Genomic DNA, 72,089 nt, shown 5'->3' with positions numbered 1-72,089 from the left:
GTTGTGCGTGTTTCCCAGCTGGTTTCTTTCTCTGATTAAGTTGTGATGAAATACGGGGGTGTGAACTTAGATGCTTATTTTCAGTATTGCTTTTCTTATTCAGCCTCCACTATGTTGTCAAATAAGATTAAGCATAAAACTGATACAAATTATTAGTCAATATATGTGCACTAATCTGATTCATGATATGTCAATGGCAGTTTAAAGTCTGGCCTGTGCCTAAGTGATGTTGGAACTGCTTTATACTTGTTTGACTGTTCAGTAGCTCACTTAAGGCTAAACATTTGAGTCTTATGAGTTGAATGCTTACCCTGTTTAATCTACCATTATTTTAGTTTAGCAGTTTGGTTATGGGCAGTATGGGTCATACTAATATGGTAGCGTTAATGTCAGCAAGTCTTAATAGGATTAATAAGAATGTGAATTCAACTTCAATCAGTGCATAAATATATAGGGTCCCTGATTTAAAAGATTTGAGCTCGGAATGTTTTCTGTTTGTGCCTCTGTCTGCACCTTGTTTCATCAGAACTTACTCTTAATGAACACCTATTCCTTTGCATATAGTATGACTTCATTCGCATCATAATCTGGGTACAGTTGGTTAGCATGTGTATCTTACTTTGCTTCACTTCATATATATACTAGATACTTTCCCATCTGTTTTGCACCCTTCACGCAATGTCTTGACTTCATGGCCTATTTTGCTTGCTGGAATCATCCCTCGATATATTACTGTGTGTTGATATGCTCTCTAATGTGACCTTGCCTATATCTGCCATACCGACTTAAGATTCAGCATGACCTCTGATTTGGGGTGTTTGCCTAAATCCTGTGCACACATGATCTCTGTGAGGACTCTTGTTCTTGGGGAGATATCTGGAAGGTCATGCTTTGGTTTGGGACAGCCATTGATATAGACTACCAGGATGTCCTTATTTTGTCTCTTCATAGTAACTCAGTTCTCCACCAATCATAGCCTGTTATTGCATTTCATGCTGAAAGTATCTTACCTGATGATTTCAACTAAGTTTAGTATGTTTCTCCTGCATTGCTTATAGCTGCTTGTCTTCTTTGATTTTGTCTGTTGCATGCCTATGCATTTCTGAGCCTAAGTGTGCCTTAATTCCGGACTGCTATCATTTTAATTGGGATTGCATCTATTTATTTGACTGTTTTGTTCGGTATCTCGGTTTCACTGCCCATTTCATTCGTTTCAAGTGTTATCAGTTCGATGGCCAGCTCTCTGTTTTTGAGTTGAATGTTTCATTTGTACATGAATATTTTGTCTTTAAGTTTCCCATGCGTGATGATTGCATACTAATTCTTTTCCTTTCGTCTTATGCATGATCATCACATACGAGTTCGAGGGACTCACTTTTCCTCCACATTTGGTTGGGCTAAAAGCCCAACACGACTTTCTCTTGTGTCCAGCCAACCCGCAACAAAATAGAAGACTTTTTGGGCCAAGGCCCAATAGCGAACGAAAAACAGCCGCCGCAGTCCCTAAAACGGGCTGATCCATTTAATTTCCATCCTTTTTATCTTATTTTACTTTATGTATTTAGTTTGTATTATTCGACTAACCCCTTTTACTTTGTTTTGCTTTCTTAACTTAGATGAACTCTAATAAATTAGCGGGTTAGTTTTAGCAAAGGGTAATTAGTTCAAGAAAGACAAACAAACAATTCTATAAATTTTACTCTTTCTTTTTCTTTTCATGTTAAAACCATTTATAGTGTTTAATATTTATTTATTTAAAGATCTATTTGCAAAAAAATAAAAAATGATTATATATATATATATATATATATATATATATATATATATATATATATATATATATATATATATATATTTAAATGAAAGAAATTATGTTCTTCTTATCTAAACCTTCAAAATGTCATTAGTATGTAAAAATATAAAATCAAGTATTACGTTTATAAATAACTCTTCAAAATTTGGAATCAATCGCACATCATTTTAGCTAAACATAATTAATAAAAATTAATGAAAAAGGAGGGAAATTTATGTTCTTTTTTTATCATAATTTTCTTCTAAAGAAAAAATAAGTCTAAGCATTTCTATAACACCGTATTGATATAATATAAGTGTATTGATATAATATGAGTTTACTTAAGATTCACATTAGTTATTTTATATTTGTTCATGCTCTTAAAATCACAGAAAAGAATTATTAATATCTCTCCGTTTGGTTTGTTTCAAATATTTATTAAAATACTGTACAAACCTGCGTCTTCTTCTATTTGTATATTCTATGCAAATCTTATTTTAAGAAGCATTACTATTTAAATCTTTTTAGCAATTTTATAAGTTTTATTCAAAATGACGTTTGAAATCTTCCTTTATATAAATTATTATATTTTCTCTAAATCTTATATCAAGCAATAGTTTATATTTTTTTTAAAATTTCAGTAGTATTTATAAGCTATTTTCTTTAACTTTAAATATTATATTTGCATCCCTAGCCTTAATTAATCAACCTAAGTTGGTCGGATAACCGTAAGTTAACGGATTCTAAAGGATGCCTAACCCCTTCCCTTTAGGATAATATAGAGCCCTTACCTAGAATCACACTGGTTAAGCAGACTATTAACGGAGGTTTAGTTTTAACTTTACCTTAGTTAATCTCTAGGTGTCCTAATTCACCATTAAATTAATTAGGTGGCGACTCCTTTAAAAACAATAAATAGGAATCACCAATACGTCATACTCCCTAAACCCATCCCGGTTAAAATGGGGTGCGACAGTGCTGTGTCTAGTGGAGTTTTCCTTGTGCATCCTGATTACCTGGATGACCGAGAAACTCCCAGGACATTTATAGGTGTTTCCTATTCTTCTTGATTCTAGATTGTGCTATAGAACTTCAAGTCCTTTTAGGATCGTTCTAATTCACTCGTTAATTCGTGCCTTGCAGAAATGGCTCTGACGCGATCCAAAAACGGTAACCCAGGACAACCCGTGGGAGCTAACCGAAATTTTGGGGGCGCGAATGCTTGTAATGGAAATAATGCTGGAAATCAAGCACCACCCCAGAACTACCTGCTCCTGCTGTTCCTGTTGCGGGTGTGCCTGAGATTAGCACTATGCACATTGCTATTCAAATGTTGACAGCATTGGTTGCGGCTCAGCAACGTCATGGAGGTGTGGGACCTCATGGTGGAGGCAGACTTAAGCAATTTCTCGACTTGAAGTCACCAGAGTTCTTTGGGTCACGAGAGGTGGATGACCCCCCAACACTTTTTAGATGAGACCTTCAAGGTATTAAGGGCAATGGATGCCCAGGATTCCGAAGCTGTGAGGCTTGCTTCTTATCAGTTGAAGGATGTTGCTCATGCATAGTTTGAGATGTGGGAGTCTGAGAGGGGCGACGTTGCTTTAGCTCCGACGTGGGCTGAATTCAAAGAGGCGTTCATGGAAAGGTTTCTGTCTGATGAGAAGAGATTTGTTATGGCTACGAAGTTTGAATAGCTAGAACAGGGTAACAAGTCGGTTCGTGAGTATAGTATGGAGTTCACCCGTCTGTCAAAGTATGCTTTATCTATGATTCTGACTGAAAAGCATAAGTTGACTTGTTTTGTGAAAGGCTTGGTACTAGGTATCAAGTCTGCATGTGCTGCTGTGGATATGTCTCCTACTTGCACTTTCTCATTTTCGGTTGGGTTTGCTGAGCAACAAGAGAGTTTGAAAAATGAGGAGAGGGTGGATCGAGATCAGAATAAGAAGGCCCGATCGGCGAGTGGTTTTAGTGGTAATAATTATAAGGGAGGGCATAGTAAAGGGTATTCTACACCTGCTCAGTCTGGCGCTTATTCCCATGCTAGTGTGCCTTCTGGTAGGCAAGGCTAGAGAAATAATAATAATAATAATAATAATAATAATAATAATAATAATAATAATAATAATAATAATAATAATAATAATAACAATAATAATAATAGTAAGTTTTCGCAGGGACGTAGTCGTCCGCCAGTGTGGGAAGAGCGTATCTGTCATCATTGTGGGATTAGAGGCCACATCAAGAGGGAATGCAGAAAGTGGCTACGTGAGATGGCTGCTATGAATAACCAAAAGAATGATTCGCCTGCTTCTGCATCTGCTAGAAATTCGCCTCTGGTAATGCTAATAATAATAATCAGAATGCTCGTAATAAAGACAGAGGAAAAAAGTTGTTAATACTTCTAGTGGAGGGACAACTCGACTTTATGGGCTGACTCCTAGGGAGGCAGCTGAGGCTTCTGACGCTGTAGTTACAGGTATCCTTACCATCTGTTCTCATGATGCTTACTCATTGATTGATCTGGGTTCAAATTTATCCTATGTGACTCCTTATTTTGCTCTTGATATGGGTATCAAACCCGAACCTTTATTGGAACCTTTTGCTATTGATACACTTTCTGGTGTTCCTGTTATTACTTCTAGAGTGTATAGAAATTGTGTTTTTGTCATTAAGGGGCGTGAGACCGTGGTTGATTTGTATGAACTTGAGATAGTGAATTTTGATTTAATTATAGGGATGGACTGGTTGTCTGCGTGTTATGCTAATGTGGATTGTTGCCATAAGTTAGTTCGTTTCACCTTTCCCGATGAGCCTGTTATCGTGTGGGAGGGTGAAATCGCTACGCCAATGGGTAGATTTATTTCTTATCCTAAGGCTCATAAGATGATTACTAAGAGGTGTATTTATCATTTGGTTGCTGTTAATGATACAAAAGCCATAGTACCTGAATTTGCATCTATTCCTATAGTTAGTGATTATCGCAAAGTGTTTCCCGAAGATCTCCCTGGCATCCCTCCTGATAGGGTTACTGATTTTGGGATTGATGTTATTCCCGACACCCAACCTATTTCCTTTCCACCTTATCGTATGGCTCCAGTAGAACTAAGGGATTTAAAGGATCAGTTGAAGGACTTGTTGGATAAAAGTTTCATCTAACCAAGTTCTTCACCTTAGGGTGCTCCAGTTTTGTTTGTTAGAAAGAAATATGGTTCCCTTAGGATGTGCGTTGATTACCGTCAGCTTAATAAGGTGACCATTAAGAATAAATATCCTTTGACCAAGGATAAATGATCTATTTGACCAACTTCAATTTGCCTGCTGCATTCATGGGTATCACCAATTGCCAAGTTCTTTTCAAAGATTGACCTGAGGTCGGGGTATCACCAATTGAAGATAAAGGAAAAGGATATCCTGAAAACTGCTTTCCGTACTCGTTATGGGCACTTTCAATTTCTAGTCATGTCCTTTGGCTTGATTAATTTGCCTGCTACATTCATGGATTTGTTGAACCATGTGTTTAAGTCGTATCTAGACCGCTTCATTATTGTGTTTATTGATGACATTTTGAAATACTCTAAGAATCGTAAGGATCATGCAAATTATTTGAGGATAACTTTGACAACACTTGAGGAGAACAAGCTTTATGCTAAATTCTCTAAGTGTGAATTCTGGCTTGAGTCTGTGTCTTTCTTGGGTCATGTGATGATTGGTGACGGCATTAAGGTAGATCCTCAGAAAATTTCAGCGGTTAAGGATTGGCCTAGACCAACTAGTGCGACGAAAATTCGTAGCTTCTTGGGTTTGGCAAATTATTACAGAAAGTTTGTGGAAGGTTTTTCGTCCATAGCCTCACCATTGACTAAATTGACACAGAAGACTGCTAAGTTTCAGTAGTCCGAAGCTTGTGAAAAGAGTTTCCAAGAGCTTAAGACAAGGTTGACTTCGGCTCCTATTTTGACTTTACCTTCTGGGTCTGGTGGATATGTGGTGTATTATGATGTTTCTAGAATTGGTTTGGGTTGTGTATTGATGCAGAATGGTAAGGTGATTGCTTATGCTTCGCGTCAGTTGAAGAAGCATGAGAAGAACTATCCGACTCATGACTTGGAGTTGGCTGCTGTGGTATTTGCTTTGAAAATTTGGCGTCATTATATGTGTCATACCCCATTTTAAACCGGGTTATATTAGAAGTACAACATGTTGGTGATTCCTATTTGTTTTATTTAAGTAGTCGCCACCTAATTAATTTAACGGTGAATTAGGACACCTAATTGTTAACTAAGATAAAGTTAAAACTAAACCTCCGCTAATAGTCTGCTTAATCAGTGTGATTCTAGGTAAGGGTTCTATATTATCCTAAAGGGAAGGGGTTAGGCATCCTTTAGAATCCGTTAACTACGGTTATCCGGCCAAACTTAGGTTAATTAATGAAGGTGAGAATTTGTATAAAAGAGGACTTTGAATGCCATTTTAAATGAAACTTGTAAATATTACTAAGGCTTTAAATAAACTGCTATTTAGAAATAAAACTTATAAAAGATAGTTTGCATAAAAGAGAATTTTAAATGCTTATTTAAATAAAGCTTAAAATGTTGCTAAGACCTTATATGAAAATGTAGTAAATGATATTCAAGATAAGACTTGTAGGAAATATGATAATTTGCCCATAAATAATAGCTTTTGAGAAGAGATTTAGCAATTTTGAACTTTGGATAAATTATGTTATATGAATATAGCAATGTAGAAAAATCTAAGCTTATGAATAGGATTCAAGAGGAAGTGAGTTTTCCCTTTTTCCTTTTTATTATTTCTCATTAACTATGCTTAGCTAAAATATGCATGATTGATTCAAGCTTAAAGAGCTATTTATAAAATATACTTGAATTTATATTTACATATTAGTGACGTTTTGGAATAAAATATGATTCTCTTAACTCGAAATATATAGTCATGCTATTTTGCAAATCAATTATTCCAAATAAAATAATATTAGACATTATAAATAGTTTTAACATAAAAAGAAGAGAATAAACTTATGGAATTGATTGTTAGTCTTTCTTAAACTAACTACCTGCTATGCTAAAGCTAACCCACTAATTTACTAGAATTCATCTAGCTTAAGAAAACAAAATAAGATGAGATGTTAGTCATATAGAGCAAAATACACAACAATTGAATGGATCTGGCCCATTTAAGGTCTAACTGCTGTGACACTGTTCATGTTATTGGGCTTTGGCCCAAAATTCGTTTCTTTCTTTTTGTATATATGCTGCCATATATTCCGCCATTTGGGCCTCGGCCCAACAACATTTTTTTTCTTGCAGGCTGCGGATTGGAATTGGACAGGAGAGAGGTCATGTTGGGCTTTTAGCCCAACGCCAAATGTGGAAGAACACGAGTCCCTCGGACTCGTATGCGATAGTCATGCATAAAAACGAAAGAAAAGGATTAGTATATAATCAACGAATGAGATTAAACATGTAACATATAAATTCAAAGCAGATCAGTAGATTATGTATATATACTTCACCTATAGGAATACCTATTACACATGAATTCAAAAATGAACATAACCAAATAGAAATGAAACTGGACTGGAGAGGAAACTGTTGTACAACTTGAATAATACCAAGACTGAAACTAACCTTCCTAACTCATAAAAAAAAATCAGAAGATGCGACAAATAAAAAACGATTACGATATTTGATTAGTTTTACACTACTAGCAGTGATCTTCGACTATTATACATTCATAATTTCTAGTTTCGTGCATGTCGTATCAACAGTAACAACAACCTTTGACTGGGGAAGATACAGAAACGAAATAAAATGGGAAATAGTATTTCTTGACAGAAGCAAGAGGGGTGTTTTCCAACAATGGATTAACAAATAACAAAATTTCAGTTTTGGACAGGACATCTGGAGAAAATATGCATTAGGCAGGTTCATGTGAGGCTTTTAAGGGTAACGACTATATGCAAGAATATAGAATAGTATCAGATTCAGTAGAAGGTAACACAAGAGCATGCAACCAAGCATATACAGAGACTGTTGTACACTTAATCGAACAAATTAGGCAGAGGCATAGGAGTCTTAATAGCACATGACTGATGGCAAATGGGTTGTAAGTGATGCTTCAATAAATATATGGCCTTGGACAGTGTCAACATTCAAACGAACCATAAGCAGGCTAACGATTAGGTAGAATGCCATCCTAGAGTTTACTAACATATTGAATTGTTACAATAAAATGTGTCATCAGAAGGAGAAATGTCAAACCAGAACAGGTATATGTTAAACTACACTCAACAATATCGGATAGCCACATTTAATGAACTACAGTAGCATCAGTATTTATTCTATACGAAGGCCAAACATGCCATATTGTCATTCTTAAACTAATCTGATTTATTATTTTACTAACAGTTAACCTTTCTATCAAGTAGTCACACTATATTTCCTTAATAGGTGGATTAGTTTTAACATGTTGTAGTTATACTATAACTTAAACGACCTCTCAGGGATGAATGCATATGAAACAAACAGTTTTGGAAAAGAAAGAATTCTCAAACAAGATTTGTCCAGCTATCCTCAGAGGCTCCAGAATATGCATGTAGTAGTGGCAACAGAGCATTTTATAGAAATACAGCAGCCAACTTAACACTTCGACAGTGATCTAAAATGGCAGGAATGAGCTAATGAAAATAAAAAGAAGCATGGAAGACCGCTAAAAAAAAAAACTGATTCATTATATCTCAAAGAGACTAAACACATACAGTTCACTTCATGGGATAGCATAGAGTGATAGTACTAGGGGCTTGTTTTTAGAAGTGTTTTAATCATTCAAAGACCAGTTTTGACACTCGAACCAAAATGATGATTTATCCGACACCATAATCTTCAAATTAAATAGGAGCGCATATTTGACAAGGAGCAAGACAACCAGTCAAGAAATGCTTACACACCACAAAACAACTTGTTCTAAATATTTCGCTAGGCTCGCTTATCTAAATAGCATGCTTCGTATCAAGTCACCTCAACATCACTAAGAGCGTACTTAGATTATAATGTAAATAGAGAAAAGGCTAATTATATCTCAAAGAATGCTTGCATACAAGCAACATAAAAGGAACCAACACATAGAAAATGATATATCCAAAAATCATTTTTTGTAACCACAAAGAGAAAAACAAGTTGGTACTCATGACTATATTCACATAACAAGTAACAAGAAATGACGAGAGGGATGCAAAACTTATGTCCTACTTGAACTATAAAGAATATTCAGCCATAAATTGGATTAAACTAATGAAACCAGGCTCTGGACAAAACATAGGCTCAATGAAATGTTTCTGGGTATTTGGGAGCAGGGGAAACATGTTCTAACAAGTATATTCTCTTGTACTCTTAACTAGATCAGACATCCAATCAATCCAAACCATAGACTAACAACAAACTAACAGTGGCAACTAACCAATCACGACAAACTGATTATTGATCATTGAACTAATCACGAAAATTCAAAAGCTAAAGCAGGATTTGACGATAAAACAAGCATAAAAACATGAACCATAGGAGCTAAACAAAACAGAATTCAAACACTGAAATTACTAAGGCATGAAAATTACTGACCTTTTTGGGGTGCAGCGAAGTGAGGCTTCGAGTCCCCGATCTACCTCGAAACAACACAAACTCCGAGTTCTCGACACTCAGATTCGAACGAGCAAAAAAACAAAATGGATTTAGTATTTTTGAGATAATATCAAGAAAACTGAAACTAATATTTTAAAAGGGAATTTAAACGATTAAAGACTTTGTATTTTCGGGTATTCAAAGGGATTAAAATAACTCCTATTTTCAGAGATTCGAAGCAGCTAAGAATAATCTTTTCTTAGGGTGATTCTCGGCCAACTCCACTTGTTCTTTTCAGGGGATTTCGGGGTTCAAGATCTGTTGTTCCTCTTTCTAGGGGAATTTTCTTGAATCGAAAACTCCTCCTTTCTTTGGGGGGTTTCACCAATCAAAAATCCTCCTTTGTAACGGATTTTGTGATTCCTAAGCCTTGATTCTTCCGGAATTTTTCAATCCCAAAAAAAAAACCCTTTCAACTTATTTGGAGATGACTATTTATAAGGCGATCTAGGGTTTTGTTTGAGAAGAAGAGAGAGAGGAGCGGGGGGACAGACGGAGGTGGAGGATGCAGAGGAGTGGGGAACATGAGAAGGTGGAGGGAATAGAAAGAAGTGGGTGGAGAGGAGCGGATGAGAGAGAAAGAAGAGAGAGGAAGGAGAGATGAGAGTGAGAGGGGGAGGCGGCGATGATGAAAAGAAAGAGGAGAGGGAACCCTACCCATTTTTCATTTAATTGAGAAACGGGTCGGGTCCATTTTTGGACCGAGTCGATTTAAATGTGGGCTGGAGTGAAAAATGTTGGGCTGGGTATTAAAAATGTGGGTTAATCGATTTGGGCTAGTGAATTAAAAGAATGGGCTGATTGAATTAAAATGTGGCCAGGTAAATTGAAAATGTGGGTTGATTTTATCAATTGGTCCGGAAACAGTATGAGTTGATTGGGCTACTACACTTAAATAAAAGACCTATTTAAATAACTCTATACTAAAGTGTGTTAAAATATTACTTAATATAAAATATGCAATTATTAGTGCTCAGATAATAAAATTATATGCCGTCGTAATAGCCGTGCAATAATATTTCGAAAGTCCGCAGTAAATAAGCACTATTATTTAGTTATGCGAAGATAAATGCGACGCGTGTGCGTAAGATGGTAAATGATTATAATGCGAATTGCAATGATACCGGTATTGATAAGAGGCTAATAATTATAGTAAACATATAAGTATATTTTTTAATTTGCCAAAAATATTATAAGCGTAAATAAGTATTTCGGAGGAGAGGCCGGACAAAATTGGGTGTCAACAATATGTATGGTGAGCATTATGATGTTTTTACTGATCACTAGAGTCTACAATATATCTTCAAGCAGCGAGAGTTCAACCTCAGGCAGAGGAGGTGGTTGGAGTTGTTAAAGATTACGACTTGAATATCTTGTATCATCCTAGTAAGGCTAATGTGGTTGCTAATGCTTTGAGTAGAAAATCTATGGCACGTTGGCGTATTTGCATGCACATGACATGCCTATGGGGAAGGAAATTCGAAGACTTGCTAGTCTTGGGGTCAGACTTGATGAAACCAAAGATAGAGAGTTAGTGGGAATCACCCCATCACGGTCTGATATTGTGAAAAGGATTAAATCCAAGCAATATGATGATGGACTTCTGGCAAAGCTAAGAGATGGAGTGGAAAGGGGTGAGTACACTTCATTTACTATTAGGACTGGCGATAGTGTTCTACGGTTACAGGGACGCTTGTGTGTTCCTGATGTTGATAGACTTCGACAAGAATTGATGATGGAAGCTCATAGTTCCAAGTATTCGGTGCATCCGGGATCCACCAAAATGTATAAGGATTTGAAACAACACTACTGGTGGAAGAGCATGAAGGTTGATATTTCTAACTTTGTGGCTAAGTGTTTGAACTGTCAACAGGTGAAGGTTAAACATCAAAGGCCTGGAGGCCTAGCTCAGAATATTAAGATTCCGCAGTGGAAGTAGGAGGAGATCAACATGGATTTCATTGTGGGTTTACCCCGCACTAAGACCAAGTTTGATTCGAATTGGGTGATAGTGGATAAACTCACAAAGTCTGCCCACTTTCTCCCTGTGAAGACGTTGTATGTCGCGGCGCAGTACGCCAAGCTATATCTAAAGGAGATAGTTAGATTGCATGGGATTCCGACATCCATCATATCGGATAGAGGTATGCATTTCACTGCTCGTTTTTGGACATCCTTTCAGGAAGGTTTAGGAACTAGAGTGAAATTGAGCACTGCCTTTCATCCTCAAACTGACGGACAGGCGGAGAGAACTATTCAGACTTTGGAAGATATGCTACGAGCTTGTGCAATCGATTTTGGAGGAAGTTGGTATGAACACCTATCTCTGGTGGAATTCGCTTACAACAATAGCTATCAAGTGAGTATTCAAATGGCTCCTTATGAGGCTCTTTATGGGAGGCGTTGTCGATCTTCAATTAGTTGGTTTGAACCAACTAAAGTGGAGTTGTTGGGTCCGGATTCAGTTCATGAAGAAATTGATAAGGTTAATCTTATTGTGCAACTACTCAAGACAGCTCAGAGTCGACAGAAGACCTATACCAATATGAGGCGGCGTGATCTAGAGTTTTCTATCGGTGACAAGGTGTTCTTGAAAGTATCGCCGATGAAGGGAGTAATGCGGTTTGGTAAAAAGGGGAAACTTAGTCCCCATTTGATTGGCCATTACGGGATTGTTTGGAAAATTGGGACGGTGGCTTATGAATTGAAGTTACCATCTGATATGTCCATGGTGCATTCTATGTTTCATGTTTCGATGTTGAGATTGTACAAACCTGACCCTTCCCATGTGTTGAACCATGAAGAGATTGAAATTAATGAAGGGTTAACCTATGAAGAAAAATCGGTTCAGATTCTAGATTGTCAAGTTAGAAGGTTGAGAACAAAGGATGTTGCATAGGTTAAATTTTTGTGGAGAAACCATAATACTAAGGAAGCTACTTGGGAAGCAAAGGAGGACATGAAGAAGATATATCCCCACTTGTTCTCTATTGCAGGTATGAGCTAGCATTTTAAATTACTCATCGATGAATCGTTGTATTTCTTCGAAGTAACTTGTGGTTTAGTGAATTCTTTTCTACACTATTATTCTCATTCGACGATGAATGAATCTTAAGGGGGGGGGGGGGGATAGTGTAACATCTCGTAAATCTATATAGAGTGTGAAAGCATTGTATGAGTCCTTTGGAACCTTATATGTTGGGTTACGTGCATGACTTTAGGCTAAAGACCCAAGAGGGGATGGTCAAAATGAAAATTCACTGTAATTTCACGAAAAGGAGGTTCGACGGTCGTCCTTTGTACCATCGATCTATTCGATGCTCCGTCCTTTGCACTGTAGAAAGTAAGGAAGAGAAAGTTGCTCACTGAAAATTTCATGATTTTGACGGAGCAGATCGACGCTCTGTCATTTGTACCGTCGAATTGACCTAGCACAAAGACCATTCGACGGAGCAGATCGATGCTTTGTCAATCTGTTCGACACTTCATCGTTTGTACCGTCGATTGTGCCTGACAGGCTGAAATTATATAAATTGCAAAATCTTAGTTTTTCTTCCATTCCTTTCACTCTCAAAAACCATAAGGACAGAAATACCTCTCTAGGGCTCCAACACTAAGGTAAAAACATCTTAATAATTGATTATCAATCCTAACATCAAACCCATGATTCTTAACATGATTCTTGCGACTAAAACCTAGGGTATGCAACACAATTCTTCCTAAAGTGATTTAAGCTAGGGTTTGGGAGTTCTCCACTAGAAAAGTGAATTGTTAAACTTTGTTTAACATACTAAGGTATGTCTCTCTTTTAAAAACTTTATTATGGATATATGTCTTCTTCTCAAAAGTTCTTTATTGAATAAAAGGTGAACTTCTCATACAAAACTCTAATTCATGTTTTGATGGTGGTTGGTGTGCGTAAGGGGACAAGCCCACATTAAAATTTGATTGTATTATCCTCTATATACGTATATGAAATCATAATCGTTTTCTTCTATAAGAGATGATCAGTGATGATGGTTAATTGTTGGTATTGATGACTTTACAAAAAAAAAACTAAGACAATGGAGTCCTGTTTAAAGAAGTGGAAACATTTTCAAGATTATCTATGAAATTATGGATCTTTGTAATGGCACATTGGGCTTTAATGTTAATTGATGGTGTGACTATTATGAGACAAATTGTGAATCGGCTTTTATGCTATGAATTTTGTTGTTGTGTTTGGCCTAGCTACTCGGGAGGTAGGGTAGCCACTATGGATCCTAGTGTGATAATGCCTAGCCATTCGGGAGAAAGAGTGGCCACTTCCGGGTTTGCTACCTGGAGTGTGATTATGCCTAGCTATTCGGGAGGAAGGATAACCACCGTTGAATTTCATATTTCGGTGTGGTGCGCTGTGACAAGGGAACCTCTACGGTCACCCCTTCGATGTGCTTGATTCTTGGGCCTGTATTGGCATGTGTGATATTCTTATTTTCTCATGAAATTTTTGTTGTTAATTATGATCAATTGAAAGACATATTTGAAGTTGTACCTTGACAAGAGGCCTTATAATCGGTTTTGATAATTCTTATTGAGATACACAAACTGAATAACTGTTCTTATATTGGTTTCACGTGATTTTCAGGACTGATTTCTTTATGTATTATTGTACTTTATTTTCATATTACTTGTTCTCCCCGAGGCACTCACTGCGTATGAAGTACTCAAGCATACCATTGTTGTTTTTTATGGTATGTTAGGTAACGGTGAAAAGCAGGTTTTTGATACTCCAGGCGTTTAGAAAGGACTTGTTGTTGCTGCTAATTTGGTGAGCCCACACATTCATTTGTGGGACACCCTATTTATTTATTTATTTATTTATTTATTTATTTATTAGATTAATTTTCGGGCTGCGTCCTGATGAGTCAGACTATTATTCCTTTATCTTAGAAGCTCCCTAGTATATACATTTGTGGGTAGTTGTTGAGTTATTGATTAACTCTTGGGCACGTTGTTACGTTTGACTAAGTGTTTGATTAATAAATACTTCTGCTAATTTAATTCTTATATTCATGATTTGTTTGCATTTATTTTATTAAACTGGTGGAGGCGAATGTTGAACCTGTTGGGTTCAAGTGTTATTATTGCATCATTTAGGTTCTTCCGATATTGTTCATGATATCGGATGCTAGTCACGTCTAGGGTGGGTTTTGGGGCGTGACACTTATTCTCGTGTGACTAAAATAGCGACCATTAGAACTCTTATTGTCTTAGCCGCTACTCATAGTTTAGTGGTACACCAAATGGATGTTAAAACGACTTTTCTAAATGGTGATTTAGAGGAAGAGATCTATATGACTCAACCTAAATGTTTTGTGGTCCCAGGACAAAAAGATAATGCATGCACATTGAGAAAGTCCTTCTATGGCCTAAAATAGGCACCTAAACGGTGGTATGAAAACTTTAATGGTACATTAGTTGATGATGATTTTGCTGTTAATGCTTCTGATATCTGTATTTATTCTAAAATGATAGAATCAGATTGTGTGACTATATTTTTTTTTTATGTGGATGACATGTTAATCTTTGGCCCAAATGTGAATGTTGTTAATGAGACTAAGTACTTTTTATCTTCTAAGTTTGAAATGAAAGACTTTGGATAAGCAGATTTGATTTTAGGGATTAAAATCAAAAGAACTGTTAATGGTTTTTCTTAATGTCAGTCTCATTATATTGAAAAAATATTGAAGAAGTTTGATAATTTTGATATAGTTCCAGTAAGAACCCCTTATGATCCTAAGATACGCTTGAGAAAGAATAAAGAATCTAGTGTTTCTTAAATTGAATATGCTAAAAATAATTGGGAGTGTAATGTTTCTAATGAACTATACTAGGCCTGATATAGCTTATGCTGTTAGCATATTAAGTAGATATACTCATAACCCCAGTATTGAACACTGGAATGCTCTTCATCGTTTGCTAAGGTATTTGAGAGGTACTATGGATTGGTGTCTGCATTTTAATAAATTTCCTGTCTTTTTAGAAGGTTTTTGTGATGCAAACTGGGTAATTGATAATGATGAAGTTAGCTCCACTAGTGGCTATGTGTTTACTTTGGGTGCAGGTGCTATTTCATGGAAGTCTTCCAAACAGACATGTATAGCAGCATGTTCTACCATGGAATCTGAATTCAATGCTCTCGAGTTAGCAGGGCAAGAAGCTGAGTGCCTGAAAAATATTCTGGCAAATGTGTCGTTGTAGGAAAGACAAGCTTGACCAGTCTCTTTACATTGCGACTCACATGCGGCAATTGGGATTGCCAAGAATAGTGTTTACAATGAAAAAAAGAAGACAAACTCGCTTTAGCCATGCCGCAATTAAACAGTTGTTGAAACATGGTGTTATGTCCTTGGAATATGTAAGGTCCAAAAAGAAATTTGGCGGATCCTTTAACCAAGAGTTTACCAAGAAAAATGATCCTTGAAATGTCGAGGAGGATAGGACTAAAACCCATTGATTGAGTTAATATGGTGGATACCCGTTTGTGGTCAAACGAAGTCATATAGGCTGTCAATATACACCATATTTTCTATCCCTGTGGTGTGTGGTAGTGTTTTATAAGATTGAATATATTTTGCTCTTAATGATTCCATAGCGTTAAGGTGGCGTATGTTGAGATAGACTTGATGGAATTACCTACGTGAGTGTAAAGGTGTGGTCGCCTTTTATGAAAGACTTGGGTCGTCTTTCTAGAGCACTCATGAGACCCAAAATGTGTACATGACCATAAAAGCACTTTGTTAGTGTCGCGGAGGTTGCACAAAAATAAGGATATCGTATGTGTTATGGGGGTCTCAACTTATGTCCATTCAATTCAAGAGTACTTCACTTTGTGGATATTAGTTGTTGCCTCATTTCACTATGTGTTAATTCAAATCGAAATATATTAACACTTAAGTACATGTTCCTTTCTTTTGCCTAGAAATGTTTTCCTATTTTTCGCCTTTGCATTAGTGGGGGATTGTTGAAGTTAATGCAAGGTCTTTAATTGGTTGAGTAGTGTAGCTTCTTTTAATGAATGAATTATATTTATTCATGACAAACTCCTGATCTTTCAATGCGTTTTCTTTGAATGGATGAATAATTCATTCATTATAACTCATGCTATTAAACATCAATAACTGATGTATTGATTTTTGTAATAACATATTGTCTGTAAATGCTACGCATTAGCATTTTCCTATAATTGAAGACCTTTGAGAACATATCGACACACTAAAAAAACATATTCTCCTCTCTTCTTCTCAAGTTATTTTCTAGGCAATTATTTTGGGCAACCTCCGAACTTTCAGCCACGAATGCACGTGTTTGGAAGAGTTGTGGAACCTTGAGGAGTGACCGGCCTTAACGATTTGCACCAGAGTCAAGCCGAAATTGCTTTCAAGGTGGCGGATTGCCACAATACAGTGTTTGTGATTATTCGGTTAATATTTTTAATTCCAAGTTCAATATCAATATTATGGTATTTTTCCTAACAATTGGTTCACTCCCTGTTATTGGTCTCATAGTCAGAATTGTCAACGAGGAAGGTGGTGTTGGCAGTGATTTTATTGATTTTGCTGAGTTGAGGAGGCAGAGTGGTAACAAATGCTCGGTTAATGATTCAAGAGTTTTACGAATTCCGAGATTGACGTGGAAAGATAGGTTTTAAAAATATAATTATTGGTGGTGGCGGTGACGAATATGGTGTTTCTGGTGAGATGGTGTGGTTTAGTAATGAAGAAGATATAATTGTTGGAGGATTTTAATGGTTAATTAGTGATTAATTAGTGTAAATTAATTAACAATACAAAAAACAAATGAATAAGAAAAGAAAAAGAATAAAATTGAAATTTAGAGGATTTTTGTTGTGGCGATGACGTGGCGTTGATGTGGCGCACAACTGTGGAACACCTCCCTTGTGCAACCAGTTATGTATGTATCATGGAAGCATTAAATATACTTTTTAGATGGTCAGAGGGTAATAGGTCGCCCGATTAGTTGGAGTGTGAACTCGACATTTCAGGTATAGATCCAAGTCCTGGAATCATACTGAGAAAAGCTTGATCAAGTTAAAAATGAGAGTAACGAAGCTTTATTTGAATGTTGAATCATTTCCCAAATTTACGTAATTGAATTCATTTAAGTTTGATTGTAATTTATACTTAAGATCCTATATAATTTTATTTGGTATGGCTATGAGATAGAGTCTAAACTGAAATAAGTTTTGAATACCAAGAGGCGTATAATTCTATGAAACAGAGTTTATCACTTCTACTAAGTACTAATCCTTCTGTGAGAGAATACAAAGTCGAGATGAATAATCTCAAGAAACTATTTTTGTCCAAGAATAAATTAAGAATTAAGGAAATAGGAAAAACGGAAAATGCTTTGTCTATAGAAGTTGTGAAAAGCGATAATTTCGTAGACCAATATTTTATAGAATCATCCCAATCCTTTTTTTAAACAATAAACAGCTTTATTGTATTAATGCATAAACGGTTTCAAAGAGTTAAAAGATGCAGTAGCATATGTTACAACCCAACTATGAAAAATAGAAACCCAATTAACCTTATGTAACAACGAAATAAAAAACTTGGCTAAATTGTGCGTTAGCATATTCCAAGATCTAGAAATATATACATGGACATCATCAAAGAAACTCATAAGCTTCCTGATATCTTCACAAGTAGTCCCTATCTCCATGAAACTGCACTTCTTTTCCATATCATATCCACCATAGTTTTTGCATCAGACAAGACTTTCACCTTTGACCATCCATTTTCCTTAGCATTTTCCAATGCTTCACTAATTTCTAGTGCTTCAGCAGCAATGATGACCTTCCCAACAAATTGAATTGGGATACCAAAGGCTTGAAGCAGATGACCACAACTAATCATAGCCGACACTCCAATGCTTGCCATCTTTTTCTCCTTTTGTAATCTAGCATCTGCAAACATAACAATTCTATCTTGTGCCACAATAATATTTTTATCATTAGTATAATTAGATACAAGCGCAGGAGAAAAAGTAGTAAGCAAATTGTTTTCACTTTAGTCCATTTAGAAAAAGCATCTATATATCTTTTTTTTGGCAATTCCAACTTTCCAAATGAGATTTCTTTTTTTGATAACTTCTAAATTTTAACTTTTTTTTTTCTCCAAGAGTTTCATCCTTATGATGGAGGAGTTAGGCATCACTCCAACCTATATATTTACTAAAAATCATAATTGCACGGAGGAGGACATAGACCTTAGCCTCATTTACATAGTGGAGGTTGGATAAATCCATCCTATTTCCCATTTGTATACTAATATTAAGCTGGAAGTGGTGATTAGTATTGCCTCTACTGTTTGGTTGAAACCAACAGTAAAAGGATACTAAGTACATCAAGAGGTGCCACAAAAATTCAAAAAAGTCAGCTACCATTCGATAGGAATTTATTTCTTTTGCTTCTAAATCTGAAATTTGGGAGCCCATCAAGTTCTAGCTTCATTGAAGCTCTAACCTTAGCAGGAAGGACGGAAGCTTCAGTGAAGATAGTAGAAGTTTTTGAGTCTTCTCCCAAGTTAGCAAGTAGGTCCGCTGTAGAATTTCCCTCTCTGTATATATGTTTGAACTCAAAATCACCGTATCTAGTTAATCTCTGAATCTTAACAATGATCTCAGTTAGTTGCCAGGGTGGTTTTAGCTTTTCTTTGATCATGTTGACGACCATAAGAGAATCAGATTCCACCATAACTTTCCGAAAACCATTATCCTTACATATGTTAATCCCTTTCCAAATGGCCAACGCCTCAGCCGTATTGTTGCTGCATTGCCCATAAAATTCAGCAAAGGCATGACTCATTATACCTCTGTGATCTCTTATGATGCCTCCTTCTCCAGCTGAACCTGGATTTCCTTTACTACAACCATCCACATTGAGCTTGACCTAATTAAAATTGGGTTTATACTAGTACACTGCCTGAGAGTGAGTTACAGGTCTGAGCTTTTCCACCAAATTACATTTCTCCAACCAAGAACTAGGAAGTTGTAGATCAGGGAACTGTGCTTTGAGAATTAAAGAAATAAGATGGTTGACTTGTTGAATAATGTACCAAGATGACATCTTCTTTTCTTCAAACCTGGCCCTACACCTGTTTTTCTAGACTTCCCAGCATATCGCAATTGGTATACACTGAAGAATGCATGAGTGAACTTCATGCCTGCCTTTAGCTATCCACCATTTCATAGTTGACAATCTTATTTGTCCCTGAACCAAACCAATACCACATGTGTTGCAAAAGAATTCCCATACTTGTTTGGCAATCTGCCCTTCACTCAAGAGGTGTTCAGTGATCTCTATTTTATGAACTAGACAACAATTAAAAATAGAAGAAAGGTAGATTCCAAACCTTTTCACTGCATCATCCGAGGGGATCTTATTTTGTAAATCCCTCATTAAGAAGAATGAGATCCTAAAAGGAACTCTTCTGTGCCAAGTCTTTGAGCTAACAAGTGTTGATTCTCTTTTCCTTCTCACAATCTGCCAAGCAGTTTTGCTGCTGAATTTCCTTGTAAGATCAGGAGTCCAGATAGGCAAATCCTGTCTCTCAGTGTTAAACTCAATGGTGATAATAGAATTGATTACACTTTGAGGTAAAATCCTCCTGAGTTTCACAATATTCCAGGTATTACCCCTGTGGAAATCCTTGACCATAGTTTTTTTGGGAGTTCTTTGATTCTGAACTAGGTTTGCAATAGGACTTAGATCAGTCCAATTGTCCCACCAAAAAGATGTTTCTCCTTTGCCGATTTTCCATAGAATGGAGGGTTCCACCACTTTTTTGCTATCCATGAGCCTCTTCCATATGTGAGATTGTCCATAAGCCCATTTCTTAGCAACATGGTGATATCTTTTGCAGTATTTGGCCTCAAGAAATGATTTTAAGATAGTATCTTGAGTCCTGAATTTCCACCACAATTTTGCTAAGAAAGTATTATAGATATCCCTAAGGGATCTGAAACCTGCACCTCCTTCACTGATTGGGAAACATAAGTCCTTCCAAGAGCACCAATGTTTTTTCTTTCTGTCTCCATCCATTCCCCCAAAACAAATGGCAATGATCATCTCTATTTGTTCCAAAACAGTCTTGGGAGGATATACAGCAGATAATAATGTAGAGGAAGAGCCAGGATCACTGATTTAATAAGGACTGCCTTTCCTCCATAAGAAAGAAGTTTTCCTTGCCATCCTTGTAGCCTTTTAGCAACTTTTGTCACCATAGTATTGAAATAAATAATGTTTTTCCTCCCAACATAAATGGGGCATCCGAGATAGATCATAGGGAACTGACAATGATTAAAACCAGTGATCCCTTTAATAATATTGATCCTGGGGTCATCTTCTTTAAAAGTGACATAGAATCCAGATTTTCTCTTGTTGATAAGTTGTCCAGAAACCTCTTCATATTTCCCCATTTATTCATCAGGAGCTCTAGAGATTGGGGATCACATTATGAGAATAAAATAGTATCATCTGCATAGCATAAATGAGAGATATTAGGGCCATTCTTATCCATGGAAAATGGAATAAAATTTGATTGAGTTAAAGAGTCCATCATTTTAGAAAACAATTCAACTCCTATAATAAAGAGAGAGGGGGAAAGAGGATCTCCCTGTTTGATGCCTCTAGTGGAGTTGAAAAAACCATGTCTAGTGCCATTAATATTGACAGAATACCAGACATTAGTGATGAGTCTCCAAACACTGTCAATCCATCTCTCAGAGAACCCAAATTGTCTAAGTATTCTACAAAGATAATCCCAGGAAACCCTGTCATATGCTTTAGTCATGTCCAGTTTAAGCACCACATTGCCATGTGAAGAGGTTCTGTTGATGTTATGAACCATCTCTTGGGTTAACATGATATTGTCAGTGATTGATCTACCTTTGATGAAGCCTGTTTGATTAGGTGAGACCAGCTTGTGCATGAGGCAACTGAGTCTTTGATTAACTAATTTTGAAAGGATCTTGACTGAGAAATTACTAAGACTAATAGGTCTTAGTTCAGTAAAAGTCTGAGGATTGTCTACTTTTGGAATAAGTATTAGACAAGTATGAGTGAGGGCCTTTGGAATCTGATTACCTGCAAAAAAAATCAAGAACCATTAGTAGCAAATCATCTTTTATGATTTCCCAACAACTATGGTAGAATTTCCCTGAGATCCCATCAGGGCCAGGAGCACTGTGGGAACTCATGGAATAAATCACATCTTTCAGTTCATCCATAGTTGGATTGGCAGTGAGACGTTCATTATCATAGTTATTTAGTACTTTAGGAATGCAATTAAGACTAGAAAAGTCAGTAGTAGAATTCTCTTTGGAGAATTGATTTGAAAAAAAGGATACAGCTTCATTAGCATTTTCTTCATCGCCTTCAATCCAGCTTCCATCCTCTTTCCTCATCTTATTTAGCGATAGTCTCTCTTTCCTGCTTTTGACAATAGAGTGGAAGAATTTGGAGTTGACTTCTCCTTCCACAAACCATTGGATTCCTGATTTTTGTTTCCAGTAGGCTTCCTGTTTTTTGTAAGCTTTGACAAGAAGAGCATTAGTATAATTCAGAGTAGCTCTATTACTCTCAGAATTGTCAATGAGGATCCTGCTTTCAATGTCAGCCACATTCTTTTCCAAATCAGTAACCTGGTCAAAAATATTCCCCACGGAGTTTCTGGACCATTCAGACAGTTTCTTGCAAGTATTTTTCAGCTTTAGGTGGAATTTCCACATAGCTGATCCCTGAACTTCAATATTCCAAGCATTTTCCACAGTCTTATATAAATTCTCCTCCTCGGTCCATAAATCTAGGAATCTAAAATAATTAGTATGATTTCTCTGATTTGTGTTGGCAATAGTTAGGAGAGGAGAATGATCAGACCCTGTCCTTATTAGGTGATCAACCGAGGTCGAATCAAACAAGTTCATCCATTCATGATTAACTAGAACTCTATCCAATCTCTGCCAAACTCTTTTATCCGGAGACCATCCATTACACCAGGTGAAATTGGATCCAGAGTATCCTGGATCCACCAGATCACATTCCATGATGCATTGCAGGAAAGAAAGACTTTTGGACATTCTATGAAGAGTACCACCTTGTTTCTCAGCAGGATCAGTAATACAATTAAAATCCCCGGCAATATACCAAGGTAAGTTATAATTTGCAGCAACATCTCTCAAGCTATCCCATAAATCTTCTCTAAGAACAACTTCACATTTGGCATATACTAAGGTGATAATCAAATTGTTGCCCATCCAATTGATTTTGCAAGTAACTTGTTGGTCAGTTTCTTCTACCACACTACAATCTATTATATCATTCCAAAATAGCCATATTTGACTATTACAGTTGGCATATGCATTAGTGAATCCCAATAATCTCTTGAATTTGTCTATTTGGTCAGCCTTATGGAAAGGCTCACTAATAGCTATGAAAGGTGGATGTTGAAGCCTGATGATTTGTTTAAGTCTGTCAAAAGCACCATTGGAGTTGATGCTTCTGATATTCCAAAATAAGGACTTAAACATTATAAACTAACTGGAGAGATTCATCTCCTGTGTGTTGTACACAGGCTGTTGTGTGGTGATCCTGCCACCTCTTTCTCTAGCATTTTGTCTTCCACCTCTATTGTTGTTTCTGCCTCTTCCTCTGCCCCTAGGAGAAAGATGATTTTTGTCTATAATCTTGGTAAATTCTGAAGTAACATCTACATCAACCAATGCTTGAGAGCAAAAGGATCCGGTTAAGATATCGACATGTTCATCACTGGAAAGATTCATATTGTCATGATTGTCTGAAAGGTCTTCACCATTAAAACTTTCACTGTCAACACTAAAATAGTCATCACTGACTTCAGTGCTCATTTCCTCTTCATAATCTTGATCTTCAGAACTATCCTCTTCATCCTCTTCTTCTTCCTCAGAAGATGATTCAGATTGATGTCCCTGTTTACTGATAAATATTTCATCACTTTCTTGGTCTTCTTCAAGACTAGTCCCACTGATGAGTTTGAGATAATTATGTTGAGCATCTCCAGGATCAATAGGGTAAGTCTCCTGTTGTGTGTAGTTGTCATCCTGTTTGGTAACTTCTTTTTTGTTGTTATCTAATTGGTTATCACTTTGTTTGTTCAAAATTTTGACACTTGTTTTGGACTGTGTGGTGATTTGGTTCCTATCCTGTGCTTTACTATTGAGATTAGTATCCTTCTGGTTTGTTGTTTTGGTGTCGGTATTGGGCTGTTGGGTGGAAATGTTCTTGTCTTGAGCCTTATTGTTTATAGTAGGACCTTTCTTTAAACCACTGGTTTGCCCTTTCTCTGTATTAGTACTTTGTTTGTAGAATAGCTTGCTTCCTTGGTCATCAGTAGCCCCAGTGTGTTTTCTTCTGTTATTCTTCCTCTTTTTCTTTTCATTGACTTGATTAGTAATTTGATGATCACTTTGAGTCATATAATTACCATGATTGATTTCTTCAGCTCTCCCTTTTCCTTTCCCATAAACCTCAGGAAGTTTATTCTTTTCAGCTGCATATGTATTTTCCTCAGGTTCATATACATGTCAAAACGCCAACGATCTCCCCAAGTATGTCGATTCCGTGACTTAGAGCCTGTTTGGATAGGCTTATGCCTATAAGCTGCAAACAGCTTATAAGCTAAAAAAAATAAGTTAGGGTAGTCTAATTTATTTTTTTTGGCTTATAAGTTGTTTTCGGCTTATAAGGTGCTTTAGATAAGCTAAGTCAAATGGGCTCACTTATTTTTTTGAGCTTATTTTAAGCACAAAATGATTTTAAGTTGGCCAACCAAACACTCAAAAAAACTGAAAACAACTTATAAGCAACTTTATAAGCTAATCCAAACGGGCTCTTAATTGCCAACTCTTGTATTGTTTTCAAATTGATCGAGGTTGTACATTTGTCATTTTAGCTTTGACATACCCTGAATTATTTTTTCCCTCTGTAATATGACAAAAATATTCCTAAATTGTTATGAAATAATCTCCTCACTATACTTAAAATTCAATTAACTTCATGAATGTTCTACATCAAATAGACATGAAATTGAACTAAAAATAAGTCATATTAGAACTCAAGATGTTTTAGGAGTCTTTTACGTCAAATTGACATGTAATTGACATCAATTTATACAACTTAGGGACATGCTAATTTTCAATAGCTGTCAATCGCCAATGATCGCCACAAATATGTCGACTCCATGTCTTGCTAGCTTTTGTATCATTTTCGAATGGGCCAAGGATGGATGTTTGTTATTTTATCTTTGACATACCTTAAAGTTATTTTTTTTCCTCTGTGATAAACGAAATGTCCTTGAATTGGTGATCGACTTTTATGCGTTCTTACATTAAATTATTTGTTCACAACATTCAAAACTCAATTAACTTCATGCATGTTCAATGTCAAATAGACATGGAATTGGTCAAAGAAAATTATTAGAATTCAAGATGCTTTAGGAGGTTTCTAGGTCAAATTGACGTACAATTGAAGTCATTATATGCAGCTTAGGGTATGCGAATTCTATATATCTGTCAAATGCCAACGATCTTCACAGTCAGTTCTGTATCTTGCCTATTGTTTCGCATGGGTCGGGGCAGCACACTTGTTATTTTAATTTTACATACCTTGAGTTACTTTTTTCTGTATATGATACGGTAAAAATATCCCTAAATTGTTGATTAACTTTTACATCCTTTTAAAATTAAGTTATCTCTTCACAGTACTACAAATTAATTAACTACATGAGCTCTCTACGTCAAATAGACATAGAATTGAACATAAAAAGGTTGTTTTAAAAAGAGAAAAGACATCATTTGACCCTTGAACTTGGCACGAAAATTCAGTTTAGCAACTAAACTTAACTTATAGTTATTTACCCCCCTTAACAACTTTCATCTTAATTAAATACAACCCCCAAATGCTGACGTGGCAAAAAAAGTAAAAAAAAAAAGTGAAAAATATAAAAAGGTGAGCCCGCTGATATATATATATATATAATTAAAAAAAATAACATATAATTAAAAAATAAAATCAAAATGCACCCCCACCCCCACCCCACCCCACAGCCCCGACCCTCTTCTTCACCAAACAACCCCGCCCCCACCACCATCTTCTTCTTCACAACCCCCACCCCACCCCACAGCCCCGCCCCCACCACCTTCGTCTTCTTCACAACCCCCACCCCACGCCACAGCCCCTCCCCCACCACCTTCCTCCTCCTCCTTCTTCTTCTTCTTCTTCACAAATTCCTCTTTCTCTCTATATTCTCATCATTCTTTTCTTACCATTTTCACCATTTTTTGGTTTTTTGGTTTTGATTTTTGTTTTCTATTAAAAATAAAGTTATGGAAGGAATGGGGTTGCTAATAATAATATTAATAGCCAACAATAACAACCAAAATAACCAATTTGGGTGAATTTGAGAAGGAATGGGATGAAATTTGGTGGGGTGATGATGGTGGTGGTGGTGGGTGTGGGTTAAATAATTGGGTGTTGTTCTTATGGGTGGTTATGGTAGGATGAGGAGAAATTATTGTTTCTGTTGTAATGATTTGTAATGGTGACAATGTTGTTAGGTTCCGAATTAAATAACTTGTTTAAGCTTTTCTGTAATGCATATATGGTTTTACTGCAAATGATCTGCTGATTGTGTACTTCTAGTGTAAAATGCAGCTCCTGGAACTCATGAAAAATTGTCAGCTAGCATCTGGTTTTTATGTAAAAAACTTCATTTTTATATGAAATATGACGTATTCATGGCATCTCCGAATTCATTTTGAATCAATTTTGGTTAACGTTGTTCAGGGATTTCGCAAAATCGAAGCTGACAGGTGGGAGTTTGCGAATGAAGGGTTCTTGAGAGGAAAAAGACATTTGTTGAAGAACATACAGAGGCGAAAGTCAACACATCAGGCTGGGAGTTCGAGTTCTTCTGGATCATCCGCTGCAGTAGATGAGATTGAGAAACTCAGGAAGGAGAAGAGTTTGATGATGCAAGAAGTAGTTGAATTGCAGCATGGCGGCAACGGCGGGGGGTTGAGGAGAAAGACGAAGAAAGAGAAAAGGGGGAAAGAAGATGAAAGAGAAAAAATAATAAAAGAAAAACAAAAAATGAAGGGTTAGTAATTTTTGACATGGCAACGATGTGGCAATGACGTGGCACGAGTGTAATACACCTCCCATTGTGAGAGTGGTATTATTTTTTCAGGGTGGTAAATAATTGAAATGAAAGTTGTTAAGGGGGGTAAAATAAATACAAGTTAAGTTTAGTTGCTAAACTGAGTTTTCGTGCCAAGTTCAAGGGTCAAATGATGTTTTTTCTCTTTTAAAAATTCAAGATATTTTACGAGTCTTCTACGTCAAATTAACATGTAATTGAAGACAATTTATGCAGCTCAGGAACATGCGAATTCCCCATATCTGTCAAATGCCAATGATCTCCACAAGTATGCGAACTTCTTGCCTTGCTACCGCTTATATTGTTTTTAATTGACCGCGTCTGCACGTTTGTTATTTTCTCTTTGGTATATATTGAGTTATTGTTTTCCTCCTGAATTATTGATCGATTTTTATGTCCTTTTAAAATTAAATAATCTCTTCATATTACACATAATTCAATTAACTTCATGAGTATTCTACATCAAATTTACATGGAATCGAACCAAAAAAAAAAAAAAAGTTGCCTTAGAATTTAAGACGCTTTAAGGGTTTTTACGTCAAATTGGCAAGTAATTGAAGTCAATTACGTAGCTTACGGACATGCAAATTTCAAATAGCTATCAAATGCCAATGATCTCCACAAGTATGCCGAATCCATCGGGGCAGATCCAACCTTACTCCTTATGATTGTTACAACGCAATGAGCCCTTCCAAATAAAGTAAGTAGTTAACGTAGAGGAAGTTTCCTGATATATACCAGTGGCGGAGCCAGGATTTTCGCCGAGGGGTTCAAAATATAAAAAAGTAAACATACGAAGAAGCTTAAGGGGATTCAACGTCTAATATATATACATAAAAAATAATTTTAACCTTGTAAAAATAGTTTTTTTTTCCGCCGAGGGAGTTCGGATGAACACCCTCGGCATAGTGTGGCTCCGCCACTGATATATACCAACACTTCTGTGAAGGTTATTTATTTTTTTCCATAACACTAATGTATCAATTACTATATTTTTATTGTTGACACCTAATTTTTTCTCTCCAATAATTTTCTTTAATTATTCAGACTTCTTGAATCACAAACGGAGTGAGATATAACTGATCAGAATGATTTTACAAAAATTATATCGGTGACATTTTCCCATTTCATTTGGCAAAATATCATCAAGTATATTATTGTATATCATATGTATATTTTGTATATTTGTTATAATTTCGAAACATATTTATCAAGATTTAAACTCAAGTTAGTGAGACCGATTATTTAAATTAATTGTTCGAACTAAAAATGGTTAATTGGTAAGTATTTTGCTTTGTTAAATCAAGAAATTTGATTAATTAAATGAATGATCAGTTATATCTCAAGTTTTATGTTAATTTAATTTCAATTATCTTTAAAATTAGTTAAAATTGAAAGGTTTAATTGAATTCTGCTGTTTAATTTTGATTACAATTGAAATGATTTTCGCCATGTTTTAATTTAATCTATGACCACATTTGCAAAAGTAACCATGGTTGTGTCAACCATTTTGTTTCTATAGAATTTGGGCCAAAGACCCTCCAATTCTAGGCCGAGCCCAGTCCGTCAACCAGCGACCCGACCCACTTCCCTCTTTTTCTACCCAAAAACCAAACGAATCCATTGGTTCATCATTTTTTTTTTTTTTAAAGAAATCAAACAAGTTTGGGGTTTTTGGGGTTCTATATAAAGAATTTCATGTCTACTGATTTACAACACCTACAAGTCTTTTCAGAGCAAAAATCTCAAAATTTTGAGTTTTAATAAGGGATCCGACTTGAATTGGAACCCTTGCTTAGTTTTCTTAATTTTTTGGGTTTAGTTTTAAAAGTTTTTTTTATTTCTCTTTGTGTTCGTGTGGCTGAGTACGAGTGTGGAGGAGTTCAAAAGATCCCCAAGTTCATTCTGCCCCAAAGAAAGAAAATTTTATTTCCTTTCATTTTTCCATTCTTTATGTGTTTTATGTGTGAGATGGTCTTTTCGTTTTAGTTAAGTTTAATTTGTGTATGGTTATGTAGCTTATTTGGTTCACTGGTAGATTAATTATATGATCTGCTAAAGAGTAATTAGTGTGGTGATCTTATGGGCGGTTAAGATAGACTTTATGTTTCTGTGTTCTCTAATGTGACTGGTAGTACAAATGCTAAGCTTAACACGGTAGCATTTTAGTAACTTAGTCATGATCCATGTGATTAGGTAGTGGTTTCATTACTGTTTAGAATAGTGGGCCTGTTTAAATAATTATTGGATATGTATTGTGTTTAATCAAATATGTGATTACCAGTTTGGATTAGTTGGGGGTTGCTTCATAAGGTTAATTTCAAGAAAAATGTGTAGTTAAGCCCTGTTTGGAGCATCATTTCAATTTTTATGCACTATTTGAATTGAAAAGGTGTCTGAATTCTATGTAGAAGGTACCTATATATACACTGGGTATATATAGGTGTACGCTATTATACATGTTCAAATATACAATGGTGTATATCACGTATATCTACGGAATATCAAAATATGTTGGACTGTCTTGTTGTGTTATTGGGTCGGCTGGTATCTATTTCCTTCATTGTTTCTTGTTTAAATGATACATGGGCTGTGACTCGAGTTGTTGGGCCTGAATTGTTTCTCCTTTCCATCTTGTTTTTAAACGATATATGGGCCCGTAACAATCTAAGTTTGGTTATGTATATCCCTTGCTATTTTCTGTGTATGTTTAGTGTATATATATGTATATGGAAATCTTCAAATCTGTTTACATAGGCTTATGGTGAAATAAAGTTTGCTTAAAGTAGTTATTAAGTATATATACCCTCTAACCCTCATCTTCTTTATCCCTTCTTTCTTTGCATGAACGTCTTTGTGTGGGCCTAATTGGGCCCAACCTGTTTGTCAGCCATTTCTGGTGGGGCAATTCTGCGAATTGCCCTTCTTTTGGGGTGGTCTTTAAATTTTGCCCTTCATATTTGCGGTCTTTAAATTTTGCCCCTCATATTTGTGGTCTTTAAGTTTTGCCCTTAGCTTGAATACCTAAGATTCTGGGTTCGAACCCCCGCTCAGACATAAAATAAAAAAATAATTTCGCAAGGCAGGACTGGAGGGTGTGTATGCCGGATCCGGCATAAAGTCCTTAAGGAAACACTAAAGTTATGCCGGAGGGGGCATAACTTTTCCTCAAGGCATAGTTTAGTTATGCCTTATGGGGCAAAACTATTCCTTAAGGAACTATGCCTTATGGGGCAGACTTTTAATTAAGGCATAACCAAAAGTATGCCTCATAAGGCAGAACTTTTCCTTAAGGCAAACTTTTAGTTATGCCTTAAGGAAAAGTTCCGCCTTATGGGGCATACTTTTAGTTATATTTTATGGGGCACACTTTTAGTTAAGGCATAACTAAAAGTATGCCCCATAAGGCGGAACTTTTCCTTAAGGCATAATTAAAAGTTTGCCTTGAAAAGTAAATATATATATTTATATGTCTCAAGGCAAAGTCTGCCCCCTCCGGCATAACTTTAGTTTTTCCTTAAGGATTGTATGCCGGATTCGACGGGCAGCATATATAAGACTTAAGATGACTCATTAATCACAACTTCTTCATCACAAATTCCTTAAAAGCAAATTCATCACAAGCCATGGAAGCTCACGGCCATGGCTGTTCATGACCAAGCTTAAGATCTTGATGGCAAAAAATTAAATTCCTAAGGTGTTCTACACATTCAAAGGTGAGCAGCAACATGAATTTAATCCTTGGGGCAGCAAGAAGTCTTGTAATTTTAATTCACAAATTCAGCCACAACCTCTCCTTTTTCCACTGTAGAGTTGTCACTTTTCACTCCCTTACTCCTCTCAATCTTTTCTCTCTCAATTTCTAGGGAGTTACGGCAAGTGTCAAGTACTTAAGGGAACCCTCTGCTTCACTCTCCTCTTTTGCTTCACAAGGCTTACACTTCTCCATCTTCATTCTTTGTACCTTGCGTAAGCATTCCACCCATCCATAACATCTATCTTAGCTTCTAATTTGGATTCCATCACCGCCAATCTTTGGAGAATCAATTCTATTCCCTCCATGTTAGGGAAATCTTGCATATTTTAACCGACATTTAAACCTGCAAAACTAGCACACAACGTTAGTAATAAAAGCCTTACTTCACTCGTATTCAACTCTCAAACCTTACCTCTCACCCCAAGCTTCTTCCAAGGTTGGTCAAGAACCCTTTTAATCCAAATCAATTCACAAGATTGCTAACCTTTGTGGAGGAATAGATTCTTGTTAATCGAAAGACGGATGACTCGATAAAGCAAAAGGACTTGAGCCAAGAAGATTCAACGAGGTTTAAAACGAGAAAAGCTTGAAGAATTGGCACGAAATAATTAAGGACTCAAGAACTAGTTAACAACTAATAAGATTCATTACTAGTTGTTAATTAGCTGTAAGAATCAAAGAAAGGAAGTTAAGACGTAATCGAACCGTTTTTTAACACTTAGAACAACTTTTTGATTGTCATGTGATGGTTGTGCGTCGCACACCCATCGCACAAATAACCCCTCTCTGAATCTAACACTTGGATTTTTTTTTGGAGTTTTCAGAGTCGTGCAATGGTCATGCGTCGGACAAGGATTGCACAAAATACCCCTCTCTGACTCTTTGCAACACACACTGATTTTTTTGAGGTTCTGGCACTAAAAAATATTTTTTTTGGTCATACGATGTCTATGCGATGCACAGCAAGAGCACAAGCACCACCGTGCGATGGTTCCGTGAAGACTCCTCTGCAAAGGTGGGCCCCATTTAAACTTTTAAGTGATAATCTGGATTTGCATCTTTTACTTCTTTCTTTCTCCATAGCTTTTTCAGTAAGTATATATCCTACATAGCTTTTAGGTATTCTATAGTTAATATGTCAAATAGGTAGAGAAACACTGGTAAGAATTAGTTTTTAGTTTAAAATAAATATTTTATTAACAGACTTAATTTTTAAAAGTTACAACTGGTTAAAAGTTGTGATGAATAAGGAATAATATCTGAAGAAACAAGTATAACTAGGTAACATGACTAACTGTAATATTGTAATAAAACTAATTAAATATGTTTACGAAATAAATTACCCTGGTCTTATTGCAATTTTTAATATTCTGAAAATAAACTAATATGAGTAGCCATTTTCCAATGTATTAAGTTTCTAATTATAAAGCATCAAAATAGCCAATATAATTTATTAGTAAATACTTAATTATGATAGTTCGCGAAAAAATAAAGATAGAAAAAGTATCTTATACCACACATATAGTTATATGCCCGTGTTATATCATACAATAGAGACATATAATTACCATACATATATGTGAAGTTTTAAAGATTATACTACTCCAGGAACATTTTCCCGGAGTTCATGCATTCCAAGTACATATATGTGAAATTTTAAAGATTATCACGTTTTAGTCTTCGGGTAATGATCGTTCAAATGATGTTTACGCATTTTAAAAAGTAATTAAAATTCAATCAGTTTTGAAATGGTGGTTAAGGTTTGATTAGCGGTTTAAAATGATTATTACCACATTTCTTCAAAAAAAAAAAAAAAAAGGTCACATAACTTAAAACAAAGAAAATATACTATAACACAAATTATTGAACTCTTGCTCCTAAAACTTTTATTTTTCCACGCGCAAAATATGTTGAAGGGGGTCTTATTATTGCATAAAAATAAAATGATTAACATATGTTGGGCCCGTGCTAGCACGGGCTCCTGTATCCAGTTTAAAGAGAATTTTGGGAAAGAAAGTATTGCTTTTTTAACTTGTGAAATCATGGTTCCTTTACTAAACAAGACTACATCAACTCATTTTCTTTGAACTGATTCGAAGAGAGGGTAGGTCAATAAATTTACACTACTTTGGACTAGGCCTATTCATCGGTCGGATCAGATTGGGTTTAGCATATTTTGAATTATAATTTTGATTTTCGGATTTTGCAAAATGTAATCCGAATCCGATCCAAATACGTTTGGATTGGATCGGATTTATTAAGTTCAGTTTCGGATAAATTGATCTGGATAATTCGGATTTTCCGTTTGACTATAAGTTCAATTGTTCCTTATTCTTCTTACTAAAATGAACAACCAAATAAAATATTCATATCAAATTGCCTTAATATATAGTTCTTCGTTGTTATTACAATCATATAAATAAAGTATTCATACAAGCAACTTAGTAATTTTTTTTTATTATATGGGCTGATGTGTAATGAGTAAAGTATATTTGACCTATTAGATTGAATATATAGGTAATGCACTAATATCTAATAGATAGTCGGGTATGTTAAACATAAGGTATAAGAAATTCGGTTTTCGGATATCCAAAAATCCGAAGTTCCAAATCCGAAATTCGAAATTCGAAATTCAATCCAGAATTTGAAAATTTCAAAATATAAGTCCAAAATGTTCAGATTTCGGGTTTATCCAAACTATGCACACCCCTACTTTGGACCGATTATAGTGGAACTCTACTTAAAGGAAACTTTGGGTGTGTTGGTTCAAGAAAGTAATGTAAACTATTTTTAAAACTCCCCTTTTGAATAAAATTCAAACTTCTTATAACGAAAACGGTTTAAGTTATAAATTTCTCTTTCAAAATATGTCATGAGTTGACAAGTAAAAGGGAAGGTTTTCACTAATTTTTTTGTTTACTTTATAATATCCCTTAAACACATTTTTTTAGCAAATATATATCTTGTAAGCCACAAATTTTAAAATCCGTAGATCATCCGCATTTTGCGGATTCTTAATACTGAGGTGCTTAACACCTTTCTCGGGGAATCAGTTGAACCCTTACCCGAACTCTGGTACTAAAATGTTTTTCTTAAATAAACCTTAAAATCGGTTTTCTAATTCCCTTAAATTATTTAGGGGGCGACTCTAACAAATCCAACATAGAGGCCAAGTTATGAAGTAGCTTTTATGCAAACCATAACAGTTATATCTGCCTTTCAACAAAATTTAGTTGCTTGTAAACAAAATATAGTAATTCCTGAAATGTATGATATTCACGAAGCAATAGTATCGAAGGGAAGGCTCCGAATGAATCTTTGTTCATCCTTGTTAACGTATTTATCTTAATACGTTTGCTAGTGTTAACGGGGATTAACTATTTAACTGTACTACTTTATTGGCAAAGTATTCAATTTTAAGAAACATGAGGTCTATTTGTAACTAATTAAGTAGTAATAGGTATATTGAAATATAATTAGTTAAAGGAAAATAAAAACACAAGTAAAAAGTAATTGTGCTATTAATTTTATATAATTATGAGGATAAACATTTTTGTTGTAGATTTTTATTCACACCTTTAATAAAAAAGAGAAAAACATATTTTGAAACATCTATCTTTCATTACACCTCTTAAATAGATAATGACTGCATATTACTTTAAAAAATAAGATGTACTGCCTTCGTCCCATTTTAATTGTCGTTTTAACTCCAAAATTTGTCTCAAAATAATCATCGCTTTAGGAATTCAAGACCAAAGTTGATTACTGTTTCCAACTATATCGTTAATATTAAAGAAGAATGCACGATATATAAGAGAAAACGATCAAAACACTTTTATTAATAAAGGGTAACTTAATAAACTATCTCTTGTATTTATTATTTTCTTAACGAGCGTGAAATGAGGTGAAGCAAGAATAAAAAATGGGCGGTGGGAATACCAATTAAGTATTAGTAATAATTTTGTTGAATTTTAAATAATTTTTTATTACATATGAATTTCTCATTTTATATATTTTAGTTCGCTTATTTATTGTTTAGTTTCAAATTAACTTAATTTCTTTTATCAGATGAAGGTCATATTGGGTAAGATTTTCATTATATAAGGAGTTTAAATATATTTTTTTAAAGGAAAACTTCATTATATTTGTGTTGGATTGCCATAGTATAGAGAACGTAAGTTGAGTCGTAGTATAATTTACCATAAATTTTTGTGTTGACATTATAAAAACGTCATGCCCTAAAAGCAAAATGGAAACTTTTAAAGCAAAATGGAAACATTTTACACGGTAAATACTTTGTATTAGTGAAGTTTTCCTATTCCCACTCATAATGGGATTATAGGACTTACCAAATATATCTTCCTAGTCCCAATAGAATTGAGGCTACTTGCAAATTCTAGTATAATCCATCCCTAAAAGGATTATAATTCACGCAGTATATATACACCATCCCCGATCATAAAAAATAACTCTTGTGCTAGCTACAGTACCCATCATGGCATGCTCTATGTTAGCCTTTTGCTTTTTTGTCTCCTTATTCTTCCTCTCATCCGCTCAAACCACCTGCTCTAATTTCCGGTTTCATGGAAAATTCTACGATTCATGTAGTGATCTTCATACACTGAATTCCTTTATTCACTGGAATTACAATCCGTCTTCTAGTACTATCGATATCGCGTTTAGGAAGTCCGAAAACGAGCACGGAAGATGGCTTGCTTGGGCTATAAACCCAACAGCTACTGGAATGATCGGCTCGCAAGCTTTTGTCGCGTTGCAGCGTTCTAATGGTGCTCTTGAAGCATACACATCACCTATCGACACCTACGGAACCACGCTTACCAAAGGCGACTTAAGTTTTAGGGTTCACGATGTTTCAGCTCAGAACATCAATGGACAAGTCATCATCTTTGCCAAGTTTGAGCTACCTATCAATGCAACCAATATTGTGAATCATGTTTGGCAAGAAGGTCCACTACAAGATGATGATACACCAGGAGTTCATGGCTTGTCAGGAGATAACTTGAAGTCTTTAGGGACTTTAGATTTCCATTCCGGGAAAACTGTGGCTATAACTCATGTAAAACCAAATTCAAGGTCTAACGTAAAGATTGCTCACGGGATTATCAATGGGGTTAGTTGGGGAATGATGATGCCACTAGGTGTTGTTCTTGCTAGATTGAGATATCTACCATTGCCAGAATTACCAGCTTTGTGGTTCAATCTACATATTTATTGTCAAACTATAGCTTTTTTTCTTGGCATTGCTGGTGGAGGTTTGGGATTTTTTCTTGGGAGACAATCGTCGGGCATACGAGTGAAACACACTTCTCATAGATATATTGGCAGTGCACTCTTAGGCCTTGCAACATTACAAGTCTTAGCTCATTGTTTAAGGCCAAAAAAGGATCACAGATATAGGGTATATTGGAATATCTACCATTGGTGCACTGGTTATACTACTATTATACTGGGAATCGTAAATTGTTTCAAGGGTTTTCAGATGATGGAGGTGGGGATTTGGAAGAATGCTTACATTGCTTTTCTTGCTTCCTTGGGATTTTTGGCTGCTGCTCTCGAAGTTCTCAGATGGTACTTGAAGCCTAAAAAAGGAACTACATCAGAAGCTTCTGCAAAGGGTATAGAACAGGCGTAGAGTTGCAATTAGTTATTTGGGAAGCTGACTAAGAAGTCTTTCTTCTTATTCTTCTCTATAATCCTAAATTCTAGTAATTTCTACTTCCGTAGTATCCCAAATTTCATGTAAGGGAGTAGATTAGATGTACTAGTTATTGATTTATGAATGCTATTAAAAGCGCGGCTAGATCAGCAGTTTTCTTTTTATTATTTTATAGATATTTTCACATACTGGTTCTTATATTGAAGTTTATATTGCATTGTGGCTTTTGCTTTTCTTTTGATAAATTCCATAGCCACTTCATAAAAAGGGTTTTCTGGTTGAAATCCACCCTCTTGCGGTAAAAAATCAAGAATTCTTTTTTTTTTTTTTTTTTTTTTTTGGGTATGGGTTAGTAAGGATGAAGGTTATAAACGGTAGCCATGGAAATTATATTCAAAAAATTCTTTTTATATTGTCTCCTTCTCTTTTCATTGATAGCTCTCTTGGAAGTATCAGAACAAGATTTAAGCACACGCTGTATTTCAGGATGAAGTTCCATGTGTTGTTAAGAAGACTACTACTAGAAGTAAGAGCAGTAAATCAGGTCATATTTCTGCTTAAGACAACTTCATCATGTTATCTACTAACTACTACAACCAGCTTGGGAAGTTATATGAAGCATTTGTTTGCCTATGACTTGGCATCAGTAACGGATTGTGAGCTCAAATCTTAAAGTTCTTGAGCTCTCTCCCTTATTAGCATGATCTCAAGAGATTCAAGGTTTCAGATTGTGCAAGTCTAACAAGTTATCGTCAAGATTTCCTTGGCTTTAAGTCATCCCAAGCCATGTTTACGGCGTCATTCCTCAAAAACTCTTTCAAAGTTCCAGGACTTTAATTGCGGCACATTATTCTCTTATCACTATTGTAACCAGAGATGTACAGAAATGTTCATTTATTGTGTATGTTAGGTGAGCTACCAGTTGCAGATTTAATTAAAAAGCACATCAAGTAGATTACTTATTCAATAGTCCTCATCGTGGACATTTAATAAAGGAAGACACCGAATAGACTCAAGTTTCCTTATCTTTTCCTTTTGGAGATGACTTGAACCATGGTATCCAAACAGATGTTGTCCTCTGGTAAAGCTTGTATGCTTCAGCTCTGTAGGCTTGCTTAAGCATCTTATTCTCAACAAGCACAGTGACATGTGCAAGGCACATGCTATTAATGAGTGCACCGACAAAAGTCCAAGCCTGACCCAGGTTCCAGGCAAAAAGGACGAGTCCCCACCACCATAACTGCTCCCCAAAATAGTTTGGATGTCGTGAATACCTCCAGAGGCCTTCGTCAAGATTGGGAACCATTGGCTCGCCAAGCTCTTTTAGTTTCTGATTTCTGCTCACAAAACTGTAGAGCTGTGTATCTGCATAATAGGCAATTATAATGGCAGGCAAGCAGATAAATACGGCAATGAAATCCCAGATATTCAATGGCTTGTCTTCAGAGTGGACAACATACATAGACAGGCATATTCCCATCAGAAAAACCTGCAAAATCAGGTCATAGAACAAAAATAAATAACACCATAAAGGATGATAAAGGTGTCACGAGCATTTCTCTGTTCCCCCACCTGGTCAACTGCAATTTGTCACATTTCGAGATATTACAGCAACCGTACTTGATTTACACAATTAATTCAAACAAGAATATGATCTTTACCAGTTCCATGCTTTTGAGCAAAATGTTTTGTTTATATGGTTGCGCAAGCAGAAGATACTAATTAAAGTTTGTGGTACTTATGAAATAGGAGAAGACTCGGAGCACTTCCCTGTTATGATGGGGTTGCATCAGGGATTAGCTCTTAGCCCGTTTCTATTCGCCCTGGTGATGGATGAATTGACGCGACAAAAACAAGGTGAGGTGCCTTGGTGTATGTTGTTCGTGGATGACATAGTCCTGATTGACGAGACTCGCAACGGAGTTAACGATAAGCTGGAGGGCTGGAGACAGACGTTGGAGTCTAAAGGATTTAAATTGAGTAGGACCAAGACGGAATACTTAGAGTGCAGGTTCAGTGGCCTACCGCGTGAGGCTGACGAGGAAAGGAGGCTTGGTACCCAGGTCATTCAAAAGAAAGGAAGTTTCAAGTATCTTGGGTCTATTATACAGGGAGATGGGGATATCGACGACGATGTTTCACATCGTATTGGTGCAGGGTGGATGAAATGGAGGCTCGCCTTCGGAGTGCTGTGTGATAAGAAAGTGCCACCAAAACTTAAAGGCAAGTTCTACAAAGTGGTGGTTAGACCGACTTTATTGTACGGCGCGGAGTGTTGGCCAGTCAAGAAATTACACGTTCAGAAGATGAAAGTCGCGAAAATGCGAATGCTGCGGTGGATGTGTGAGCACACTAGGAGGGATGGAATTAGGAATGAAGATATCCGAGACAAGGTGGGAGTGGCATCGGTGGAGGACAAGATGCGGGAAGCGAGACTGAGATGGTTTGGGCATGTGAAGAGGAGAGACACAGATGCCCCAATGCGGAGGTGTGAGAGGTTGGCTATGGACGGTTTCAGGAGAGGCAAAGGGAGGCCGAAGAAGTATTAGGGAGAGGTGATTAGACAGGATATGACACAGTTTCAGCTCACCGAGGACATGACCTTAGATAGAAGGTTGTGGAGGACTCAGATTAGGATAGAAGGCTAGGTGGCTTATCCTTTCACCATAGTAGTTGTAGTTTTGCTCATTTGTTTATTCCATTTGATTTCTGCATTTGATTGTTGCTTATATTTGTTGGGCCGTTGTACTTTGGCTATCTTATTTATCTATAGTAATTAATGCTCCTTTCTCTCCGGACTGTTCTACCATGACTTTCTCTCTTTTGTTATTCCTTGTTTTCATATTGTTTTCGATATGCTTGGTCCTATCTGACCTTCTGTCTTGTTTTCCTCTCTTGTTCTCCTCTCTTGAGCCGAGGGTCTTTCGGAAACAACCGCCCTACCTTTCAAGGTGGGGGTTAGGTCTGCGTACACTCTATCCTCCCCAGACCCCACATGGTGGGATTATATTGGGCTTGTTGTTGTTGTTGTTGTTGTTGTTGGTACTTATGAAATAGTTGATCATTTTGCATCTGAAAACTGCCTTATAAAAACATGAATGGGCTGAATAATTAATAGGACCTTGTGTTTGAAATCACTAGAGATGGTATCATCTGAACAGCAGAAACTTTGAAGGAAAACTCAGAATGGATTTCTTGTTTATGGCTAGATTGAGCAGCAGAACTTCCAGCACACTCGAAGACAACGCGACAAATCTATGTAAGCAATTAGGTAAGCTATGTCTAGCTGAAGGAAAATTCTATAGCAGGCAATGTTAGTGGGCTTTAAAATCACACAATAAATCCTTTCTCTAGTTAGTAATGTGGATTTTGTCCCCTAGAATTCTTATGAATGGGACTCTTCTTATTTACACCATAACAATTCTTTGGTTATCAAAAAAAATGGGACTCTTCTCATTGCACAACAAAATTACCAAGAAAAGAAGTCTGACATTAAGTGAAGTTGCATAAATAATCATCCATATTTTCTAATACCTTCTAAACAGAGTTCTCAATTTGAATAAATAATTCACTGATAAATAAGTGCTTCAGTTTGTCAATAAATTGATGACTGCCTTGCTGATTTCTCGTCTATAGGCTTACACAGTTTCTAGCCATTAGTCAGCCATTATGCATTATTATGATCTCAATATAATACCAATGAATGATTATGAGTAAAAAAAGCAATAAAAAATCCAATATAGAAGATTATTTCTAAAAGCACAGGATATGACTGATTAACTGATGTTAAAAAATTTAATGTAGGTTCATTAGAACCATATAAAGCAAAACCCAAAACTCCCATTAAGAGAAAAAACAGACCCCCCTGCCGTGTTTACCAACTACACATTGTCTAACCAAATCCAATTCTCTATCGATACGTTCCTTAAAAAAGTCCGATTCGGGCAGATTCTTCCCCCAACTAATATTTTTTATTGTTTTCAACTGATTTTTTTTTTCATTATTCAATATTTATATTGACAACATTGTAATGCTACAATCAGTCCATAAATTGTTAAAACTTCCATAAAAGACTAGCAGATAAAAGACTGACCTGTTGAGAGACATAAACAACAAAGAAAGAGATCCACCACCAGTGCTTGGGGTACTGGTGGCTAATATCTGTAAATCTCCAATCTTGCCTGTGTCCCCACTGCCAATTCTCACGCCGGAAGTAGTTATGAGTAAGTCGAATACTCCAAATCCAAGTTAAAAGTATAACCACCTTGGACCTCCAAACATTATACTGTGCCAATGGATGATTTGCATAGAAATGCACTAGCATTACTGGAATCACAGTCCAGTACAAATCTATCATCTGAAAAATCAAATTCCAAAAATAACCCTATTCATCAAATCAATCAAAAATCACAACTCTACACAAAATATGACTCCCTCCTTTTCACTTCAGTTGTCCAAAGCTGATGGCCATCTTGGCCCATTTTTTATACTAATCTTTGACTTTAGTCTTCATCACGAAAAATAACAGTCGACTCTAGTTAAAATAGAAAACAAGCACTACTCTCTCCGTCCCAAAATACTAGCCACATTTATTTTTTCGAAAATCAAACGATATAAACTTTGACCAACAGTTTAAGATGATTGATATGGGAAAAATTGTAACTTACAGTACTATTTGTATAACTTTTCAGTATCTAAATTTTAGTTTCAAAATAATAACTTATTCTAATCTAATTTAGCTCCGACGATTAGTCAAATTGACTCTCGAGAAGCGAAACATAACATGCATTTTGGGACAGAGGGAGTATAACATGACTAAGTTTTTTCTCCAAAATGATACAAAAATATATCGGTAGTAACTTCATAAATATAACTGCAAGAATCCTAGTAAATTTGAAATACAAATATATCATATTACCACACTTGAACAAAAACTCAATTCAACTCTAATAAAAGATTCATTTGGTTCATTTGAAATAAAATTTAAATATTTAGAAACTGCATAAAAAGTAGTATAAGTCAGAATGGCTAGAAATTCAAAATATTTAGAAAGTTATTAAAAAAAATTATACAAATAGTAACTAAGACAAACAAATTGAGTCTGAGGGAGTAGTAAATTCGAAATACAAATCTATCATCTAATCTAATTACCAGAATTCAACAAAAAATCAATTCAAATCTGATTATTACCCAGTGACTGGATTGGAGAAGACCAATGAGCCAGAAGAGGAGGTTGACATTGAGGAAAAACAAGAGATTAGCAAATAGAAAGGGGTGTTGGTAGCACCAATTGTAGAGTGGATGATCCTGTTCATCATGGTATTGGCTAAGGAAAGATAGGTAGAAGAGTAGTGAGGGAAGTGGAGCAACAAATGCAATCAAAGCATTCTTGAAATTGCTATGAGTAGCCATATATGCCCAGTCAGTAGAGTTGACTCACTGACTTGTGGAGGGCACTTTATATTGTCAAATGGAAGTGAGTGTGGTGAAATCAAAAAATTGCACAGATTGCCCTCTTTTGGGGTGGTCTTTAAATATTGCCCCTCGAATTTGTGCTGTTTAAGTTTCTTCGCTTGAAAATGACCTTATACCTGAGGTTCTGGGTTCGAACCCCACTCAAGCATAAATTAAAAAAAATCGCAAGACAACGCTTGGGTCCCGTGTATGCCGGACTCGGCATACACTTGTTAAAGAATAACTAAAGTTATGCTGAATCCGGCATACTAATGCCTTGCAGGCAAACTTTTAGTTAAGCCTTAATTAAAAGTCTGCCCATAAGATAGAATTTTTCCTTAAAATATAGTTTAGTTATGCCTTATGGGGCAGATTTTTAGTTAAGGCATAACTAAAAGTATACCCCATAATGCATAATTTTTTCTTAGGACATAGACTTTGCCTTATAAGACAAACTTTTAGTTATGCCTTAATGAAAAGTTTCGCCTTATGGGGCATACTTTTAATTATGCTTGATGGGGCAGACTTTTAGTTAAGACATAACTACAAGTATGCCCCTAAGGCGGAACTTTTTCCTTAAGGCATAAACTTTGCCTTATAAGGCGGCACTTATAGTTATGCCGGGTCCAGCATAACTTTAGTTATTCCTTAAGAAGTGTATGTCGGGTCCGGCATACACGCGACCCAATCCTTGCTTTGCGGTTTTTTTTTTAATTTATGCCTGAGCTGGGGTTCGAACCCAGAACCTCATGATTTCTACGCGAAGCTCAGAATTGCAACGCGAAGGACAAAAACTAAAGACCAACATTTTGAGGGGCAAAAACTAAAGACCATCCCAAAGGAAGGGCAATCCTGCGAATTGCCCTGGTGAAATTGTTCACAAAGTCCGAGCTGTTTCGGGCGCAGAAGCATCCGAATGAAAGTTGATAAGTGAATGAGACTTACCGGTGCTTACGCCAAATGAATGAATAGATATATTTGTATGAATATACAAACACATCACTTAACTATGGTTAATTAATATATATATATATATATATATATATATATATATATATATATATATATATATATATTACTTTACTATTATATATAAGTGAGGATGTGAGGTTTTTGTCATCCTCACATCCTCATAGCATCGAATAAGGGTGTTACACGTGGCTGCTTACATTTCCTTGCATTTTTTCATTTTTGTCCTAATTCATTTCTGATACTTCCACATGGGCTTTATATATAATTGGTGTCCTCTGTAACTTTAAAAAATTAGACGCAAATAGTTGCTTAACGCGACATAGTCCAAACATAAACTACGTGGACGGCCAAACCATTATCCGCCATCTCTTTGTTTTAATCGGTTTCATTTCATGGTCTTTTCTTCTTTGTTTATGTTTTTATAAAAATAATATTAGTAAAATTTTAACAGCTTTAAGGGATGTTTTTTTTTTTCAACATATGAAGCAAAGTTCTACAATAAACAACTTAATAAAAAAGGCCTAAAGCTTCTTCCAAGAAGGAAATTGCACGTGATATTTGGAGGTTAAAATTGAGGGATAAACTATAAGTCGACAGGGGTATTCACGGTTTGGTTAAAAATCGGTCCAAATCGTAAATTGAATCAAATCGATTAAATAAATAGATAGTTGTTTGGGTTTTGATTTGATTTTAAATTTTAAAAATCAATATTATCCGGTTTAGTTTCGTTTTATTAAAAACAAATCGAAGAAAAAATCAAGTCAACCCGATAAAATAATAAACACAATTTTTATAATTATATATACAATAAATATATTAACTTTTATAAATAATTTTATACTTTGTTTACTTTGTCATTAAAATTTTCTTTATCTCTATTAGACTGATGAACTTTACATCTTAAGCCCACTTTTTAAAAGAAATTCATAAGTCCAAACTCATTTATTCAAAGAAATAACTATGAGATTTACCTTATAAAATAAGTTGTATTTCTTATAAACTCTATTCACTTGAGTAAAATTTAAAGATCTTACGACAAGGAAAATATTTATACATAATAGTGCTCACCATACTGTTTTTTATAATTGGTTGTGTTGTGTAACTTTTTTTAAAAATCTCTTCTTGCTGCTTATTAGATTAATCATTTGATCCATAATATATGATGGTTTTAGTTTTTATATTTAGTCTGAAATAAATATTCTTTTATACAATCAAGCAAGATTCTTTTTTCAAGATTTACCCTTATTTATATAATTTTTACATAATCAAGAAATCATATTAGATTGATAGTATTTAATTATAGATAATTTAGAGAAAAAAACTTTTTACTTTTCAGGGTGAGTAATTTATTTAAGGGTATGCCCAAGTTAAAAACACCATATAATTTAAATCAGATTAAGACATTAAGTACCTTTTACATTATTAATTTTTCCTTAGACCAGTAAAATTTAGGTAACTTTGGAACCCAATTTTTTTTCAATTGAAGCATTTATTAAGTCTTATTTTACATTTAAACATGCATCTCATGTCATATTTTTCTCTCCCTATTTTTCTCTCTATTTATTTTAAACCTCTAAAATTTTGCTTCTTTAGTGAAATCACATGTGCTTACAAATCCGAGAAGTAAAATTAGTGAATGGTCTTGTATATTGTTGAAAATGAAGGTAGCATTATTAGTCAATATGCGATTATTCTTGGGGCTCATCGAATTATTTTGGTTATTTCTTGAATTTCGTCTAAAAATAAAGTTAACATCTTCATTTAACTAGCATAAAGCCTCGACACACAAAATAAATGAGTGAAAATTAATAAATACCCAAAGAAATCTATTTCTATCTATAATTAAAAATCTCAATCTCACAAAATTATAAAAATACAAAAATAATTTTCAGTTTATAATCTTGCCAAATTGTAATAAACATACTTTATCATGTTTATAGAATATTGAATCATTTGCATCCCTTTGATATTTGCTAATTTTTCTACCAAACTTGCTTTCTCATAAATAACTTTTTCTTTAAAAATTATTCAAATTTCACAGACAAATGTGGTATAAATTATATTTATTGATAAAAAGTTATATATTATTATTATATCTTGAGTTTGGGCCCGGGCCTCCGACAACTAGTGTGTGTGTGTGTATATATATATATATATATATATATATATATGTATGTATGTATGTATGTATGTATGTATATAACATATAAAATTACATTTGCATAGTCATATTTTTAAATTACACCCCGCATAGCTATTTTTTCACGATATACAACATTATACAACTTTATACAGTTGGAGTAGATAATGTATCAACCTTGTATAAAAGTGTATAATAATGTATAAGAGGTGTTTATACACATTTTTACACTGTTATATAAGATTATACAAATTTATACAAGAGGTGCAAAACACTTTTACACTAGTATACAATATTATACAAACTTATACAAGAGGTATTTATACATAAAGGGGTTTATACATAATATATAGAGGTGTTTATACACACTTCTACGCCGTATAAAAGTGTAGCGTTACAATTGTGAAACAAAATTTAAATACTTAAAAAACAAAAAGAATAAAAAATTGCATAAGGAAGAATAAATCATCAGCAATTGCTGTTGCTGATTGTGTTGCCGGAGAAAGCGGTAACGTGGGTAATTTTTGAAACATGGGCTAAATTGGGTAATTAACTTTTCTAAATCTACATATAGTGTAAAAATCCATATATATATATATATATATATTCATTCCATTAAATTACTTAACTACAGTAAGCTATATGAGTTTGGTATAAACACCCGATTGTGAATAAGCTTTTACCTTGTGGCAACGAATAACCTGAATTAATTTTCTATGTAAAAATGCTAATTTTTCAACTTGTAATTTTTAGAGTAAATTTCATTTAACTCCTTTAACTTTGCGAAATAATAGCCCCTTCATTTTTCAAATGAGCTAATAAACCTACTTGATCATCAATTAACGGCCAAAATTGAGTTGAATCGTTGCATGTAATTTCAAAACATAAAAATAACCTTCAATTATGATCAACAATAAATTACTTATCTAAAAAATGAAATGAATAACTAAAAGTACCTAATATATTATATAAAAATGAGTAATTTTATTTAATTTACCTTAAAAAAAGATATAGGTAAAGAAATAATACGACATGAATATCTTTTGGATGAAATAAGAAATCATTTAAATTACCAGCTTCAGGTTTGATTTCAAAAATTTGAAATATATTATCATTCAAAATGTTATATTTTATTTTAAAACCAATTACAATGAAATATTATTAAAACACCTATTACACCCTTAGTATGTAAAATTGACATAAAAATAGAATAAATGCTTTACAGAAAATTGATTAGTTGAAGTACAATTTCAATACTAGTAATAATACAAGTAACAAGATGGATCAAGAAAAAATTGAAGCTCAAAAAAAAAAAAAAAAACCATAAAGCAAAACGAGACTTTGAAAATCAAAAGAAGAGCTAAAGGATCAAAATAGAAGCATGAAAATATAAAATTCTATACAGTATCATACAGTTGCTTAAATTTTTTAATTATTGAAAAAATACATATTATAATCCATGTTTGTTGATGGTTGTTTTTGACATTTTAAATATATATGCAACGATCCAATTATCTATTGCTGCTGATTTAAAATTAAGAGGAATTTATTATCCCTTTCAAAAGATAAAGGAGGTATTATTTCTCAAAATCAAAAAAGTTAAGGTGGTTAAGTGAGATTTACTCTTTCTATACTGTTAGGATGAGATAAAATGCATTGATGTGTAAAACTTCTTATAAATAAATGAAGTCTGTATATAGCTATTTTATTTGTATTATTTTATATAACACTTAGTCTGTTTAATTTGTCTAACAAAGAGTGATAACTTTTTATATTTAAAAATAAATTTATTTTAAATTTTTTATTTTACGTTTAATAATTATTTATAACTATACAAATATTTATGACTTGTTTTTATTATAATTTTAAAACTCTATTTGGTGCGTAATCAAACACATCCCTAAGATGACAAAGGAAGTGTTACATTTTAGTGGGGATGTAGAATGGACCATTACGCAAGATGGAATGGAAGAAGGGCTACATTTTAGCATGGATGTAGAATGGAGAAACCACAACAACAACATACCCAATATAATTCCACAAGTAGGGTTTAGAGAGGGTAGAGTATACGCAGATCTTACCCGTACCTTGGGAGGTAGAGAGGTTGTTTCCGATAGACACTCGGCTCAGGATAAAGCAAAAACAAAGTAGGCCAAAAAGGAAAAAGGGGCAGCAACTACAACAAAACAATACGCTAAGCAAATAACAAAAGACAATAGATAGTAACAGAAATCAAAGGACAAGAAACTACATGAGAAATACTAAGACCATCAGTAAGGAAAGAAAAGTGAGACAATGCTCTACTACCTACTAACCTGTTACCCTAATACGCGTCTTCCACAACCTCCTATCTAAGGCCATGTCCTCGATAAGCTGTAACTATGTCATGTCCTGTCTAATCACTTCTTCCCAATACTTTTTCGGTCTATCTAACTAACCTAAAGCCATCCATAGCCAACTTCTCACGCCTCTGCATTGGGGTATCCGTATATCTCCTCTCACATGCCCGAACCATCTAAGCCTCACTTCACGCATCTTGTCTTCCATCAAGGCCACTCCCACCTTGTTCCCGATATCTTCATTTTAAATCCTATCTCTTCTAGTATGCCCACACATCCATCGCAACATCCTCATTTCCGCAACTTTAATTTTCTGAACGTGAGAGTTCTTGACTGGCCAACACATCGCTCATACTAGTGCAAGTATTATTTTTCTATTTTTTCACTCATTCAATATGGAAGGTTTGATTGAGGGGATTCAAAAATTTGAATGTATGTACATTTATGAATTGAAACCTTGCCAGACAGCACGCAGGTATATCAAAGACAATTAAGCTTCGTTCATAACAGGGTGAGTTGTGAATATTTGAAAACTGCAGCATGTTTTAGTTGCAAAGTCGTTCTATACAGGCTTGTAGGTTTTCAAATTGACCAGAGATTTCCAGTTAAGGATTATAGTCCACGAGGTTTCTTTCATTGGCAGTATGGCTACAAATGTTTTTCAATAGAGTGAACAAAGAAATGCTCAGAGATAACATTAAGTAGAATGACAAGATTGAAGTACTAAGATAACAGGAGTTTATTGCTTTCAAGGACTTCAGTTGATTTACAATCCTTCATATACAAAGTGGCAAAGTTGGGAACCAATACTGCTGGATTTTACATATAATTGTAAGATGAAAATCCTATCCCATTCACCTTGAGGAAGTTGTATATTGGTCCCTGTTCAAACAAGCATCCAAAAACAAATCAGAAAATAACACAGAGACGTGAGGAACAAGAAAAGAACCACAATTGGTAAGTATAAAGAATGACTAGAAGCAACAAATATTCATACTAACTTTGCAAATTTGTATAGATAGAAGGTATCATAAAATAAATAAAAGATGAATCATATTGACTTCAAAATAGCAGTTGAACTTCCACAAACCCGCAGTTGTTTCAAATATCTACTTGGATTCTGTCCTAGGTGTCTTAATGAAAAATCTAGATTGATGTGCTTTATCCCTCCATAGAATAGCAAGTGTCTTCCACCTGAATGTCAAGAAACTTAATGAATCTTGTATATAAATATACAGTACCTTTTCTCTTCCAAAAGAAAGGAAGTGTATTTAACATTCCATGATGAGAAAACCAATATACAGATGGGTGTTTCCAGTAGAAACACTATTGTTCAAGTGTTCTTCTATTTTTTGATATTTATATGCACCGAGTCACTGACAGTTGAAATTAGTTTTGAACCATTTCTCGAGTGAATACCAGCAATAATTTCCTTATAAAAACATGTCACTATGTGGATTCCAACATCCCAATCTCAAAGAAAAGAAATGGTCCTGATGATTTCATGTTACAAGAAATAAAGCACCACGTCATTTTACAATTCAAATTGCACTTCTATTCATCACACTTCAAGATGCAATTATTGACTTACAAAATACTATTGAACAATGTACCTTGTGTATGTATACGCACTCTCTCAGTTTTTGTACTTCATGGTTTCCTTCTCAAACCCAATTGTAGGGAACTGCTTTGCATACTCCTCCACGTTGTGGCGGAGTTTTGCAATCTCAGACTGGATGGAAGCACTAGACTGTAGTGTTGTCACAAAGTCTTTCAACTTTGTTCCTGGAACAACAATGGTAAGAAATATAGTGAAGGGAGGATTTTTTTGGTTAAGCAACTGAGGTGACAACATCTAAAGAGAATCATCCAATCAAGAACTAGAAAAAATGTAGTGCACATTACTCAAATTAAAAGAAACGGCTAGTACTTAGATTCATATGCATAAAGAGTCAGATGGAAGTCTATGGACTAATATTGTGCCATTACAGGCATTCAGAAATATTTGGAAGCTTACTGACCTGAGGTTTCAGCCTTAATTTTCAATGCTATCTTCACAGCAGCATCAAAGAATTCAGCAACTTTCACAAAATCTTCCTCAATAAATCCCCTGGAAGTGAGTGCAGGAGTTCCTACATACCAATTTTCGTCAAGTTTGTATGGAAGAATAACGAAATGGTAAAGAAAATCTCACAGGGAAATATTATGTACCCATTCTGATTCCACCAGGGACCATTGCAGATACGTCTCCTGGAACAGTGTTCTTATTGGCTGCAATATGTACCGCTTCCAAAACCTTTTCAACCCTAGAACCATCAATGCCCTGTAGAATCACAAGGTCAATATTGTAGCATTTTCTATCTTTCACAAAAATGCACTCATTCTCTAATACCTAATCTAGACAAGGGAGGTTGGTGTAACAAGTGCCCTTGCATAATTTGTTAGGCTAACAAACTCATGGATGAAATTGTCTCCCTAGTCCTCAAAGTTTGAAAGCTTTTAAATTACCTTGTTTTTCAGGTTCACCAAAACCAAGTGATTCTCTGTTCCACCAGAAACAAGTTCATAACCGTTCTCCGCCAAAGCCTGCAGGATGGGAAATTTGCCGCAGAAATGAAGGAATCTAATATTGCAGAGATTTGATTAAACCATGTACCAATTAGGTGGCTGAAATTAAACTACTGGATTAATGAAGTTGTGCTTCAAATGGAAATCACATATGCATCTCACCTGTGCAAATTTTGAGCTGTTGGTGAGGCATTGCTCTTGGTAAGCTTTGTATTCTGGAGTCATTGCCTGCAATTCCGTTCCTCGTGAGCACTTATTACTCAAGAAAAGACAAATAGTAGCAGAAGCATATAGAGTATGAGAATAATCAATATCAATGGTCATATTTAACTGAAGAAAAATTCAAAGAGAGGTGGACAGCTTCATGAAGTAATTGAAGTTGGAAAAGGAAAAAAACATGTAATCATTTCCATGCATTTGGAGGTCATTCTTCCAGAGTTTCTTTTGAATACATTAAAGCATAAATCACACTCTTTCATATTTTTGAACCTTTAGTTTCAGTGTGCAGTCTTCAAGACCTAATAGCTGCTTCGCAAGTTCTCAAATTTCAAAGAATATATTCAGATTTCTCAGATATGTTAGTTCCAACAGAAGCTGATCGAAAAACAGTTATGCAAATATTAGTAATTGAATTTTCCATCTTTCTCAAAACCATTTGCTGAAAAAGCTCCAGACTCAAAACCATTCAGTTCTTAATACCCAAGAGGCTTATTTTAGCAACCATCAGCTAGGGAACATGATCTAGTATTTGCACGAAGCGAGTTAAACCATAATATATTAAGCCAATTGCACTGCGATTATAAATATTATCAATAAATGTTGTTTAAAAGATACAAAACCTGTTTCAAAGCGACTGCCAAGCCTGTAATTGTATGATTGTGGGGACCACCTTGAAGTCCAGGAAAGACTGCCTGGTTAATTTTGTCTTCATAGTCGTACATCACCTTCATAAAGAACGCAAGAAAATATTTAATTAAATCAGATACTGGGGGATATGTCCTAGATTAGCTAACAATGAAGAAGAGAGCTTGAAATAATGGGTGATATATCTCTTGATATCAGAGCTAACCTCCTTGCCTTGCTTGTTAACCTCCTTCACACCCTTCCTGAAGAAAATCATGGCACCCCGGGGTCCACGAAGGGACTTGTGGGTTGTGGTAGTCACAACATCTGCATAATCAAATGGTGATGGGATGACTCCAGCTGCAACTAACCCACTAATATGAGCCATATCTGCCAACATGACAGCTTTCTGTTTGTCACAAACCTGTAAAATACACAGGAGGTCGGCACGAGTTCAATTTTATTCCATCAAAAATCACTTAACTTGATCTACATAACTAAAGCAACTACTGTGTAATAGTCTGGTGAAGTTTACCTTTCGGATGCGTGCATAGTCATAAAGACGTGCATAAGCACTAGCACCAGCGACAATCAACTTTGGCCTAAAGAGTGTGGCACTTTTCTCAAGCTGCAAAGGAAAATCACAATTAAAGGAAAGGTTCCGAAGGAGAGGCATCAGTTATTGCAAATTCAATGTCACGAATTATGAAGAGATAATAGATGGTCTGCAAATCTTGAATAATACTACTTATTACAGACTAAACATTTCCGTCTCTCCTGCATACGTCCTAATGTAACTGGATGAATAATCCCTTGTAATATGCAAAAAGAAAGGCCAAAGAATCTGATAAATGAAATCCACTGAAAATCATTCAGGACGTTAAATTGTAATGGACTCTGTAAAGCAGGCCAATTTCAAAACAAACTGCAATAGACATTTCAAATATGCAGTGTAAGAAGCTCAATTTCATTTTCAATTTTCAGAAAGATATAGTGAATTATTGTTCCCCCTTCGCGAAAAAAGAAAAGAAATAAGAACCTCTATATTAGCTCATTACTAAAAGACATTTAGTTGTCCTTTTCCTTCCACTGACGCGGCATTCCCACTATTTTCTTTTCAAATATCTTCCAATATTGTATCTGAAATCTTACATATTTCTTATATGAAAGTTACCATTTTTTTTGTTATCTACTTTTGTTATTATTTTGAGAACTTATGCGGACAAATAAAGAATGTTAAGTGCAAATTCCACTTAATCCTTAAGTAAGGTAAATAATAACATAAAGAGTTCAAAGGAAGGGATACCTATTTGTTACTTATTCAAATAATTGTAACCAAATCTAACATAATTTCTCATATTGTTGACAGGATAAATATAGTGTGGTTCGTTCATGCTTGAAGGCTCAATAACTAGTAATTTACTGTGCCTTTGCTTTCTCTTTTTCCTATTTTTCTTTATGCTTTTTCAACAATTTCAGGGGAAGTGTGGACCAAAAAGATGTACCTATAGCAGCTAGCCTTTTGTCATTTTTACTTTGTTTTATTTTCTGTATCAAGTATCAACCTTTATCATAGAATTAATGAAGTGATTTTTCCAATGCCAATTGTAGATATAAGACTGCACTATTCAAGAAGACATGCTAGATATGAAATGAAGCATAATAAGAAAACTACCTGGTCATAGTCAATATAGCCAGTGCTCTCATTCAGCCTGTATGGCATAGTCTCAAAAAATATAGAGACGGCAGATATCTTCTTTGTATCGGTCTGTGATATTTAAACACAACATGAGACAAGACATACATAACATAATTAAAATGAATCTATCGAATAGCTTCACCAAACAGTAGAGATTGTTACGCTGACTCCAACTCCAGACACATACAACATATAATTGACACATGGACAACAACACGAGTCATTTCATATTTCCTTTCTCAAACAACTACTTGAAGTTGTAGATTTCAGAACAAACATGCACCAAAAGTAAGTCAACTTTCACAGGAGTTAGAGCCAGCTAATGAATAACAGAAATTCCTGAAATGCTATGTCTTCAGAACTTTCATATAATATTTGCATGATCTGAAAGCAGATTTTTAAGTTTTTTTAAGTGATACAGTGTTAATTAAATTCAGAATCACAGAATAGAAAATACATAGCATTTTCATATTAGCAAAATCTTAGTTTAAGTTTTATATCAGATAAAGCTAATGGTGCATAGCCTAGAACCTAGTGAAGCTTTTAACCCACAAGAAAGCTAAAGCAGATGACAGGGGAAACAGAAAAGTAATATAACCAAATGTGCTTAAAGGAATCCCAGAAAACCATTACTCATTAAGGAATGAGTAAGTATTCGCACCACAACAACCGTGTAAGTTTCCTATGTGCTTGGACTTTTGACGCTGGAAGCCAGATAATAAAACAATAGAACATAGAAGCACCTGATATCCATGAGAAAGATGTCCACCGTGAGGAAGATCAAGGGCCATTATTCTTTCATGAGGTTTTAATAATGCAGTGTAAACATGAAAATTAGCAGGTGATCCTGACAGAGGCTGCACATTCACTGCATCAGAAAGGTTAATTGGAGGTGAGTACAGTTTTTCTAGCAGTAGCTAAGTGTTTTGGCCTGCGAAATTCTGAAATATAAGTTTCAACTATGTAGAAGTTGATTAGTCAAATTACCTCCCCATTTTGCAGGATCCAATCGAAATGCCTGTAAAGCACGTTTTTGGCATAAGGTTTCTGCCATGTCAATAAACCTGGACAGCCACTCATTCTTTCAGAATAAAAGTAGAAATTACAGCGGCTGATGTATAGTGTCAGAGTACTTGGGAAAAATTAAACAAATTTAGAGCATTTCTGCGTACTCGTTTCCTCCATAGTATCTAGCCCCTGGATATCCTTCACTGTACTTGTTTGTCATAACAGATCCAACAGCTTGCATGACAGACACAGAAGTGAAATTTTCTGAAGGAATGAGTTCAAGTCCCTACAAACAGAAATTTTCAACTCTTGTAACTTATTAAGTATCAGCTTCCAAACCAAACAGAAACTTTGAATTTTACATGAAAAAAACAGTACCAACAGAAATAGATAACTACAGCAGATAAGATGACTAAAGGAACAAACTTTTTTTTAATCTTAGAAACTCCAAAGGCGTCAAATATTTTTAAGGTAAAGTGTGATAGGAAAATTTCAAAAATTAAGCTTTCCAACCTACAAAGCTCAAAGACATTTCAAACAGACTAGTTTATCAGTATTCAATTACAACCCAAAAAAGCAGACAGACTACTTTACTAATAGTATTCAGTTAGAAACCAAAACAACACATAAATGGACTCAAATATTTATTGTTCAAGTTTCCAGCTTGCTACTAATTGAAATAAGTTCATTTCTAAACCTCAAATTGGATTATAACCCGATCTACAGAAACCTTCTTTCTCTCGGTAGATTGGATTATAAACATATAGAAGGACTCAACCCATGAATGATTAAGTATAAATGCAAGAAGAAAAAGAAATATATTGAAGAAAAGATAGAACCTTCCACTGGCGTGCTTTTTCATGCTCGATAATGTCAGCAATTTCTGGATCAACTTCCTCTAGAGGGGCATTCAGTTGCTTTGGCCACTGGAATTCCCGGTCTCCAAGTTAGAACATACAAGCAGAAATCAAATAGCAATACATCTCCAGTTTCATAAATATTCAAAAGCTTACCGTGACACCATTTTTTTCCTTCTCGTAAACAGCTTCATTAGGCAACGATGACTGCAAAATGAAGTTAAATAAACTTAACCCTCCAATAAATTAACAGCAAAATCAGAGATGGATACAACCTATGCACTATGAGTTCAACTGAACTTCGCTAGCGTTTGGACATAGATTTGGTTGAAACTTAAAAAAAAAAAAAGCTTTTAAAGATGAGATAAATATTGATTTTTGGAAGTTGAAATTGTGTTTAGACATGCATTTTCCTTGGAAGTTAAAATTTTGTGAGTAGAAAACTTCAAACACTGGTCACTTTTTATAACCAAACAATGTTTTCATATCTTTTTGAAAAAAACTCATGGCTAAACGTGAGCTTAGTATTTTTGACAAACATAGACATAGATACGTGAAACCCCATTAAATTTTTAGTAAAATGTTATATTCTAAACGCATAATTTCGAATGTATCATAAGTTCAGTCTTGAGAACCTTAAAATTTTGAATCGGCCTGGAATTAAAAATTTGAACAAAAAAAGAAAAGGACGAACCATGTAATAGAGAGAGCCGCCATTATGGAGACGCTTAATGGGTTTGTCAACAGAAGAGGAAAGTCTACGAAGAGCCGTTGCCATGGCCATTCTCAGCCTTCTCCTCCTGCTTTAGGCACCCAATGAATGAGTCACTTTTGAGTTTTGTAATGTGTGATCAAATTTGGATGGTCAAGGAAATATCGTTAAATTTATGGTGGCTATGGCTCCAGATACATACGTTACATATCCATTCTATCCCACAAGAAATTTCACCAATTACTAAAGGCTATAATTTCATTATACACAACACTATTTGTTTCTTGAGATTCAAATAATGTGAAGTTTGACCAAAAATTTAAAATGCATGTTTTCACCTTATTAACATGGAAGAATTGCAATTTATACTCCCTCCGTCACAAATTGTGACTTTTCGTTTTTCTAGAGTCAAATGATTTGTTATTTGATTGCAATTTTTTTGTCGGTCTTTTAAATATTTCAAATTATTAATTATGATGACTTGTAGTATTTTTTTACTTAATTTTCAAATATGTAAATTTTACTTCAAAAAATTTAAAAATTTTATGTTCAAACACACGGTCAAAATCAAAAAATTAGACTCTCGAAAAACAAAAAGTGTCAAATAAATTGAGACAGAGGGAGTAGTACTTTTTGTATAGCTTATCCAAATTTTAATTATAAAATATTAAATTAATCTAATTCAATTCAAGTTCAAAATACTTTAAACAATCTAACTCTCGAAAACTAAAAGTATCATACAAATAATTGAAACGGAAGATTTTATTTACCTGACCCGTTCACCCTACCCAGGCACGGGGCGTCAAATGAAAAACGAGGGAAACTAACTGCTTCAACAGACCGTGGGGACAAATCTTCTTTATGTTTGTATAAACTCATGTCAAGCTATAAATTTCGATATTTAACTAATATATTTTTCGTTATATTCAACTTATATACCAACATTAATTTCTGCATCATGGTTTTACTTTTTTATGTTTGTATAAACTCATGTCAAGCTATAAATTTCAATATTTAACTAATATATTTTTCGTCATATTCAACTTATATACCAACATTAATTTCTGCATCACGGTTTTACTTTAATTGGTTATAATAGGTTATTTATTTTATTTTTTATATTACCAATTTAAATTTACTATAGTTATTGATGTGTTATTACAAGTCACTTTAAAACTTTACATTATCAATATACATAAATCAAACTTTAAATGTTGCGACTCACTTTACAAAAGATTTTCCATTTCAATTTACATACTTCCATTGTGATGCTTAGCATTTCTTAAATCCTTTTCGTTGACATAAGCATATGTGTTTTGATGATTGACAAAGTAAATGAACAAAGATAGTAAACAAGTCATAGAGACGAATCAAGTGAAACAAGTTTATGGGTCTGCAGATATGCTCTATGTGTGAATAAGACAAAGACTGCTGTAGGACAAAAATGAATGAAACAGGTTTATGGACATGTTCCATCTCAGACAGTGAGAAAGATTTTAGAGGTGGACGAACCATATACGTGGACCACGTCCAAGAACATGTTCCAGCTCACAGTCATACTGCGAGTAAGATTTGTGTTTATGGTAAAGACTTGGCGGACAAGTTTGTAGGATTTTTTGCCATATTTATCAAGATACTTCAGACTTCTACAAGGACACTGAAGCTATGTTGAAAAGCAAGAATCTCAAGTCAACTCAAACCCTAACTCTAATTATGGGCCTACCTAGTAGAGATTGAGTTCAGCCGACTTGAGGCAAACCTAGAGCTAAAAATATTCAATTCTGTTATGTCCCGTATTTTTATACATTGGGACAACCCGGATTAACTATGATAATTCAAGGCCAAGACCATTCCGGGAATTGAAGTCGGGACTTTTGACCTTTGATTTTATTTTGAGACATAAGTTATATATGAAATTGTTGGTATTGAACACTTAGGGAAAATTGGGACCACAATTCATAAATTTGGGATTAATTTACCATGGTTAGATTAGTAAGTGGGATTAAAATTTAATCACTTCATTAAATAATTAAGCCTAAGGGGCCATGTGGGCCCCACCCGAATATATATATATATATATATATATATATATATATATATATATATATATATAAAAGGAATCAAATCTGAAAATTAACAAAACAAGGTGGAATGGTGAATCATCAAGTGGGGGAGTACGTGTAACATGATGGGAAACCATATATATTTAATAGGGCATAGTGCAAATGACACTTTCAAAGTCATTTGTTGAAAATTTGCTTTCAAGAACAAGAAAAGGTACTCATAGCTGTTCGGCCAGCTTGACTTCTTTGAAGGAGAAAGCTGATTTTTATTACTTGATAAAATTTTAAGGCAAAGGAAAGGAAATGAAGGTGGAAAGGAAGGCAAGAATAAGTATAAAAGTTTAAGATACAAATTGGAGCCAAGTATTTAAGGTAAGAATTGGTCACTCCTTTTATATTTAGAATGAGTTTGGATGTGTTGTGAATATGTATAAATGTGAATTGAGTGTATAAAAAAAATAAAAAATTGCATGAAGATATTGGATTATTGTTGTTGAATTTTTAAGTGAGCCGTGGGATGGGTTTATGTGAAGTAATGCTCAAATTTCTTGTACATGTATTGAGGATGGTTAGAATGTGGTAGTGTGTATGAAGGGAATGAAAATTATGGAATTTGGTATGTGGTTATGTTGAAGCCGTGTAGGGGCTGGTTTAGGATAATTTATGGACTGATTTAATTGATGCTTTAGTTGTTGATTGTTATGGACATTGTGGTGCATTGTTTGCATTGTAAACATGTGGGTTTGATGTGTAAAAGAAATGCTATGTGTGATGAAGGAAAGCAGTCCAATTCGTGGACTGTTTTGGATTTGAATGTGTAAATAAGTTTCATATGTTGATGTTGGAACCGTGGGCTGTTTTGGAAAAAAAAATTGTTGATTGTTGGAAATATTATGTGAATTGTTTAGAATGTTCTTGAATGTTGTTGGTATGGGTTTGGGTTAATAATCGAATGTACGAACGATATTGTGGCTTTAAAGTAAGCCATTAAATTGAATAATTGGAAAGTTGTCGAATGGTGTAAAAGAGAGCTACTAATGTTGTTTTGCCTTTCGGATTGATTATTAATGATACTAGGTTGGTTATTGTGGTTGTTGTTGTTGATTTTTGAGCGAGTTAAATTCTCGGGATGACCTATTTACAGGGGAAATGCTGCCGAATTTTCTGTAGAATTGAGAGTTAGTTTGAAATGAATAATTACTTAAGTGCCTATGGTTAACATTGGATATTCATGGGCATGTTTGTAGACCTTGGGGAGCCCGAGGCGTAGATTTGGATTAGCGTTAGATTGGCTAGCTTGGAGTGCGTACAAAGTATGTAAAGCAACCTTCCTTCTTTTGGCATGCCTTAGTTTTACATAGGCTAGATTAGAACCTTAAGGGAATTCCAAATTCGAAATCCGAGCATGATATGATCCTTATATAATTCTTGGCACTCTTATGTATGATTTGATGAAATATGAACCATTATGTCTTTGAAATAATCGCTTTCCGAATTTTGCATAGAAAGGTTTCACTTTAAAGAATTTTGAATTTTTTTGAATGCCATGTATTTTGCATAAAGGCTCGGATTGCTCCAATATTTTTATAGGAGTTTGCATGATGTATAATGAGTATGTTTTCCATAGGCGGGCCCGACTCGGGTCAATACCCGTCCGTGGGTCCCGCGACTTTCCTTTATGTAATTCGGGAACTTTTGAAAGAATTCGTTATGACTATTATTTCGATTTTCAAGTATGATCATTTTACTTATGTTTGAGTTCATGGTAATGATTTTATGCATATGACTACTCACGACTCTACTCGTGCGTTCTGTTATATCTTTCGCCAGTTCCCGGGCCGGTTCTGTTATCGTGCACGCTTTGATATACTCCGGAGTTATGTTGTGTTTATGGTTCACTGAGCTACTCGCAAAAGAGGGTCGGGTTCCACATATATTTGGTGTTATGCTGTGTATGGCGTTATGTTGTGATGTGATATGTGACGGGGATACGGAGATTTGAAACATTCTGGTGTTATGCTGTGTTATGGCGCTATCGACGGGCGGGCGACCATATTCTTCTGTACCCTACGCATGACTTACATATTTTTGAAAGTAAACAAATTTTGATATGTTGGATTTATACTTATGTTCTGTACTACTATTTCGTTTATGCCTCAGATTTGTTTCTGTATTTTCTGCTTTGCATACTCAGTACATATTTCGTACTGACCCCCTTTCTTCGGGGGGCTGCGTTTCATGCCCGCAGGTACAGACGCACAGTTTGGTGATCCACCAGTTTAGGACACCCTCTTCTGCTGTTTGGAGTGCTCCTCTTATTCCGGAGCCTACATTTTGGTATATATACTTGTTTGATGCATATGTATATATTTGTTCAGGGGTACGGCGGGGCCCTGTTCCGCCATATGATCTGTTTGGTCTGTTTAGAGGTCTGTAGACGTATTTGTGGGTGTGTGTGCCTACTTCTGTACAGATGTGTTTGTATGACCCTGTTCGTTATGGAAGCCTTGTCGGCGTGCACTTTGTATATGTTTTGGGCCGTTGCGCCATCTGTTAGCCTTGCCGGCTTTTTGATATAAGTATATGTATATGTTTGCGCTGAAATGTGTCCGATACAGTTTGACATAGTTTGAGACGGCATATAGTGTTTATGGCCGTATATGCTATTTGGATGTGATCAGATATGGATAGGTATGTCAGGGTGCCCAAGTAGGGCACCAGTCACGGCCTACGGGGTTGGGTCGTGACAAATTCTTACTATGAAGAAAGTTTGCACATTCATAAAGAAAGAAATCAGAATATTGAGCGAATACAGTCAATGCAATATTAAGTGTCCTGATTCTAGAAGTGCCACCTCATACTTCGAAGAAGATTGAAAACGCTATTCTACAGAGTTTATGTTTTACATTTCTTGAGTCTAGATTTGTGTACTAGGTTGTTTATCCAGTTGTACCTTTATTCGCTTTCATAGAAGCATAAATTGTAGGTATTAAACAGTTAGTCAAATTCAACTATAAGTTGGGATAAATTTGAAGGGTGCTTACTAGTTCCTAGGTTACAGAGTTTGTAACTTGAATTTGCACAAGCTCACAATTGTAGTGGGGTTTGGAGAAAATCCTACAGAGGTGTAAGTCGTAGTTTTTTCACCCTTATGAGTCGGGTGGTTTCCACGTGAAATTGTTGTGTCCTTACTTTACTGTTCTTTAATATTCTGCAAACGTTAGCTTGAAACAGGTAGAGTAACGTGTTTTGTCCTAAAGGTGAAAATTTGGTATTACTTAGGATAGAAAGTAGGTCGTGCAATCCAACAAGTGGTATCAGAGCAGGTTTTGTTTAAGAGGCTAACACCTTAAGAGAAGATCATGACAAGCAGGTTACCAGAAATTGGACAAAGCAAAGGGAAATCAATCTACAAGCCACCGGTCAGCACTGTTATCTATGGAAAAATTGAATGCAGACCTACCCAATGGATGTGAACTATAACCTATGGATAATCACATCAAGAGGATCACTCGTCCCCATGAAAACTATGCCTGTTGGATCAGGAAAACCCAAAACTACAAAGGAATTTGTGGGTGAGAACTTTAAAATGTTGGAATTAAATGCCAAGGCAGTCAGTATTCTTCATTATAGTCTAGGAAAGGACGAGTACAATAGAGCCTGAGGTTGCTCCAGTGCCAAAGAAATTTGGGACCTTCTAGCACAAAATCATGAGGGTATGTCTCAAGAAAAATAACTCATATTAAGTATGCTCATGAGGAGATATGAGCTGTTTGTAATGAATGAAAAGGAGTCAATCAGAGACATGATTAACAAATTTATCAACATCACCAGCAATCTTGTCGTACTGGACAAGGCTTTTACCACTGAAGACTTAGTCATGAAAATTTTGAAAAGTCTTCCTTCCTCACGGAATGCATGAGTCATAGGTATTAAAGAAGTGTGTGAGATAACCATAATGCAGATAGATAAGTTGTTTGTCAGTCTACTGACACTGAAAACTAAGGAAGAATCTTCAGATTAAAAAGCCGTAAAATTTGATTTTGAAACAAATAAAGAGGAACTGGGGTTGTGTACATGCACAAGGGAAAAAAATTACAAGATGGTGAAGATTGAGATAGAAAATCTTGCACACAATGATCAGCACAAGCACAAAGGGTGTCAAGTTTATGGAAAATCAAATTCCATGGTTAAGAATCGCCTGCCATCGAGACCTGGATGGAAAAAGGCTATGATAACTACATGGAATTCAAGTTCCAAGGATGATTCTGGGAAAGAAAATAACCACTCTGCTCGTATGGCCATCAAAGACTCAGATCCTGACGTTAAGGAAGATACTAGGGAAGTTATCCTTGATATTAAAAAACTAGAAGGAATCCCTAAGAAGATAGTAAATTCCAGTAATGAATATCGAGACGTGAGTAATGAGAGAGTTGAGTTGCTTAGTACCACTGTCAGCTTAAATAATGGGCCAATGAATACCAAGACCAGCAAAAGTAATACTGAGAAGGAAAAATTCTTTTTGAAGGAACATGTAGCTCGACTTGGTTCACTCATCTTGGACTTTCAGGCTGAAGCTCTAAAGCTGACTAAAAATGTCACGACCCAACCCCGTGGGCCGCGACTGGTACCCTAACTGGGTACCCGTACGTACCTACCCTACCGACTTTCGAATCATACGGATTTTTTTTTTTCGTTTCAAAACAGAAGTACGGAAATAGGCCGATACAAATACGGCACGCGCGCAACCATACGTATATATACATATATACCTGAACATACAGACATTTACAAGTAAGCCGATAAGGCTAACATACAGACGAAACCCGTAACCCACACATCTATCTACAGGCCTCTACGGACATACAAAATCATATGGCGGGACAGGGCCCCGCCGTACCCAGAATATACACACATACGGAGTACACAGAAGACAGAAAATATATACCAAAAGATATGCTCCGGGTCAAAGGAGCTCTTCAAAAAGCAGAGTCGGAAACCTACGCGGGCGGCGTATCACCTGGTGCGTCTGTACCTGCGGGCATGTGGCGTAGCCCCCGAAGAACGGGGGTCAGTACGGAAAATGTACCGAGTATGTAAAGCAGAAACGTAACAGATATAAACATAGTCCGAACTAGAGTCACAGAAATATAACGGGCAAAATCATAAGTCAAACTAACGGACAGAGTTATGATCCAGACAGACATATAGAATCGTGTTACACACAAATGAACAGAATTATAGTTCGGACAGACAGACGGAATCATAATACGGACAGACGAGCAGAATCTGAATCCGTACGGACATACAGAAGCAGAAGCCATACGGACATACAGAAATAGTCGTAACACAGACGGACTGACAGTAGTATGATGGACAGAATTATGCATGCAGAGTAGCACAGAGTCATACAAAATCATACAAAGGCGTGTGCTTTATAAATACAGATGGCACACGCATATATTCATACAGATCCCGGCCCTGTCTGGGGGCGCGGTAACAGAACCCGACCCTCTTAGTACGGGACGCGGTGGACAGACAGAATCAAATCAGATCATATGCCATCCTGGCCTCCATCCCCATACACAGATCATACAGACATACAGATCCCGGCCCGTACGCCGAGGGATGCGGTGAACAATGCAGAGAATTATGCACGATAATAGAACCTGGCCCGGGTCGCAGTGAAAGAATGCATTGAGACAGACACGAATCGATAAATGAGAAACCACCTACCTACAGACTCAACATACAGACTCGATCAAATTGAAGGGTGCCAAACGGCGAGCCAAAATCAGAATATCCAGATAGTATGCATAGTACGCGCCTATATCCTAGTTGGGAAGGCACGACAGATTATTATCAGAATGGGATTCTCAACTGTTCAGAAAACATATTGTATAAATTACACAAAAATAGCCATAATATACATAAAACAATAGTTCAGAAGTTTTTGGAGAACATCGGACCAAAACAGATGTATTTTAAAATCGTACCGGGAGGATCGGGCCTTGTGGGCCCACCTCGGACCCACCCGAGACTACATACGTAAATTATTGATAATTGACCTTATGAGGTCACCCATACTCATTCGGAAGTGTTCCGACTCCGTTTGGGGAAATTTTTGTGCAAAATCTCACTTTAAGGACAATTTGTAAGAAAATAGGTTCAATTGAATTGAAGGAATTGGAGCGGTTTTCCGTCTCGAATTCCGGGGAACGGAGTCGGACTTAAGGCTCGCGGTCGAGCCTACCACATCCAGAACATGCCTAGGAACGTAGAGAAGTGCTTCACATACCTCGATGGCGCCTTATGCTCGCTCGGCGTCAATCCAAATTTCGTCCAAAATCTGGAAATGGTCAAGTTTACCATTTGGTTAGTTTCATTCTTTCAATACTCTAACTTTACACATAATTGCCTACCGAAATTTCGGCAGCATTTCCTCTGTATATACGACATCCCCGAGACTTAGCTCGGCTCAACTTAGCAACACAACAACCCAGAGGAGACATCCAAACAACAACAAACATCAATAAACACTAAATCATACGCTATGGCATTATTAGCCACCCTTCGACACGACGAATCATCTTTCGTTTCAAGCTTACATTTCCAACCAAAACTTATTATTTTCATATCCATTATCCATCAAAATCATTACGACACACATCGGAGGAATCCATAACATGTTCACATAATATTCACAAGATATTCATAAAATTCACAAACATTCAACTTTCCATCAAGTCACTACTTTTCCAATCCCTTCCTAACTTTCAACATGCAAACTCATCAACACATTTTTATATTCCAAGTTCATTGTCATAAGCATAATTTGCCTCTTAACACTTTCATTTTCACTTATACACAAATCATAACAAAGTTCAATAATTTCCTTCAACAACTTAATAACCAATCTTCCATAACAACACAATTAACATGCTAACAAGATTCAATTCACCTTAACTCAATTAGCATACAACCAAAAATCAAATTCATATTTCATATCAAACCTAGCACCACACGGCCACCTCCCACACTTCCAATTTTTCACTAATTCATTCCACTTTCCTTTCTAATATAATTCCCATCATATTACAACTAGATTACAACAAGAATTCAAGCCATTAAAATCATGCAATTTCATGTACATATTCGGCCAACACACCCCTAGTTCCAACACACAAAATTTCAATGTTTTTCATTCATTCACACATACTACAACATACATATACCATTTATAACACAACAAAATCATGAAATTCTCACCTTTCTTCAAGCCCTTCACTTGGAGATAAAAATTGTTTTCTTGCCCCAATATTTATACCAACTTGTAGAGAATCTTGTGCTTAGCAATAATCTCTCAAGAGATGAACTCTTTAAACCAAAGGATTGGCTCCAAAAAAATTTTCTTTTCTTTTCTTTCTTTTTCTCTCCAAAACCCGAAATGCTCTCCTCTTTTGATTTTTTTCTTGAACCTTCTTAAGATAAGATCACATATATAATGTCACATGGTGATTAATTATTCACCATGGACTTGGGCTAAAGTGAAGTGGCCGGTTGGGCCTTCCCAATTGGGCCTTATCTTATTATTTTTTTTTAGCCCAAATTGTTGGCTAAAAATGGTAATTCATGGACCAAGTTTTCCAAAATTCCAATTTTTGGCCCTTGGCCTCCTTTCGTAATTCCACACCAAGGTATTCATAACTTACACATTCATGCCAAGTAAGGTCCAATTGTGGCCTTATTCATCACAAGTCATTTTATCTTGAATTTTCCGAATGAACAAAAATGTCGGATGTAACATCCTCCCCCCCTTTAGAACATTCGTCCTCGAATGTTAAATTGACCTTATGGGGCACCATACTACTCCGGGAGGGTTCTCTTTATAGTCATCATTTGCTTACTTTCCGATATGGCTTCTTTACCAACATATGGGGTAATTTTTTTTTTCACATCACAGATTCAGATGCCTTCATAATATATCTTCTCGTACCCCACGCAATCGTCGAACCATAAGCTATATTCTTGTAACTGACGAACGCTTTCCAGACGTCATAGTCCGTATCATTTCTTGTTACACTCCGGAGATTTCTACCACGTTATCGTAATCCTTCTTCATACCAGACACTTCATACCAACAAATTCAGCACTAGAACCGGACGCGTAGAAGTATATCGGACGGATTCGTAATCGGAAGCAGACATGCTAAACTATGGCGGATGGATTCATAATCAAAAGAAGAGATACGGAAGTATGTCAGACAGATCTGAGATCAGAGTCAGATGTATAAAAAGGCATCGGACGGATTTCGAAATCGGAATCAGGCTTACAGAAATGTATCATACAGAGTCACACTTAGAATCAGACATGCGGAGATGTATCAGACATATGCGTGATCAAAATTAGACGTACAGAGGCACACCAGACAGATTTATATCCGGAGTCAGAAATACAGAGGTGTGTCAGACTGATTCGTAATCGGAGTTAATCGTACAGAGCTATGTCAGACAGGAACGTATTCAGAATCAATCATACAAATCGTCTTGGGTGTCGCTTATCGACTTTTTCAAAGTTTCTGCTTACTCGCTCTACTTATCTCTCTCCTTCCCTACTATCCATACTCTCTTTCCTTTTACAACCATCGCCATACCAGACTAACTTATGATGTAATTGGGCTTTTTCTATCCCCTGACAACATTCGGGTCGTCGCTGACTGTTATCCGGATTCGCTAAGTTTTCCGAGTGGTATCGCACCTTTCCTTTTTGCCCATTTAACCCGCGTCGGTCTGTGTGGTATCTGTAAAGGCGCTAATTACTCCATACATTCTCTTTTCCTTTAGATTACCCCAAGTTTTCATTTATATCGGTCATACCTACACTTGAGCAAAACTTTGCATTACTTCCCAGGGGGTCACCCATCCCAGAATTGCTATGGCCTGAGCACGCTTAACTCCGAAACTTTCATGCATTTCGACACGTTAGGGCTAATATAATTTCGTCGATTGCCCCTCACGACCTTTGTCACGTAATTTTAGAGTAAATCGGGGTCTTCGCAGATTTTCTGAAAAAATTTGGTAGCGGGTCCCACCCCCGGCTAAGTCATACCATTACCATATTGCTTTTCTGAATCTCGGTATCCACCAAATTAACATTTATCTTACTATTTCCAATACCCAGAAGTATAAGATCACGTAATTCAGCAAAATACAAACTTATCCATACATACATTTCTCAAAAAGGATTGGCTGGCGTACCTGGGCGTGCACTCGAAGACGCTCCTGGGTCCTGCCGGCCGGTTAAAGCAAACACGCGGTTCGAAGGACCGCTGTAACCAGAAGCTGCACCACGTCCTCTGCCACGACCCGCTGGCGCTGGTGCGGGTGCTGGTGCTGGTGCTCCTCGCCCCGCAGGGCGCATGGCCGCTGAAGGAGAAGATGAGCCTGCAACGGACCCAGCAGGCCGGGCTGAACCCGAACTGCCCTTAAGTGGGCACTCTCTGACTCGATGGTCTGGGCTCCCACAAAAATAACAAGCGCCCGTAGCGCGGTAACACTCCCCCGGGTGGGGCCTCCCACAATAAGAACACGGGGGTATGGGTGGCCTCGACTTACCGGGACCTCTGGAGCTCTGTCCTGCGAACTGTGGGGGCGTACTGTAGGCTGGCTGGGACGAATACCTATTTCTCTGCCGCTGGGAAGGCTCGCTCTGAAATCCCTCTGAATACCCAGCCGATCTGGCTCTCTTAGGCTGGCCCCTGTCGTAACCCCTATCAGGCCGACGTTCCCTACGTCGGTCCTCCATGCCCTGGGCGTGTGCCTGTACCCGGGCTACATGCATCCCTGGCTGAGCAGCCACAGCCAAACAACCATCAATCAGATAAGAGTCCAGTCCCATCACATACCTGTGCACCCTGTCGGCCATCTCAGCTACTATGGTGGGTGCATACCTAGCCAGTGAATCGAACTCTAGGCTGTACTCGCGAACACTTCTACCATTCTGTCTCAAGTTCAAGAACCGATCGACCCTAGCTCTTCGTAGCTCTGGTGGTAGAAAGTGGTCAAGAAAGGCCTTAGTAAATTCGGCCCATACCGCTGGGGGAGCATCGTCACCCCTGGAGAGCTGCCAAGACTCATACCAATTTGCTGCCACCTCATATAATCGATACGAAGCCAACTCCACAGACTCAGTCGGCGAAGCCTTAATCAGTCGTAGTGTGCTCTCCATCTTTCTAATGAACTCCTGGGGATCCTCCTCAGGTTTTGCCCCGGAGAATTCTGGAGGATTACATGTCAGAAACTCACGAGCCCTGGAGCTCTCGTACCTATCCGCACGACCACCCCCAAATCCATGCCTGCGAACCTGCTCCGCCATCAATGTGGTCAATAATTGAACCGCATCTCGCATGGCCCTACCCTCCGCCCCTGCCTGTGGAGCTGGAGGCTCGGGCACTGGAACCTCAGGGGCTTGCGGTGGAGCCGTCTCCCGATTAGCAGCTCCTGCTGCTCTGATATCCTCCGGCAAGGGGGGTGTAACAGATCCAGACGACGGGGGCACATCCTCAAGTGCAGGGTGCACACTGGCCCTGGTAACCCTCGGGGCCTGGCTGGTCTCTCCTGCCTCAATCCTGGCCTTGCCCTTCTGGGCAGCTGTTGCCTTCTTCGGAGGCATCACTGAAACATAGCAGATCGTTAGGAGAGGTTCATCCTACTAATACAGTTCTATCGCACGATCTAAAGATCCAAAGAAGGATAACATCCTAAATGCCCTGTAGCTTCCCGTTTATAGATGTGGTGCACAACACATCGATAAACAAGACTCTACTAGACACGGCCTGTAGACATTCCGAGGACTAACCGCTCTGATACCACTTTTGTCACGACCCAACCCCGTGGGCCGCGACTGGTACCCTAACTGGGTACCCGTACGTACCTACCCTACCGACTTTCGAATCATACGGATTTTTTTTTTTCGTTTCAAAACAGAAGTACGGAAATAGGCCGATACAAATACGGCACGCGCGCAACCATACGTATATATACATATATACCTGAACATACAGACATTTACAAGTAAGCCGATAAGGCTAACATACAGACGAAACCCGTAACCCACACATCTATCTACAGGCCTCTACGGACATACAAAATCATATGGCGGGACAGGGCCCCGCCGTACCCAGAATATACACACATACGGAGTACACAGAAGACAGAAAATATATACCAAAAGATATGCTCCGGGTCAAAGGAGCTCTTCAAAAAGCAGAGTCGGAAACCTACGCGGGCGGCGTATCACCTGGTGCGTCTGTACCTGCGGGCATGTGGCGTAGCCCCCGAAGAACGGGGGTCAGTACGGAAAATGTACCGAGTATGTAAAGCAGAAACGTAACAGATATAAACATAGTCCGAACTAGAGTCACAGAAATATAACGGGCAAAATCATAAGTCAAACTAACGGACAGAGTTATGATCCAGACAGACATATAGAATCGTGTTACACACAAATGAACAGAATTATAGTTCGGACAGACAGACGAAATCATAATACGGACAGACGAGCAGAATCTGAATCCGTACGGACATACAGAAGCAGAAGCCATACGGACATACAGAAATAGTCGTAACACAGACGGACTGACAGTAGTATGATGGACAGAATTATGCATGCAGAGTAGCACAGAGTCATACAAAATCATACAAAGGCGTGTGCTTTATAAATACAGATGGCACACGCATATATTCATACAGATCCCGGCCCTGTCTGGGGGCGCGGTAACAGAACCCGGCCCTCTTAGTACGGGACGCGGTGGACAGACAGAATCAAATCAGATCATATGCCATCCTGGCCTCCATCCCCATACACAGATCATACAGACATACAGATCCCGGCCCGTACGCCGAGGGACGCGGTGAACAATGCAGAGAATTATGCACGATAATAGAACCTGGCCCGGGTCGCAGTGAAAGAATGCATTGAGACAGACACGAATCGATAAATGAGAAACCACCTACCTACAGACTCAACATACAGACTCGATCAAATTGAAGGGTGCCAAACGGCGAGCCAAAATCAGAATATCCAGATAGTATGCATAGTACGCGCCTATATCCTAGTTGGGAAGGCACGACAGATTATTATCAGAATGGGATTCTCAACTGTTCAGAAATCATATTGTATAAATTACACAAAAATAGCCATAATATACATAAAACAATAGTTCAGAAGTTTTTGGAGAACATCGGACCAAAACAGATGTATTTTAAAATCGTACCGGGAGGATCGGGCCTTGTGGGCCCACCTCGGACCCACCCGAGACTACATACGTAAATTATTGATAATTGACCTTATGAGGTCACCCATACTCATTCGGAAGTGTTCCGACTCCGTTTGGGGAAATTTTTGTGCAAAATCTCACTTTAAGGACAATTTGTAAGAAAATAGGTTCAATTGAATTGAAGGAATTGGAGCGGTTTTCCGTCTCGAATTCCGGGGAACGGAGTCGGACTTAAGGCTCGCGGTCGAGCCTACCACATCCAGAACATGCCTAGGAACGTAGAGAAGTGCTTCACATACCTCGATGGCGCCTTATGCTCGCTCGGCGTCAATCCAAATTTCGTCCAAAATCTGGAAATGGTCAAGTTTACCATTTGGTTAGTTTCATTCTTTCAATACTCTAACTTTACACATAATTGCCTACCGAAATTTCGGCAGCATTTCCTCTGTATATACGACATCCCCGAGACTTAGCTCGGCTCAACTTAGCAACACAACAACCCAGAGGAGACATCCAAACAACAACAAACATCAATAAACACTAAATCATACGCTATGGCATTATTAGCCACCCTTCGACACGACGAATCATCTTTCGTTTCAAGCTTACATTTCCAACCAAAACTTATTATTTTCATATCCATTATCCATCAAAATCATTACGACACACATCGGAGGAATCCATAACATGTTCACATAATATTCACAAGATATTCATAAAATTCACAAACATTCAACTTTCCATCAAGTCACTACTTTTCCAATCCCTTCCTAACTTTCAACATGCAAACTCATCAACACATTTTTATATTCCAAGTTCATTGTCATAAGCATAATTTGCCTCTTAACACTTTCATTTTCACTTATACACAAATCATAACAAAGTTCAATAATTTCCTTCAACAACTTAATAACCAATCTTCCATAACAACACAATTAACATGCTAACAAGATTCAATTCACCTTAACTCAATTAGCATACAACCAAAAATCAAATTCATATTTCATATCAAACCTAGCACCACACGGCCACCTCCCACACTTCCAATTTTTCACTAATTCATTCCACTTTCCTTTCTAATATAATTCCCATCATATTACAACTAGATTACAACAAGAATTCAAGCCATTAAAATCATGCAATTTCATGTACATATTCGGCCAACACACCCCTAGTTCCAACACACAAAATTTCAATGTTTTTCATTCATTCACACATACTACAACATACATATACCATTTATAACACAACAAAATCATGAAATTCTCACCTTTCTTCAAGCCCTTCACTTGGAGATAAAAATTGTTTTCTTGCCCCAATATTTATACCAACTTGTAGAGAATCTTGTGCTTAGCAATAATCTCTCAAGAGATGAACTCTTTAAACCAAAGGATTGGCTCCAAAAAAATTTTCTTTTCTTTTCTTTCTTTTTCTCTCCAAAACCCGAAATGCTCTCCTCTTTTGATTTTTTTCTTGAACCTTCTTAAGATAAGATCACATATATAATGTCACATGGTGATTAATTATTCACCATGGGCTTGGGCTAAAGTGAAGTGGCCGGTTGGGCCTTCCCAATTGGGCCTTATCTTATTATTATTTTTTTTTGAGCCCAAATTGTTGGCTAAAAATGGTAATTCATAGACCAAGTTTTCCAAAATTCCAATTTTTGGCCCTTGGCCTCCTTTCGTAATTCCACACCAAGGTATTCATAACTTACACATTCATGCCAAGTAAGGTCCAATTGTGGCCTTATTCATCACAAGTCATTTTATCTTGAATTTTTCGAATGAACAAAAATGTCGGATGTAACAAAAAATGTCAAATTTAGTCTGAAAAGTACAAAGCCTGAACCTGCGGAATAAGAATTGAGGACCACATTTGGAGAATCTGATCATGGAAAGGTCAAGCACCTAGGAAGCACTAGTTACAAGGTAAGGAGAATAAAATTTGCAGACCAAAGGAAGGATGGAACATGTAAAGAAAAGGGACCAAGCTAGGTTGGGCTCCAAACACTAAGCTCTGATTGCCTTGCAGGAAAGGGTGACAGAAAGCAAGTAAATACATGAATTGAACATGCTTGCTAAAATAGGACATATCAGGAATAAATCACAAATTCTGATCACTGTTAACTTTAGAAAGAAATGAGGATTGCATATCGCTAGGGGGAATACGTCTTAAAAATTAAAAGAAGTCTAGAAAGGACTGTCTAAGAAGGAGTCAACTTGGGAATGGCTAAGGATTGCACATGTATCCCTTAATGTCTAGAATGGTTGTTTCAAATTAAGTTAATGTATTAGTTAAACAATATCTTACTCTGTCATGCACTATTGGTTGTATATCCTATACTATGATTGATCATTATCTCGTAACATCTAATAGATATTTGATGGCACAAGATTAGCTTGATCATGAGTCGGTGAATGGTTCATCAGGTGAAAAGTATGTAAATCTATCCATATGTTTAAATATACATTTAGGTCAGTAAGACACCCTGAAATACTTGTCACCCTTTCAGTTCAAATACCAAATCTCTACCCCGAGGGCTGTTTTAAAAGAAAAGGAAGTATGAGCATGTAAATGTCTTTAACTATTAAAAGAGCCCTTTGTAATGATGAGTAATTTTTGAAAATATACAACCGTCATGTCAAATACTTCTAAGATTTATACATAGACTAAAACTCCCTGAAACAAGCAATTCAACCATATCCACACATCAGAATCTCTCTCTCCCTCCTCTACTTAACTCAAAAATAGTTCATTCCTCTCCTCATCTTCCCTTGTTTTATCAACATTGCTTAAGACCCTCTCTTGCAAAATTTACCAGATCATATCTCTAGACTCAAAAAATGGACCAACATGCATCGACATCTACCACTCCTAAACAAGGTCAGACCTCTGATCAAATCAGTCCAAACCCTTCATCAACTCAATCAATTCCATACACTAAAAATCCTCTCACTACAATCATACCAAAAA

General features: G+C 36.3%; 3 protein-coding genes across 3 annotated transcripts; 1 reads left to right on the top strand and 2 right to left on the bottom strand.

The window, feature by feature from the left end:
• Positions 1–26,314: 26,314 nt before the first annotated feature.
• Positions 26,315–36,157, top strand: LOC132624295 (cytochrome b561 and DOMON domain-containing protein At5g47530-like). The gene is made up of 3 exons (XM_060339099.1): positions 26,315–26,591; positions 26,964–27,015; positions 35,167–36,157. The coding sequence occupies exons 1-3, from the start codon at positions 26,315–26,317 to the stop codon at positions 36,155–36,157; spliced, it is 1,320 nt and encodes a 439-aa protein (XP_060195082.1).
• Positions 36,158–37,060: 903 nt separating this feature from the next.
• Positions 37,061–41,679, bottom strand: LOC132623022 (uncharacterized protein C594.04c). Its single transcript, XM_060337720.1, has 3 exons — positions 41,372–41,679; positions 40,275–40,538; positions 37,061–37,670 (listed from the first exon to the last, which is right to left on the bottom strand). Exons 1-3 carry the CDS (start codon positions 41,591–41,593, stop codon positions 37,194–37,196), a joined length of 963 nt encoding a protein of 320 aa, XP_060193703.1. The 5' UTR covers positions 41,594–41,679; the 3' UTR covers positions 37,061–37,193.
• Positions 41,680–47,807: 6,128 nt separating this feature from the next.
• LOC132622129 (serine hydroxymethyltransferase, mitochondrial-like) lies at positions 47,808–54,931 on the bottom strand. Its single transcript, XM_060336670.1, has 16 exons — positions 54,756–54,931; positions 54,218–54,268; positions 54,044–54,130; positions 53,369–53,490; positions 53,184–53,260; positions 52,940–53,064; positions 52,173–52,265; positions 51,033–51,125; positions 50,724–50,921; positions 50,494–50,598; positions 49,817–49,882; positions 49,595–49,672; positions 49,298–49,409; positions 49,108–49,218; positions 48,700–48,871; positions 47,808–47,968 (listed from the first exon to the last, which is right to left on the bottom strand). The coding sequence occupies exons 1-15, from the start codon at positions 54,843–54,845 to the stop codon at positions 48,723–48,725; spliced, it is 1,557 nt and encodes a 518-aa protein (XP_060192653.1). The 5' UTR covers positions 54,846–54,931; the 3' UTR covers positions 47,808–47,968; positions 48,700–48,722.
• Between the last annotated feature and the right edge of the window lie 17,158 nt (positions 54,932–72,089).

The sequence above is a fragment of the Lycium barbarum genome, chromosome 12 (genome assembly GCF_019175385.1).
Source record: "Lycium barbarum isolate Lr01 chromosome 12, ASM1917538v2, whole genome shotgun sequence".
Classification (NCBI taxonomy): Eukaryota; Viridiplantae; Streptophyta; class Magnoliopsida; order Solanales; family Solanaceae; genus Lycium; species Lycium barbarum.
The sequence above is the reverse complement of the archived record's forward strand: the minus strand, read 5'-3'. Positions and strand labels throughout refer to the sequence as shown.

What these genes read in the sequence shown, in the direction of transcription:
- LOC132623022 (XM_060337720.1), bottom strand. Translation starts at nt 41,593, where the DNA reads ATGGCTACTCATAGCAATTTCAAGAATGCTTTGATTGCATTTGTTGCT. An exon ending in TTCTCCAATCCAGTCACTGG is followed by an intron (nt 40,539 to 41,371) that starts GTAATAATCAGA and finishes TTGATTTTTCAG; the next exon opens with ATGATAGATTTGTACTGGAC. An exon ending in TTGTTTATGTCTCTCAACAG is followed by an intron (nt 37,671 to 40,274) that starts GTCAGTCTTTTA and finishes CTGATTTTGCAG; the next exon opens with GTTTTTCTGATGGGAATATG.
- LOC132622129 (XM_060336670.1), bottom strand. Translation starts at nt 54,845, where the DNA reads ATGGCCATGGCAACGGCTCTTCGTAGACTTTCCTCTTCTGTTGACAAA. An exon ending in GCGGCTCTCTCTATTACATG is followed by an intron (nt 54,269 to 54,755) that starts GTTCGTCCTTTT and finishes TTCATTTTGCAG; the next exon opens with TCATCGTTGCCTAATGAAGC. An exon ending in TGGCAGTCGCTTTGAAACAG is followed by an intron (nt 49,883 to 50,493) that starts GTTTTGTATCTT and finishes ACGGAATTGCAG; the next exon opens with GCAATGACTCCAGAATACAA.
- LOC132624295 (XM_060339099.1), top strand. Translation starts at nt 26,315, where the DNA reads ATGACGTATTCATGGCATCTCCGAATTCATTTTGAATCAATTTTGGTT. An exon ending in AGTTGAATTGCAGCATGGCG is followed by an intron (nt 26,592 to 26,963) that starts GCAACGGCGGGG and finishes CAATTTATGCAG; the next exon opens with CTCAGGAACATGCGAATTCC. An exon ending in AATGCCAATGATCTCCACAA is followed by an intron (nt 27,016 to 35,166) that starts GTATGCGAACTT and finishes TCCGTCTTCTAG; the next exon opens with TACTATCGATATCGCGTTTA.